The 61,920-nt window shown below is 42.5% G+C and overlaps 1 protein-coding gene and 7 non-coding genes across 8 annotated transcripts; 5 read left to right on the top strand and 3 right to left on the bottom strand.

Moving 5' to 3' along the window:
• The first annotated feature begins 11,042 nt into the window (after window positions 1–11,042).
• Window positions 11,043–11,115, top strand: TRNAR-ACG (transfer RNA arginine (anticodon ACG)). Its single transcript has one exon. It is a non-coding gene; the product is annotated as a tRNA-Arg (tRNA).
• Window positions 11,116–13,622: 2,507 nt separating this feature from the next.
• TRNAY-GUA (transfer RNA tyrosine (anticodon GUA)) lies at window positions 13,623–13,713 on the bottom strand. Its single transcript is given in 2 exon segments — window positions 13,623–13,658; window positions 13,677–13,713. It is a non-coding gene; the product is annotated as a tRNA-Tyr (tRNA).
• Window positions 13,714–15,483: 1,770 nt separating this feature from the next.
• Window positions 15,484–15,556, bottom strand: TRNAR-ACG (transfer RNA arginine (anticodon ACG)). The gene has a single exon. It is a non-coding gene; the product is annotated as a tRNA-Arg (tRNA).
• Window positions 15,557–15,782: 226 nt separating this feature from the next.
• Window positions 15,783–15,873, top strand: TRNAY-GUA (transfer RNA tyrosine (anticodon GUA)). Its single transcript is given in 2 exon segments — window positions 15,783–15,819; window positions 15,838–15,873. It is a non-coding gene; the product is annotated as a tRNA-Tyr (tRNA).
• Window positions 15,874–20,753: 4,880 nt separating this feature from the next.
• On the bottom strand, window positions 20,754–49,680 carry DNAJC5B (DnaJ heat shock protein family (Hsp40) member C5 beta). The gene is made up of 4 exons (XM_062502038.1): window positions 49,574–49,680; window positions 30,789–31,002; window positions 26,364–26,538; window positions 20,754–20,848 (listed from the first exon to the last, which is right to left on the bottom strand). Exons 1-4 carry the CDS (start codon window positions 49,678–49,680, stop codon window positions 20,754–20,756), a joined length of 591 nt encoding a protein of 196 aa, XP_062358022.1.
• On the top strand, window positions 36,028–36,116 carry TRNAY-GUA (transfer RNA tyrosine (anticodon GUA)). The gene is given in 2 exon segments: window positions 36,028–36,064; window positions 36,081–36,116. It is a non-coding gene; the product is annotated as a tRNA-Tyr (tRNA).
• On the top strand, window positions 44,171–44,259 carry TRNAY-GUA (transfer RNA tyrosine (anticodon GUA)). Its single transcript is given in 2 exon segments — window positions 44,171–44,207; window positions 44,224–44,259. It is a non-coding gene; the product is annotated as a tRNA-Tyr (tRNA).
• On the top strand, window positions 46,388–46,476 carry TRNAY-GUA (transfer RNA tyrosine (anticodon GUA)). The gene is given in 2 exon segments: window positions 46,388–46,424; window positions 46,441–46,476. It is a non-coding gene; the product is annotated as a tRNA-Tyr (tRNA).
• Window positions 49,681–61,920: the final 12,240 nt, after the last annotated feature.

Genomic DNA, 61,920 nt, shown 5'->3' with positions numbered 1-61,920 from the left:
CGAAGAACTTGCACTGAGAAAGAGCCTGGCACCCTCCTGTCTCTCCCTGGCAGCCCCATTCCCCTCCTCTTCCTCCCACTCCTGCAGGGAAAGACCTGCAGCACACACAGCTGTCCACCTCTGAAGAGTCACCAAGTCAAGCCATCTCTCAAAGGACAAACAAAGGGCAAGAAGACTTGCTTTAACACTCCTTCTGGACAGAAAATCTGGATGTCTGTCAGCCATCACCAAGAAGAAATAATTTTATTTTCAGTACTGCTTGTCTGGGAGCGTTACGTGGCTTTGTTGACATAACCAGAACACTAATTCCTAAATATAGGCTTGCTTTTACAGACATTAGTGCTAACTCCTCTATTTTGCAGCTGAATAACATCTTGTGGCCTGTGGACTGATGGCCTGGAACCTGGAAAGCTGGCTGCAAAGCAATGGGTTTAGGAGAGGGATTTGGAGGAGGAAGGAAAGGTTGGGTGATGTCCAGGTTCAGGTTTCAACGCCATAATGACATCTCTGGGTTTTGCATTCAAAGAATTCCCCTTTGCAACCTCTTATCTTGTACCAGAACTGTGAAGCTCTTGTGTGTCAGTCAAAAAATCAACCTTGTGGCTCTCTCATATGACTGGAAAACAAAGAGAAAAATCATATTTTGGCCAGAGGATGCTGTCAAAAATATGCTCCCACATGACTTGCTTCCCCAACAAGCCTGCAGAGACAAAGCACACTCTGCAAGGAGCAGATTCCTTGTCCAGGCATCCTGTCCTGGACATGGTAGGTGGTGAGAAGCATCCCAGTCTATGGGGTGACAGTGCCTTGGCCTGCTGCCACCCCACCTTCTGCCTGCCCTGGGGGCTGAGCAAGCACCCTGCCACCCAGCCCAGGAGTGGGCAGACCTCTAAACTGGCAGCTGCCTAAAGCAGATGGGAGCTGCCCATCATTCCATGGGCAGGGATCAACACCCACCCCAACCCTGCTGCCTCCAGCAGCTCCTCACACTGCTGAGGCTGGTGGGACTCACCTGCAGGCTTCCCACAAGAGCCCAGCTGCTGGAAGAGGACAGAGCTGGAGGGTGCCTGAGCAATACAACATCCCAACAAAAATGAATTTGCTATCTCCTATTCTGCTCACCCAAATATGAAACCTAGGGCAAAATGATGATGTATCCTTCCCCTCCTCCCATACTGCTAACTCTGCTTGTTGTTCTGGCTGAAAAGATTTGCACTTTTAGCCAAGCATCCCTCGGGAAGGCTAGGGAGGTTTTCCATCAATCTCACCTTTCGTCTGTGCCTATTTACCCTGCAGTGAGCAGGAGCGGGTGGCAAGCACAGGCATTCCCACCTACAAGCCAGCATGTTGCAGAGACTCAGATTTCACTTACACTGGCAACAACTTACTGAGCCAACAAGACAGCTATAAGATGAAGCCTTCCTACCTATACAAGTGCAAACTGTAAATTATATTTTGCATTTCATGATTTTATTGTGATCAATATACACTCCATGATAAATACCAAGACTACCCTTGGGTGTGACTCAATCTATGCAGCCAAAGAGAGCCTTTGCAACAGAGACAAGTGCTTTCAAAAACAGTTGGCTTTTGAGACTGACATTTTTTCCACTCAACACACACACATATTTATATATATATATATCTATATATATATTTGTCTTTGAGTACCTCATATGTGATGACAGGCCATATGCGGTCAGTATTTGGAGACCTAAAAACAGTCTGAGGGCTGGTTTCAGATGTCCAGGAAAACAAAGACCAGCACAGGAGAGAATGGCATCTTTAGAAAGTTTCTTTTGCACATATGAAATCACAGCAGAAGAGGAAAGCTCAAAGTATTTCCAAGGATGAGTCACTGGGAGCTCATCAAATGTATGGGACGTGAGATTTCAGGGACAAGCTACAAAGACCAGACAGAAGGAGGATGTCTGCCCTTTCCTTTTTAACAGAAGATGGACACTGCCCTGAGTTGAACTGTGCTCAAGAGCAGCCTTCTCTGGGCTTATCCATGCTCAAGGACCTTCCACACTTTGCAGCAAACTGGGAGAAACATGGGATAAAAGGGCATATGAATTGGATAATAACTTCTGTTCCAAATTAATCAGTGGTACCAACATAAGTTATAGCAGACAAACCTCAGAGATTTGGATTAAAAGACCCTGAAACTCCCCTGAAAGTAAGAGTCTGTGGACAAACTGCATCCAGGACTGTGGTTCTGCCATCATCATGATACTAAGATGAGATCACTGTCCCATCTGTCTGCCTGGGAGAAGGAAGATCCTTTGGCTTCCTTTTGCCCTCCAGCACTGCCAGCAAGCCAGCATGAACCTGTCACCCAGCTTTAGGGGACACAGGGAAACAAAGGCCTCCTGAAAGAAAGTCCTGGTTTCCTCAGAGTCCTCAAGTTCAGGATGAGAAATGGTGATCAGGCCATACCCTTCAGACAGGTGGGGTGACCCTGCAAGGTGATCAATATGGGGTATTTATCATGTTCCTTGCAGTTACCTGTATTGTCTAAAGTCTCAAAATCAGTGAGCCAGAAAAGACTGGATGTAGGGTAACAAACATGAAATGAACATTTCAGCAACTCCCCAAGCCACATGCAACTTTACAAACCTGGAGATTCCCAAACCCTTATCTCCTCCACACATCACTACTAGAAAGAGATCTATATTTCACAGCCAAGGCAGAAATGTACATCCAAAGGACTGGAGGAAGTATTGCATGTGGCAAAGGAATAGCACTGCACTACTGTCTACCTAAAAATAGGTCCTTTCCAGGGCTAGGGACAAGTTTCACAGATAACAGGAACAGGCTTGCTTTTCCACACCCCCAAATATACAGTGAAAATTAGACATGAAGGAAGAAAGGATATAAGTAAAACAAAAGCAGTTAGAAAAAGGGAAGAGTACACCAGTTAGAAAAGTGGGAAAATTCCACTTCCTTTTGAAGAGTAAGCAACCAAATACTTTACTATTTTAACACAATCCCCTGCTTTTCAAATGCCTCCCCTGACCCTTTCCCCTCTACTTTGCTATCACAGCATCCCATGAGAGCCTGCTAGTAAATCATGGCTTGCTGTCTCCCCTACTAGCAGAAAAGTAGGAATGGTGAATCCTCCCCAGGTACCTGCATTTTGTGGAATAACAGAATCAAACATCTGGAGTGTAGGAGTTGGTGGTGTGTCAGTGGGGAGGAACAGAGGTGGCACAGCAGGGCAGTGCTAGGGGGCCTGCTAAGCATACAAGAATTTAAGGAAAAGGGTATTGCATAGCTTTAAAAACAGGAATTTTGACTGGGTGACAGACTTGTTTTCTGCTCTGAATTTAACAGGCCACAGCACTCCAAACCCCACTGCTAAGCCTCAGCTCCTTCAGTAGGAAAGGAAAGTGATGTTCAGTAGAGAGGGACTTGTGTTTCACAGCACAGATCCAGCTCAGGCTTCCCACCTGGCATCAGCTCATCATTTCACAGGGATACAGCGCTGTCCCAGTGTCAGGTTTCTCCCTAGCCTGGGTCTGCTTGACATAAGGCACTCTTGATGCTATTTCAGTATGCTCTCCATTGCTTAGCTGGCAGAGCAGAGGACTGCAGATATTTTTTTCCCCAAGACAATGCTCAGGTCCATAGCTCAAAGAAGACTGATTTTAACTTTGTACTCAGCACAAACTTTATACCACTTCAGAGACCTGCTGACACTCCATCTCAGCTCCCCAGGATGGTCTAGGTTATGTTCTCATCCATCCTTATCTTGAGGGTCATTCTATCAGGACACAATAGAGACTCAGTGCTTAAAGATAAAGGGTCAAATATTTCCATATTATACAGCTAAAGAAAAATACTGTGTGGTGGGGCAGAAAGGTTTTCACACAGTAAATTGTTACCAGAACCAAGGAAGTATCTGTTTATCAAGTGGCTGGTGTCAGAGGTAACAAACATTCTTAGGTTTTGGTTTTGTTTTTTTTTCAAATTCTTCTGCTTGCCTTTTATTTCATTTTGCCATATGCCCTGCAAATGCTTTCAAGGCATATAGCAAAACCAGCATGACTCTTCATTCCTGAATACCAATGCCTTTTTTTCCTTTTGAAAGTCAGATAAGAAGAGAAAGTTTCCCTTTTGGCCATTTTCCAGTCAGGTTCTTTCAGCCACTCCTTCACATGAGATTTTTGTGAGCATAGGGGAGCATAGCACTAGAGAGAGATGCAGGCATTTGCAAGGAAAACAACTGGAAAAGCCTTCAAGCCAGGCACTTTTAGCTAGGCACAGGAATGCCATCCACTGTGACATTGCGTTCATTGTACCAAGCAGCAGTTTATTGCATTAACGTCCTTTTGAATTATCACTTCAGGAAGCATTTCAAGCATGTCAGCCCATGTCCACACACGTGGTGTTGCATCACCCTCTCTGCACACCAGGCTGCTCCCTAGGAATCAGCCCTTCTGATTCTGGAAGAGTTTAGGGAATGCAAGGGAATTAAGGGTGCACAGCAAGTCCTTTCACCATAGAATAACTCAGATTTTGTGTGTCTCCTAAAAGGCCTTGACCTTGCCATGGAGGGGGCAGCTTTGTAGTAAGATTTGTGTTTTGCCTGTGCTGACTGAGAATGCACATCTCTCACTACACAGTTCTACCCTCTGCAGTCAGGACTGGGCGATATGAACCAACGGCAATAGACAGCACCATAATAATCTGATATGATGATCTGGGTGGAAGACAAAAAGTTGGAGCTCGCTGTTTTCCTGTCTTCCTCTCCTTCCAAAATTCTCCCCCTAATGCAGCCAACAGAGCTTGTCATCAGCCTGGAGGGTAACACCCCCCCCGCCCCCCCCCCCCGTGATCCCATCCATCAGCACTGAGGGAGGTTGCTCCAAGTATTGGATGCAAGGGAAGGTGTGCTGCTGTGAGCTGAACGTGCTCCTTTGTCCCACCCCTGTGGTCAAGAAGCTGGGAAAACAGGGCACCCATATCCCCTGTCACTGCCACACTTTGTATCATGAGAAGAAAAGTTGGGGAGAGAATAGGCATGTGGACAGCACAGGGAGGGCTGGGATGTGGTGGTAAAGCAGAGCATAGGATCCGTGCCAGAACTGCTGTGTGTTTCCATTGTCACAGTATTTCGGGCTGCACTGCTAATGGAGTCTGCAAACAAGAAGAACCTCTGATGGATCTGCTTATTGCAAGTTTTGATTCCTCATGTCACTTGTGTTGCTCTTTTTATACTGCTGTCAGTCAGGGGTCAGGTCCCTTTATCTCTATCCTTTTGTAGGTGTGTAGACAATCTTACTTCAGATAATCCTTAGGTGAGAGGTGACAATCTGGAGCAGTACAGGGTCTTGTGCTGATGCTTCTGATAATTCCAAAGCCTGTAATGCAAACATGAGATGAGCGAAAATAAATTTATGTAAGAGTAGACTACAAATCACATTTCTTCCAGTTACCCATGTTATATGGCCTTGATGCTATTTCCATCCCTAATCAGTGCTATGAAGCACTTCACAACAAGCCAACAGTTTTGCAGCAGCACTGTTTTGTGCAGAAATTTGTATTCAAAGAGCCTTTTAGGCCTTGGTTCCCCATATCCCACAGTGATGCATCTGCTACTTGCCATCATGCTGCTGGGTCTGGGGCTGCTGTGAGATCCTGCTGGGAATTTCTCTCAGGACTTCATCTCTCATCTTTTGATAGCTCAGCTCCCAGGGTAGAGGGATACAGTGCCTTCAGAGTAATCCTTAGTCACTGGTTCTAATTACAGCTCAAAGGATAGGGGACTTTGGCAGGGGGTGGAAGATTTCTACTCATTACTAAACTTCTTATTGGACCCCTAACAGACACACTGAGGAACCTCAGGAGTCACACCCAGAGTCTTTGTTCCATTCCATGCCAGCGTCCACAGCTGCTTTCACCAGCAGAGGATGCCTCTGCTATCCCTGACCTTCATCAGAGGTACTCACCAGCAACCTCATTCCTGCAGCCAAAATAGGGCAGGCATGGCTATCACTAACCTTTAGCATTCCAGAGAGCATGGCAAGGAGCCTGACATGAGCTAGCTGGCCACAAGGGTAACAGTTCACTGTCACCTAGAGCTAGCAATATCAGCAGGCAAATAGTAACACTGAAATCCCACTTAATCCAGAAGAGATGAAGTAAGAATGAAAATAAAAGAATTAATCCATGACAAATCCATTAATATCCATCCAAAACAGATTATATTTATGGAATATTTTAAAAAATTATACAGGTTCCTATCCTTGCTGATTTAAATTGGCAAGACCTCTTACCCATTATCAGGTATTCAGGTGATATTCCTGAGAAGGGGTGATGCTTCCTTAGAAGCCTCCTCTGGATGTAATATCTCAGGTTGCATTCACTGGGGTACTCCTGATATGTCAGGTCTCACAGCTAGTTCCTTGGGCTCCTGGAATGCATCCAGACAGGATGCTCATTCCCAGAACTGAAGTCATCCATCGTTCCCTTTCAGGGAAGTATATACCTTTAATAAACCAGGTGTCATCCAATCAGGCAGGAAGAAGGTGCCAACTCTCATCCTTTCTCTGGTTACTTGTTAAGATGTTCCCATGTGAAATGTTCTTTACACCTGACCTCACAAAGTACATGGAGATGGAAATTGAAAAATAGAGCTTTTCAAGGAGCCAACAGGGAGAGCAGGAAACTCCACCTTTCTTCATCTTGATGTTCTCATGTTCAGCCTTTCCTTGAGTTTACATCTTTCTTAGGGAAGCATGTCAAGCATGTAGGAGGCAGGAGAGCCTCTTGTCTCTGACCCAAGTCTGGTGTTGTCCCCCACTCCTCCCTCCACCCCAAATGCTGTAGGAGCCATGCAGGAGGGCAAAAAGGTGCTGAACCATTTCCTTCCAGTTTAGGGAGGAAACTATGCTGCCAGCTGGCTAATGGATATCATCTCTGTGAGGCTACTTTGTAAAGCTGGCAGGAGAATGTTTGATGAGGGAAGTGGAAGATGCAAAGGGGAAAAAGACACAAGAGGATAAGGAAGAAGACTGTGTGCATGTGCAGCAGTAAGTCCTGGGATGTTGTCTGTACTGAACAAGTCCTTTAAAAGTGATTTCCCAAGCCCAGCATAATGCCTCCACCTCCTCACAGCACCACAGCAACCTGCTTCTCCTTCTTCTCACATCACCCTTCATCTCCTTTGTCCCCTTCCATGAAGGGATGAGCTGTCTGGCCCTGACCCTGAAAAGACAAGTCTCATCAACCAGGGAGCAGCCTCTGCTTGAGCAGGCAGGGACTGCTCCCCTTGCTTCTATTCCCAGCACTAGCTTGAAGCAAGACATTCTCTCCAAACCAAGGCTGACTAAGCTCACACACTTTGCTGTATGCCCACCACAATAATGATAGCAGGCAGGGCAAAGAAGAGATGTTTACATTATTACAGAAGATAAAAAAAAAGAAAGAGAGAAAAAGAAAATGGTGGTATTAAGACATCAAGCCAGTGCCTTTCCCATAACAGCACTCAGGCTTAGCACTGGAGCCAAGGTATTGTTAGCTGGCCAGGTAATGCTAAAGGAATGAAATCACTCTTATTTTTGCCAAGAAGAAGGGCCATCCTGTCTCTTGAATAGGGAAGAAATAGGAAGAGCTCTCTACCAAATCAGTGAAATTTGCAGGATTGGAAAAATTTGTTTTAGCAGAAAATTTTTTAGAACATGAGAAGTGCTTTGATTCCCCACAAGGAAAAGCTTCTTGGTCAACACAGCTTGAGGCATAAGGTGTGGAGGAAGGTAGGTTGTCTACTCCTTACTGTATCAGGAGGCCCTGCAGCAAAATGCCTGGATATGAGGGAATAGCCGTGCTGATTTAATCTTCAAAGCCAGTAACTGAAGCCTGGTTTTCTCTCATTTCCCCACCTACCTCTTTTATAAGTTTATCTGTCTTGGCAACTGTGAGTATATGTTTTTATTTTCTTTTTGTCTTAACCTGTCTTGCATTAAGTATGATTTCAGTGTAATTGGATACTAATGACTTGTTCCTTGCCAAAGGATGTGGTAAATCTCCACGTAGAGCTTGGGGCACCTTACCAGCACTCTGGGTTGCCAACTTGCTCTCCATGATATCCACAGCATTGTGTGCACATATCCAAAGCAATGTCCCTTCCTTCAGCTGCAGCCCCCATGCTCTCCCTCAGACAATAGTCAGGCAAGGAGAAGTGTTTTCTAGAGATGTATTATCCCTTCTCATTTCTAACTCTAACATGTATTCACTCCCTTATTGGTCCACCAGCTGACTTCCCAGCTCTGGCTCCAGCTTTCTCCAGGCATTTGGATCATTTTCTCCTTGACCAAGGCTTTGTCTCAAACCATTAGTCTTGGTTGCAGCTCTCTCTATGGTTCATGCAGGGCCCATCGCACTGGGTCCTGCTTTCTGAATTGCCAGACACCATGACACAGCTATTTTGGAATGCAGTACATGCTGTATTTAGGCAAAACGGAGAAGCCTTGTTTGTTCACAGAAATTCTGTTGGAACTACATGGAAATCTGAGAGGGTGTCCTTCTCTAACATTACTCTTCATCCCACCACTGCAGGAGGGGCAGCATCCCCAGGATCTCTGAGCTCACATATGGAAACCCTCTATCCTGCCTGGCCTGGGCATTCAGTGGATCATCTCACTGGCGAACTGGAGGAATAGGTGCGAGTCCAAGATGCCCAAGTAGAAAAAGGCACCACCTCCACCCCCTGCAAGCTCTTGTTTGCAATTACACCCTTCCTATACACCCACCACCCATTTGGACATGCACACCCCTTTCATTCACTTTGTGGTTTTTCTGGTTAATTCAGGGGGAAAAAAAAAGAAAAAAGAACATTTGTAAGAGAGAAGTTATTAGCAAGTCTTTGCTTATGAAGGATTTGCTCCTCCCAGTTTATCTCCCTGCACCAGCCTGAAGCAGTCAGGAAGAATTTGGCCTCATCTTCACTACCCACCTTATTTTCCCCTGCACAAAGTAAAGTGAGCAAGGATGAAAACGAAGAGAGATTGGAAATAACAGGTCTAAAGTGAGCTGTCTGTGGACACAGACAATGGTTCTACCTCTCACCTACTGAACACATTCCCTACTTCTCACTCCTTGCTCCCACTTCATGCCTTTTTTCTTCATTACCTCAGCACAACACTCCTCCTGCAGGCTTCAGTTTGGCAAGCACCTGCAAGAGGCTGAGCTGCCCTGGACAGCAGGATAGGGCAACCTGGACCCCTCATCTACCTACCTTGTGCTGGCCCTGACTGCAAGGTCTGGTCCCCTCATTAGCACCATCTGAGCTGATTCACTTCACTGACCATTGGAAATTTACCCACCCTGCTGGATTATCAAGCTGACTCAGGTGTCTGGAGTACCTACAGACAACTATAGCTAGAACAAGGCAAGCTTGAGAGAACTGGAGAAGAGGGGAGGAGAAGTGGGACCTCTTTACTATGGACTAAAGAGCTGCCAAACTGGCTCATTCTCCTTTCAAACTTCATCTTCAATTTCCATATTATTATCATTCGGAACATAATACCTTCAGTACCTCACAAGGTAGTCCATGACTTGAAGGAGCATTCAAGCAAGTCAAGCCAAAAGCCATCCCTTATCACAGTAGTCAGGCAAAATCACTACTTCCAGGAAGGTAGAGTAGCAATGCATGTTTGAATAGGGTTGTGGTAATGACTGTCTGACTCCAACAGCTCCCAGCATTTCCCATGGCAGCAGATTGCATGAATCCCATCCTGCTACTAAGGAATGGAAAAAAGCACCACTCATGTTCTTTCCCAAGCTGGTTAACTGTTTTGGTTTGGTTTTCATTTGCCTAATGAAACTAGGGCTGAATATGCAGAGTTTCATTTTTGTTTTTTTCTAGTATCCTGGCTCTCTCTGGTACAGACCTGTTTATAGAAGCCTGAATGGATAACTGTCATGCCAGAACTCAAACATCAAACAAGGGCTACCATGGGAAAGGAGCTTGCAGCTCACTGACATCAAGTTATTATCAGTGATGGATCAACAGATTTGACTGCCACAAGGTAAGTAAAGGGCTCAGAAAAGCAGGCAGCTAGAGGTCTTGAAGCTGAATCCAAAATGTCATAAATCCCTGTCTCTTCTTGGAAAAGCAAAATCTATTTTGTATGTGATTGATGAGTAAAAACTGGAAAACAAGTTCTGTGACCTCATGGCCTTTGTGGAGCATATCAAGTGACCAAGACCACAGTTGCTGAGACACAGTCGCCTTCGTGAAGCACCAATGTGATGCACTGTACGAATTCAGAGGCAAAGCCTGTTTGGACAATTCAAAGAGCATCGTCTCTGGCAGCTGAGCTGCAGGAAAATATTATGGGGTAGAGACCAAGAGTAATTCAGAGGTCGGGGCAGGAACCAACACGCCGACGTGAGTCAGGCGTGTTGTAACGGGAGAGGTATGGGTGTGACAGTGACGTGTGGGCTGCCTGGAAGATGAGGTGCTGATGCTGCCTGACTGCCTTCAGAGATGCCCTTACCCCTCGCAGCAGACCAGCTCTGGCTCAGTTCCAGTCCCGCAAGCCCTGTCTGTCTGATCTGGGGTCCTTCCCGGAGTCAGGACCGAGCCTGGAGTGAAGGCTGCAAGGCTTGTCCGCTACAGAACCATGGAAGCAGCAGATCCTGCCTCCTCCTCCCACCAGCTGGGATTCCTCCTTCAGACAGCAGGGGAACAGGCAGGCTCTGCTAGCCCAAATGGCTGCTAGGGGCAGGGAGACAACAGGGTTTATGAGTGAAGGGGCATGACACATCTGCCAGAATCTGGGAACTGGATGATACAATGATGTTTCTCCTGTTTTCCTTTCAGCACAGATATTGCAGCAGGGGATACAATGGGACTTATTCTCAGCTTGCACTTGCAAAGCTCTTCAGCACAGTGAAGCAATAGCAGATATGGAGCTTGGACACAGATATTATGCAAACTCTGCGTTTTAGTGCTGCTGGACATCAGAAAAGGTGTCCCAGAGTCCCTAGGAGAGGATACAGCATCACCTCGTGAAGTCAGCCTCTATATCTGCGGGCCAGTGGCGCAATGGATAACGCGTCTGACTACGGATCAGAAGATTGTAGGTTCGACTCCTACCTGGCTCGGCCCTTTGAACTTTTGTATTCCTTCTCGCCTTACTAACCCAAGTTTTCCCCGAGGTTCCCACCCACCCCTACTGCGCGTGGGTGGAGAGAAAACTGGGAAGCTTGGGTAATTAAAAAAAAAAAATAAAACAAACAAAACAAACCAAAAGACAACGAAGCAGTTCATAAAGCTGGAGATGTAAATTTGTGTTCCATTATGTTGATGCTCACGCATGCTACTTAGCATCCTTGGGAATTTTCAACTGGGTCAACTCCTTCCTATATAAACATTAAGCAAGCACTGAATAGCTTGCTACTGTAGTGAAAAACATTTAGTACTTTTAGATACATGAGCATGTCCTAGAAGAATGGGAAGCTGAGCCAAACAGTCACATGAATGTAGCAGGCTGTAGCTCAAGAGGTAGAATAGTTGCTTAGCCCTGATACCAGGACATTTTGTTTTGGGTTTGGTTTTGGCTTTTTGTTCGCTTGTTTTGGTTGTTTGGTTGTTTTTTGATTTTTTTCCTGGCTTTCATTCTCCCTCAGGTGTATCACACAGAAATGCATGCATGTCAATTCTTTCTGAGTGGGTGGGAGAAAAAAAATATCTTAGAGATGGAGACAGAGGAAAAAAGGAGATGATCCCTTCTCTTGAAATAAGTCTGTGTGTGCTTTTATTTTGTGAGTCATCCTTTAGGAGAAGTGAAATTAATTCACTTAATCAGTGAAAAGGAACAAAGGAGTTTAGAGATGTTTATATAGGAAGGAGTGACTCTTGGGAATAAAATAAATCTTTGGGCCTAGATATAGTCTGTGCCCTGTCCCACACCAGGGAATAGCACAGAGATGTACTTTTGGACTGTGGATTCAGATTTGACTGTTAGTGAGTACCATGCTGTGTGGATAACAGACAGCTAAGGAAATGGATATCTTTCCTCAATTTGTGCTCACTGAGATGCCTCTGTTCCCTAAAAGGCAGGTTTTCATGCCTGGGTTCCTCATGGGACAGTTCCTGAGAAGAATACACTGCACCATGCTGGAAGAGAAGGAAGAAAAGGGTGTTGTTGGTGTCTCTGTGTGTGTCCATACACATGCACAAATACATACTGATTAATAAAGAGGTATTTGGGGCCAGGGACAAAATGCACAAAGAGAAGCAGTGTGCAGGTCTGACTCCTGTTGAGCTTCATAAGTCTGTTTCCCTGCTGATAACCTTGCTTGTATAATATTCCCACAGAGAGTGGGTCTTCCTTGCTCTCATATCTGAAATCTACCCCAGAGAAACACTCCCACACAGACAGAAGACTCACTAGGGGTTCTGTTGAAGGACAAAACTTCACTTCCATTCTCCCCCTGCTATGCAGACAGATTTGGACACTTTCAGACACGTTTACTCTCTCCAAGCCAGGAGCTGTTGCCAAGCATGTTTTTCTGCACCCCACGTAGCACCTGTAATGGAAAAGAAGACTTGAAGGAAAAAGGAAACAATAGAACACAGGAGAGAAAAAAGTAGAGTTCTCTTATTAACTATGTCCTAAGCAAGCCCACATCTGTCTGCATTAAACCCCTTCTGTGACCCCTCTCCCTCTGCTCCACATTCTGCTAGAACATCCCATGTCACCCTTTCTGGCACATCCAAAGGACCAAACATCACATCTCTCACCTTAAGTCAAGAGATGGTGGAGGACTTTTATCCACTCCTGTCAGCCAGGGTGCTCACAGCCCTCATTTATAAGGATTATTTGGCATCACAGAAAGTCCAATTAGTTAGTACAGATTGTTTGGCATCACATAAGGGAACATGCAAAATGAGGAGAGACTGTCCAGAGCAGAACACAAAGGATCACCACGAGAAAGAAGACCAACAAAACTAGCTAAGACTGAACTAAAAACTCTTAATTATTTTTGCCTTCATATAGGAGAGTGCCAAATATATATTATTAAATTGAGAAGGGAATCTCATTAAGACATATAAGTATCTCAGAGGTGGGTGCCATGAGGATGTTGCCAGAGTCTTTTCAGCAGTACCCACTGACAGGACAAGGAGCAATGGCCATAAACTGAAGCACCAGAAATCCCAGCTCAACATGAGGAAGAACTTCCTTACATCGAGGGTGGCAGAGCACTGGAACAGGCTGCCCAGGGAGGTAATGGAATGTCAAAACCCACCTGGAGACACTCCTGTGTAAACTGCTCTAGGTGACTCTACCTCTCCAAAGGTCCCGTCCAATCCTAACAATTCTGTGATTACGAAAATATATTATTTACTAAGTCTCATTAAACAATAATTAATTATAGTTTTATTAAACATAATAACATTATTATGAAAAACAGCAAAGCACTTCCAGAAGCATTGCTGCAACACGTATTTTAGTACTTACTGCAGGGCTGCTACCTCTTTGCGTTTTTTTTTTTTAATTTGCTTTCCCTCAGGAAATTAAAAAAAAAAATGGAACTGTTTGTGGATCGAGCGTTTGTAACCGGCTTCAGGAGCGTCTTCATGAACGTGAGCGAAAAAGTTAAGCGTCTCCTTCGAGCCGGAATCGAACCAGCGACCTAAGGATTCCCGCGGGGCGCGGCCTCTACAGTCCTCCGCTCTACCAGCTGAGCTATCGAAGGGACACGGCCGCCGCCCCCCAGCGGCCGCACAAGGCGCTGCCCCGCCCCGCCCCGCCCCGCCCGCGGCTCGGCGCGCGCTCCCGGCAGCGTCGGCCCTCACGGGGGCCAGAGGCGGGAACAGGCTCTGGGGAGTAGGGAGCGGCCGGGCCTGGGCACGGTGTGGAGGCAGGGGTGAAATGGATAGCACCTCCAACTTCACATCCGGAGAGTGCACGTTCGACTTCTGCCGATATATGCTGTACATTTTAGCGCAGCCGTGCGTCTTGAAGCTAAAGCAGGGCCCTTTACAGCCACACGCACACATGGCTTCCAAGTGTTAGCAGCACTCATGAGTTATTTATTCATACCGCCGCGAACCACTTCTTTTGGGACATCTGAATCCACACGCTGCTGCGTCCAGCTCCGCAGGCCTCAGCACAGGAAAGACATGGAGCTGACAGGGTGGGTCCAGAGGAGAGACACAAAGAGATCCGAGGGTACAAGGAACTCTCCTGAGCGAATCTCGGTTGTTCAGCCTAGAGACGGCTCCCGGGAGACCTCAGAACTCCTAAAGGAGTTCCAGCAGAGCTGGAGAGGAACTTCTTCCATGCTCATGTAGTAACAGGACAAAGGGTAATGGTTTTAAACTGAAAGAGGGTGGGCTCAGACTGGATATAAGGAAGAAATCTTTTACACTGGAAGATGAAACACTGGAAGAGGTTTCCCAGAGAGGTGGTGAATGCTGCCTCCCTGAAAACATCCAAGCTCTGGGCCTCTGAGCAGCCCGACAAAGGTGTAGATACCCAGTGTCCCTGCTCGTTGCAGGAAGGTTGGAAGTAGGCGACCTTTAAAGGGCTCTTTCAACCCAAATATTCTATGATTTGGTAATTGGTTACTCTGAAGCCATGGTGTGCTCCCTAATCATTGGGAATGCCTTCCTTGCCTCTCCTGCTTGCGAGCTCTCCTTTATACACTGCATAACCTTTACATAAATAAAAAACGTTTGGGTTTTGCCGCAAAATCACACTTTTCATGCAACTGCACAGCAAGGATGCTCTTGTACTTCTGAAGACTAAGGAATAACTAGAATGCAAACAACATTCCTAATCACAGCAGCGTTGCTTGCTGCCTTCAGAGACCCCCTGGTTGTTTTCTTTGTTGTCACCTGTGGGAGTAACCATAGAGTGTCAGGCCAATGTGGAGTACACTGCTGCTCTACCAGGGCCAGAAGGTTTCTCCCCTGTGTAATGTAATGGTGAGTTAATTGGGTTAATTAGGGGAAAAAAAAGAAAATAAATAAAAATTTAAGCCTACAGTGGTGTTTTGCTTTGGGAAACTCTACAGGCAGATAAACGGGATTAAATCATAGGATCATCGAATTTTAAGGGGTTGGAAGGGACCTTACATATCATTCAGTCCTAACCCGGCCATCAGGGACAGGGACGCCTCCCACTAGGACATGCTTGCCTTGTTCAGGTTTTATCGTACCTTGGTCCCGCCTGGTCCTGACCACTGCCAGAGCTGGGACCCCCACAACCTCCCTGGGAAACCTGCTGCAGTGATTCACCAGCCTGACAGCAAAGAACTTCTTCCTAATCTCTAATCTAAATTCCCCCTGTTACTCCTTGTCCTGTCACTCCAGTTCCTGACGAAGTCAGTATCTTGAGATCAGATGGGAAAAAGAAAAGAAAAACAAAAAAGAGAAAATAAGAGGATTGTAAGAAGCCAGGACGGTGAGATGGGATGGAAAACCGTGCCCCTTTCAACACGCAACCAGAACAAAAACAATCACGAGCCAGGCAGGAGTCGAACCTACAATCTTCTGATCCGTAGTCAGACGCGTTATCCATTGCGCCACTGGCCCCGCATGGGATGCCGCCTTCCCCTCTATCTTCTATACCGAAAAGCGAGTGCGCGGCGCTCCCCTCACGACCCCGGCGCCCATCACGGCCCCGGCCCGGCCCGCCTCTCAGGCACGGGTGCTCCTGGCATTCCCGCCGCACAGGATCGGCCGAACGCAGGGTACACTGCGCATGCGCGAGATAGCTGACTGCCATCTTCTTGCTCGGCGGCGCGGTGAGTGGCAGGTCCCTTCGATAGCTCAGCTGGTAGAGCGGAGGACTGTAGAGGCTGTGCCCCGCGGGAATCCTTAGGTCGCTGGTTCGATTCCGGCTCGAAGGAGACGCTTAACTTTTTCCTCTCTCCATGGAAACTGCTTTTTAACAATTTCTCTTTAACGTTTCGCATATAGGGTGGCTTTTCTTGAAGAGTTACGGCAGCATCGCAAACCAAGCCTGTGGGCTGTGTCTCGCTCTCGAGCGGCTGTTCCTGCAGGAGCAGGGAATGCTATGCCCAATGCAGGACTGCCAACACCTCCTGAATTTCTAAAGGACAACAAGATATGTGTTCATACTCCAACGTGCCACAAAGCAAGTCAGTGCAGGAGGATACCGGCTGAGATCCCTTTGTCTCATCGCAGCTGATTAGGATGTTGAAATTCTGAGGGTCATTTTTCCAAGTCTCCTCTCCTCTCTTCCAAATGTCTAGACACTGTTTTTACAGCATAAGGCTGTATCTGTACATACTGCCACAAAAGTAATACATTTTCTTATCCAGCCAACCAAAGTGTTCAAGTCCAGGCTGGACAGGGCACATCCCTGCCCATGGCCAGGGGCTGGAACTGAATGATATTTAAGATCCCTTCCTACCTAACCCATTCTAAGATCAGCAAGTATTGACTCTCTCCCCTAGTCGAAAATTGTGCTTTTTAATCAGTGTTTATCTATCATAGGTGCCAACCACCAACAGTTGTCCCGTCTTACTGCCTTCCCAACCCTGGGATGGGTGATACTGGCATGAAGGACTGTATCCTCTTGTACGAAACTCTGCACCCATTCATCTCTCAAAGTGAAAGGAGAAGCTGGATGTGATGACTGATCTGACTTCAGTTTGTGGAGGGAAGGAAGGGGGTTATGGTCATCATTAGGATCTTTCTCCCTGGTTCATAAGAGCACACTCTTTTCTCTTCTACAGGAAATGATAAGATAGAAAAAATAAATCAATAATTTTAACTGTGCTCAGTTTAGCATGCTTCTTCAATTCTTTTTAATGATTTTATTCTACAAAGAGGCAGAGCTGTAATTGTTTTGACTGAAATCATATCGGTATTCATTCTTATACAATGTAGGCAATCAAAATAAGTGACATACAATTGTGTTTGAAGTTTTTGGTATTAAGCATTGTGACTTATCCCACAAACTTGTTGTAAAAGTGCACAAACTACCTAAATAACTAGTTACATGGTGGTACACCCAAACTGTCTACACTGCCTCTTGTGTTTGGTGTTTTGAGTGAATTTGGGTATGTGTTAATATCTAAGCACACAAAGGAACAGATCTTTGAGAATACACATAGCCAAAACAGTTGCCCCTTGTCTATTATTCAAATGCTTGGGCTTTTGTGGTCACAGAGACTGGATACCAACCTAGTAAGAGATATTCCTGTCTTGTAGCACACCCAGATTATCTGGCACTCTGTGCTGGCTCTTGAACAGATACAAAACCCTAAAGTGAGGTGCTGGAAGTCTCAGGATGCCTGCTGTTGTCCTCAGAGGCACCATGGTTCCAAACTCTGCACACACCTTTTGCTGGGGGAAATTGTTCCATATAGACACTGATTCCAGTGAAACTACTGTGTGACACCACTGTGTCAAACTGATGATGTTTTTTACAAGCATTCTGCATTAAGTAAAGGACTTACAGTGTGTGGCCATAGCTCTGGCTGCTTTGCATGGGCTGGCACATCTGCTGCAATCCAAGAACTAGTTCCTCTTCGGGGAAACCCTGAGTTGCTGCTTGACACTTGCCAGGGTGCAAAGCCATAACTTTGGACAGCTGTCTCAACAGCTTCTCTAGCTGTTACCGGAATGAAGTTGTTGATAGTGTGGCAAGGTAAAGGGAGTGCTACAATTCATACATACAGCCTTTATTAGTCAGAGTGATTGACAGCCAAGGTAGATTTGAATATGTGGCAGTTTGCATATAAATAAATGTAGCAAAGCAGGAAAAAAAGAGTATTCTGTACACTTTGAGAAGACTTCTGGGTGTGCAACTGAACTGTACACAAAACCAGATCATGATAGCATGTGTTCATGTTAGGAACTTTTCTGAAAAGCAAACAAAGGAGTAAAATCACATTGAAGAGCTAAGTACTTAAATCTTTATTCATCCTTTCTCTACATGTCCTCAGAATAGTTGGTCTTCACATCAATGAGAGACACAAATGCTCCACTTTAAAAACTAAGTTTCCCATTTGAAATTAAGCCATGAGTTCAGACACCCAGATCTTTAAGCTGCAAGTCCTGGACAACTCCCTCAGAGGCTTGGTCACTGGTTTGTTCTGAGGTTTTTTGCTAACTGAAATAAAGTGTTGTGGCTCTTCTGTACAGAGACCTATGTCTGTAAAAGGGATTTGCAAGCATGAAGCAACTTGTCCATCTCTGCTTCACACTGTGAGATCGAGTCATATCTTTCCCAAGAAAAAGCTCTCATTTAGAAAATGTAAATAAGAACCACATGATTTGCAGTACATCTCAAGCCCATGAAGAAAATTTCTTTGATTTTGGTGAACTTTGGCTCTGGCCCTCTATACCCATCAGAGCTGTTGCATGTGAAAAAATTTCCCAATTGTTTTTGCTATTATAGGATTTACTTCTTCATTCCTGTCTTTAGGCATGCTCTGTAGCTGTTGTTGAAATCAAGGGTGTAATTCCCAGTGACTTCCATGGGAAAAGGAGGATGGATTTCACATGGGAAAGAATTCCACTTAAAAAATGTAGCTTTACACCACACTTTTCTCCCAGTGCCTTTTTCAGCCTTCTGCTGGAAACAGTCACCAGGTAACATTTGGAGACATTTTCGCACTAAATTTCTCTACCAGACAATGAAACTTAGGAAATTACTTCACCTGCAGATTTGTTATGTACAATGTGCTCTCCCTACTCCTTCACTGGGGATAACATCCTACGCCAGAACAAGCACCCTGAAAAGGGGAATAGTGAAGAAAGCCAAAGGAGGAGTGTGTGTCCTGGTGTCCACAGCACACACCCAGTCTCTGGGCTCTGCCCATCTCACAGTAGCCCAGCGCTGTCTGATCCATCTTCCCGACAGGAAGATGTGCAACACTTGACTACCACTGGAAAGACATGCCTCTGGGATCATGTCTCCTCTGTGGCAGGGTGGTGTCACCAGCCCCCCCTCTCCTGGCACCACTGGGTTGGATGGGCACATCCTCAGTGGGCAGGTAGGATGGCGGTCTGGAGTTATGTACATACCAGTGGTTTCCAAAATCATTGCAACTGAGGACAAAGAGTAGCCTGTGTGTAGGAAGGAAATGAGTGTCTGTGCACAACTCTGGCCATGCCAGGATCTTCCATCTTTTCTGAAGCAGAAAACCAGGGCCATTTCTGAGGGCAATGTGCATGCTGGCTGTCACCAGTGTCTGCATCCAGAGGACACATATATAACCTGAACAGGAAGTACTGGTTTTGAAAACATCCTTGTGTTATGGGACTTCTAAAGAAACATTGAAAGCAGTATGTCTTGACTTCGGAGTTACAGCTGGTTCTACAAAATACATTATTTCCCCATATATTTAGCTGAATGACATTTGATGTCAAAGGTGAGATAATAATGTTTCACAACTGTGGGATCCAGTTTCAAGCAAGGGAACAACACTTTTAGCTAGTTATATATTCACCAGTTTGTATAATTTAGTGGAACATTGTGACCCTCTTTAGACCACAGCATGCAAAAATAGAATATACACAGAACTGACAATGATTGATGTAAAATGATCAATAAGGAGAAATTCAGATGCCTCAGGCTTAAACCCAGTCAAATCAGTGAGGTGCTAAGCTTAAGATCTAAGAGGTATTCCTTTAGCTCTTACAAATTAGTGGTCTAAGTTTTTCATGCTTCTTTTAGCCATACCGACACGTATTTCCACTGATTTGTGTGTGTGCAGTGGTACACCTGAATATCACCTCATTCCTGCCTCTTTATTTAAAATCATGCCTGGCACAGAAGGGAGGTTTCAGTCTTACCCCAGTGAGCTGGTGAGGACGGTCATTCCTTTGCTGCTTGCTTTCCCTGCCAAGTCCTTGCTGCTCCCACAGCCTCTGTGCTGGTGTGATGGCTCCCAGCCCAGTGCCAGCAGGGCAGTAGGGCCACAAGCCAAGGTCATAGTGGAATAAGCCAGCTGGCAGGAAGTTGTTGGCTGGGAACCAAAAGGAGGAGCTTTGCTACGGGCCTGTGGGAGGAGGAGAGACAATCTGGGACAGCCCAGCGCCAGCCTTCCACTCACTTCCCAAGGTCTTCGCCCACTGTCTCATCGGTTTGCAGCTTTTGCAGGGGAAGACACAGAGCCTCTGTGTGTGTGTGTGTGTGTGTGTGTGTGTGTGTGTGTGTGTGTTTGTGTTTGTATTTGGAGTGACCCGCAGTGTAACAGCCATCAGAAAAATCTCCAAGCACTTTGTCTTGGCTGAGGATTTATAACTTATAATTGCCAGAGTTGGGTCCCAGCAAGCCACTAGCTGTCCTTCAAATAGCACTTTTCCTCTGGTAAGGGGAGCCCCATCTGTCTTGCCACCAACAGGAATGTTTCACATCCAGCAAAACTGCTGCATGCAAGGAAAGTTCATGGGGCAGGGAGAGACAGCCAGTGTGTCCACAAAGGGACTCAAGACTGTGTCTGGGAGGTGGAACTAGAGATGAGGGCAGGGAGACGACCAGCTGTATCAAAGGGAGTATTATTAGAGGCAAAGACAATTTGAAGCTGTGAGAGACCAGCATGCTCTGTACAGGCTGCAGGTATCTCCACACACAGTGCAGGTATCAACCTATTGGAAGAAGCATAGAAGGCAATTCTGCCTTGGTAGGAAATTACTGTCAGGTTACTCTTGATTAGCTCAAAGACAACTATGAACACAGGCTGCAGAACTCATCACATGTTTTTCTCACTGTGAGACTCAGTGAGAAGCACCAACAGGTCACTGTCCTGCTCTAGGACTCCGTGCGATAGCTCCGATGGCTGTCCCCAATCAGCTGTGTCTTCTCAGTTACATTAGTTGGCTGGAGCGTAATAGGAGTTTCTCCATCTAAATTGGAGAGGACAATAACGATTACTTTAAGAACCCTTCACTTGCTACCAAAGTCAGATTTTTTGTTAGCACCATGACACTTCATTTGCTGTTCTGGCTACAGGTTAATTTGGTTTCACAGACAGCTGTGTGGGTACACAGTGGCACTGCCCACACCAAGCCTACAAATGCTCATACTCCTAGTTCTTATACAATGGCAGATTTCTGGGTGTTGCTGCTGCTGTTAGACTGGACATTAGCCTGCCTGGTGTTTTGCAGGCTAAAGGTTCCTGCCTGTTCTAATAGCAAGTGCTTATTCCTACAAATGGCAGAATAAAATCAGCAGTGTTGTGAGTCAGCAAGCATTAACCTTGACAGTGTTTGTGAAAATGGGACAAAAAGGACTCTTGAAAAAGGCAGAATTAACAGTAAAGAAAGAGGAGAGTCAAAAGGAAAAAATGCATGAGCAGTAATAGTAATACACTTAGAGGAGAGAAATCATCTACATCCTGAAAGCCAGCTAGTTAAATAAAAAATGTTAAATTGAATTTGAAGTCTTATGCAATGTGTATGCAATAGGACTCTGGGAATTACTGTTTTAATGAATTTGGAACTACCAAAACTTCATATTATCACTATATAAATCCTTACTGTTGTGTACTTTCTCACTTCGTGCAGAGTGGAGGAAAGTAGAAGTGAAGTCTTTACAGAGTTCCTTGATGGCTACTGTGTTCCATTTGATAAAGAGCAAGGTTTGGTTGCCCTTCTCCTTGGCCTCTTTCCAACCTGCATGTTTTTTGGAGGGGGGGAAGTACTCAAGTCTCAGAAACTGACTTTTACAAGTTCAGCCATCTTAATGAAGTGCTTAATATGAAAAACTTTGGACTATCTATATCTTGATACTAACACAGCCTCCACAGTAATTGAATACAAATTATGACTTTTTTTTGCCAAATGACCAAATGTTCAGGAAAAAAAATCTCATCTGACATTTCCCTCTGTTTACATGACAGTTGATGGGATGAATCATGGGCAAAAGATGTAATGTACAGGAGTAACTTAACCCAGAGCAGGAATCTAATTGCATGCCATACGGCTTCCACTCAGTGGGGGTAGAACAACTTTGGCTCTGTCAAGGTGAAAGGCACGAATGATTAAATGCCAAGCAGCTTCTCTGTATGGGCAATTCCATATTTAGATACAAGGTCAAAGATAGGCATGTTTCATAACTTCTAAAAGTATATGAGTAATTAATGCTTTGAGCTCAACTCAGGCTCATATTAGTTTGGCACTTCCAATCCATTTTTAAGTTGCTGTGTGTTTTCTAGATTTCTTAGCAGCATTCCTTCCCACCCACTTCTGCCTCCAAGTTGTTCATTTTCTGGAAGATTGTTGTTGGAGGGCAGATATTAGCAGTTCATTTTGCTGTGATACCCAGGTGTGCAACAGGAGAACAGGACCCACTGCAAATCTGTCGTATTGCCTCCAGCTGATCTGCAGACAGCTCTTAGCTGACACCCTCACTAAGCATCTTGCTGCTTGCACCCTTCTAAGATTTATGATAGGGTTTTATAGCAGAACAGGGACCCGTGGCATAATAAACTGTACAAATATAGTCTGCTAATGGCAAGCTGCAGAATGGAGGTGAGGCAGAATTCACAGTTTAAACTGCTTTCTATAGATAGCTCCTGCTTGCTGTTCGCCTACATTTGTATCATATGGAGTGTGGAGGAGACAATGAAGTGATAAAAACTTATTGCTTCTGAGTTGGGAAAGTATTTTTCTACTCAGGTTCTTTTATTCTTTTTCTCTTTTTTTTTTGTCTCCCAGAATTCATTTTCTGTAAAATAAAGGTTGGTCTAGAAATGCCTTGCTTTGTTCTTACAATGATAACTGAACAGGAGAGAACAGACCTGCCAAACTGCTTTGAGTGCATCCTTACAGCCTGAAGTACAAAGGCAATCCAAATTCCAATGCCACCTCCTCCGGGAACACAAAAGTTAACAAAAATTTTGACATCAACTTCAGTGGAAGCAAAATCTGTCAACCTGCCCCATGTGTGTGGGAAAGTGATGAAGTGTTGCACGTGTCTGTGCTGCAGAGAAGCGAGTGATACTTCCCTCTGCCAGTGCATTTTGACAGGTTACCTGTAACATCATGGCATGATACCACAGATCACCTTATTTTGCACCTTTCTAATGTCATGTTTGATCTGAAACACTAAAAAATGTCGTGTTTAAAATGTAATAACCCAAACATAATACTTAATTTTTGGTCTTCTGCTCTGGTCAGAGTCTTCTGGTACAAATCAATAGTTGTGAGGAGAAATCCTTGTAAGCTATGTGCCAGGGCTTGCAAACCCCTAATTTCCTTTAGTTCTAATATTCATTTTACCCCTGGAAGTACATGCTGTAAAATTAGGCTCTCAAGGGAGACATTGAACTAGCTGAGCACTAGAACTAGTCAAATTTATTTGACTAAAACATTCTTCTAGAGGAATATAAATTCGCCTAGAAATTCTTTCTCTAGAGAAATAGCATTTCAACAGAATTGAAGCCTTTGGCATGATTGTGTTGATTTCAGTGACTACTCAGTTTGCTCTTACATTTTAGGGAATGGATCACTGAATCTTTGGCCTCACACTTCTTTCTTTTTCCCTAATAATTATGTTTTATGGTATGTTAGTTTGAGGAATGAAATCAAGTGCATAAAACCTGCCTTTTGTTAATGAAAAATGTGAGGAACTGAAAAATTACTATAGTCATGTCAGTTCGATAGTTGAAGTCTAAATCTCAACTCTTTTGAGCAGTTCAACCAGCACCAGGCAGCTTCCACTGAGCACAGCTGCTAAGGGCTCAGTGTCAAAGGTTTTTAGCATCAGGAATTGTGATGCTTTATCAATTATGCATTCCTCTGAAAAGCAATGACTGAGTAAAAAATGTTTGGATAGTTTTTAGTGTGGCCTTAGCTTGAAAACCTGTATTTTGACCTCAGCAAGAAGTTTTGGTTATCAATACTGTAGATGCTGGGGACAGCAGGAGGCAAAGAAATTAATCACTGGCTAGAATGCTCAGTCTGTGCTCAGAGGGCATGTAAAGAACTTAGCTCCTAATAAAATCTCCTCTTCCAAAATTAAATCTGCTGCACAAGTGATTACAGTTTGTTTCTGAATTATATACAGGAACATTTCTATTATTTACCTAAAGGGAGGCATGAGTATTAATTTCTATAGCTGAACTTTCAAAAATGCACAGTCTTTGTTGTTCTAAATGTCAGCTGTGTCTTTCTGGCCAGCATGCCTGAGGTTGGGGCAACAAGGGAAGAAGGAAGAGAGGAAGCACACTTTGATCTGTTGTCATTCTTGTTTTTTTTTTTCCTGAATGTATTGCCTGTTTTCCTTTCAGCTGCAGAAAAGATGCCCATTTTACCCTTTGTCATAAAGTTTTTATTTTTATTCCTTATATATTGATCTCTTTTAAAATAAAGAGTATTATGCTTTACTGAGACTTGATGGTTTTGATTAGGAGGAAAATGTAGCAAGACTGAAGAGGAGGGTAGGAAAGGTATAAAGATATAGTTTTCTTCAGACCCTACCTATATATTTAATATTGTATTCCAAATACTTAAAACATGATATTCAACATGATGTTAATTTTTCAGACTGGTACTTTGCTAAGCATTTAAAATTAATTTTTAAAATTGGTCTCAGTGGGACTCAGTGGGAGTAAAGGGGGTCTAAAATTAAAGAATAATACCAATACCTTCTGGAACCTGTGCCAGAAGGAGAGAGCGATTGTGTTTCTGCCACTGGGGAATTTTGTGCTGGATTTTGAGGGAGAGTTAAAATTAAAAATAAAAATAAACCAAAACAAACAAACATTGAAAATAAACAAATAAACAAAACAGGCAGAGATTAAACATTCTGATTCTTCAAAGTTCCATCCTTCTACTTCAGACTTGGCTTTGGTATCACAGAATCATGAAGACCAAGACCCATTTTACATTTGCACTTTTCAGGTGCCTAATGGCATAGAGCTTATTCAATTTGTCTCAAATAAGGTATTGTGGTTATAAAGTTTTCACTAGTAGCTTTTACTGCCTTTGCAGAGACTGATGAAGTATGATCAATTTTTAAGCTGACTGTGTTTACCTTGATATGACTCTAGGCAAAATCAATTTAAAAACACCACCACACGTTGGCGTTACAAAAATAGCATTTGTTTCAACTACTACAAGTGTTTTGTTGCATATTTATGGAAGGGTAAATTTGTGTGAAAAGTTGGGGGGGAAAAATTTCTTACTGCTAAGGGAACATGACATTTGCAATCTGGCAGTGCTATTTTAAGCATAATAAATGTAAGAATATAACAGTATAAGATCTTCCATAACAATGGAAGAGAAAAACAGTGAGCTGACTTCTTAGGTCTTTCCTCATAAAACACCCATACTCTTAGTCATAGTTTATATAAATTTGCAACTGATAAGTGTCCTCAGTTTTTCCCTGGTATCTTGTGTTCTTATAGCTGGAGCAAGGGTCACTGCATCTCTCACCTGTACATATCTATCCAGTTTGAGATGTTTCTACTTCCCCTGAATATGAAGGCAAAACTGCCTGCCTTTGGCACACTAGGACAGAACTCTTTGTTCAAAACATGTATCCCACACTAGTGCCAAATTAAGAAATCATCGCCATCATCCCTTGGCATAGCCAAAACCTGAGTGTACAGCTGGGGGAATGCAGCAAAGCCGAAAAAAGAGGTTGACCTGCTGCAAAGGTCATTGTGCTGCCACAGGCCCATGTTCCTGGCTCCTAAGTTCCCTGTTCCTCTTTCCCCTAAGCTAGCACTTGCCTACTCCACCATGAAGCACACCGGAGAATTAAATGGGCCAGGAATATTTTTGAGAGGATTAGTTTACACCTGGATTTTATCCAAGACCTGGGTAAGATAGAATTGTTACTGCCAGTGCAGAAGAGAGTAAGCATCTTGTGGGCTGGATGGGAGAGGGACTGGACCAGGGTAGCTCCCATGCATACTCTCCTGGGTTGCTGCACAACCTTACTGTTGGAAACTTTGCATCTTTTCTTGAAGACTTCTCTTGAATGGGTACAATATCCACCACAAGCAGGAATAAATTTTACAGAAGCAAAGTCTGAATGACAGGTTATTCAGGCCAATCCGATGTGACAGGCACTAGTCCAGCAGAGCCTAATGTATTAATGTAGGATCTAAGATACGAAGGAACATGGGCATGGGGGCTGCAGGGTGAACATTGTCTCTTAAAATAAGCCCTAAGACTTTTACTGTGTGTTTCAAAAGAGATACAGGAGATAGTTTTAAGAGCCATAAGTTTGGTTTTCCATTAACACATAATTTGGGAGATTCACTTGATTGTGGTCTTAGCTAGAGTGAATTGGCACATCTCCACTGAAGTCTGGAAGCAGCATCAGCATTGTGAGCAGAACATCTGGACTACAGGCTTTAAAGATTGTTTTGAACAGCTTTGCAACATGGTAAGCCCCCACAATACACACCTCTTTCCATGTCGTTCTTAATTTGTTCTTCCAAATCTTCTGGAGACACACAAAACTCCTGCTGTTCCCCCTCGGGTGCCTTTGGTTTACACTTTCCACAGCAGCAGTTGAAGCAGCAGCAGAGGCAGCAGCAGAGGTAGCAGCCCGTCAGCAAACCACAGACTGCAAACAGGCCCTGGGTTAAACACAGTGGGGTGAAAATCCTGTCAGCAGTGACCTTCCTCAAACTTGTGGCTGTCTCTTACAGCTGAAGGCAGAACGTCAGAGGAACTATGGTTCCTAAGCGCATGGCACTCACAGGAGTTCACCTGATGTCCCAGTGACTGAACAAGGCCAGATCTTCCAAAGCCCTCCTCACCCACAAGCTCCTACTGGTTACTAAGGACCACATCCACAAAGGAGACACCAACCAGCAGGCCCCCACATGCTCAACATTTGAAAGTCTCTTGTTCTGCTGATGGCCCTCAGAAAAGCCCTCCAGGCAGTATGTAAAACCCCACCCACCTTAAAATGACTAATTTCCATCTTTAAAATGACTCATTTGCTCAAGATCATTTTTGCAAACACTTATTTACTGGCAAATTCTTGTCAATAACAACGCTGAGAGAAAAAGAAACAAAGACCCAGATGCATCCCACATAATTTTGGGCACTGAACTAAGGCATCCAGTTTAGGACTGTAGCTGCTAGGGACTTCCCACACAGTCAAAGAGAAGTTAGAAGCCCTTCCAGGGGGATATTCAGCTGTAAGAGTATTTGAACTGCCCATTGTGGGTGTCTCACCCCCCATTAGCCTGTGCAGGACCACATAGATGATGTCTCCTAAATTATAGTCCTCAGACTATTGTTTCTTGATCTGGAGACTCAGGTAGCAAGAACTTCCCACCTTTGTCACTCTTGTCCCCATGGCACAAAACACAGAGGCTTCAGGAGAGCCAAAAACCATTGCCTGGGGCCAAGACCAGACATCTTAGTAAGAGTCAAGAACCAGAAACTTTAAATTTACAGAGATTTCTTCCTTAAGATGAAGTCAGTGCCTGGGTTCACGGCACAGCTCCCCAGATGTTCAAGTGTGTGCTGCATCACAGCAATGGGACCTGTGGAAGGGGAGCCTTTAGGCTGGCACTGCCAGTTTGTGCTCTGTAGGGACATGACAGCAGCCTGGCTCCTGACACAAGGCAGATTCAGGACTACATGGAAATGTTTGTGACACAGAATAAATCTCTATGGACATCCCTTCATGGACATAATGGTATAAGATCAAAGGAAAACTAGTGACATTCCTGGAAAGCAAATCAAAACTGATGTATAGGAATAAATGGGAAGAGGGCAGATTTAGATTAGATATTAGGAGGAAATTCTTCATTGTGAGGGTGGTGAGGCACTGTAACAGGTTGCCCAGAGAAGTTATGAGTGCCCCATCCCTGGAAGTTCAAGACCAGGCTGAATCAATCTCTGAGCAACCTGGTCTAGTGGGAGTTCTCTCTGCATATGGCAGGGGCTGGAACTAGATAATCCTTAAGGTCCCTTCCAAACCAAACCATTCTATGATTCTCTGAATGCGCAGGTAAAAGCAGCACAGCTTTGTGGCCAGCAGGTGTATATGGATTGGAAGTACAGCTAGGCTTTAGCATTATAGTTATCCAGTCTGCCCTTTACTATTTGTTATATTCATAAGACAACATGCTGCTGAGGAAGAAAGTAAGCACAAATGTCAGGATATTGTCAAACTCAGACAACGGAGCTATGCAAATAATATAATATATGCATGTCTGAGCTAATGTTAGTGGGGGCTGACTGGAGCATCTTTGAAGGTAATAAAACAATTTATATGCCTAATATTAGTATAAACATGTATCTAGAGTGAGCAAGGTGGTTTTAAACAAAAAGAATACTCCAACATTTTGTCATAAAATGCTTTCCTTCTAACAGGCACCTGAAATGGTGCTATAATTCCAAAAATAAGTTATTTGATTGTTTATCATTCGTGCCGTAATGGAAAATACATCACCATAATGTATAGAGTAGAAAAAAAAAAAGAATGAAAGGGTATGGAGGGGAAAACACATTGAGTTTATTCATGATACCTTTAATGTTTAAACATTTTTTGTGTTTATTTTATCATAGCTGTTAAATCAAAAATCAGTTTATTTATATAATCAATAAAACATCTTAATGGTAGAGGGTAAATTGTTTTTTGCTGAAACACTTAAACAAACAATCCCTATGCCTGCCAGTGGAGAAGCAATTCGAGTTCCCATTACCCATGTCTGTATGTTCCCAGTTTAATATGCCTGCTAAAAAGTCCAGCACTCTGAAAACGAACAGTAGTTTTCATTTTTCATTTCTCCTTTCATTTGAGTTTCCTTACTGATAATGATAAAATTCCTTGCAACTATCAGATTTTCCCAGTATGAGTGTGCTGGGAAGAGAAAGGTTTGCAGTCAGCGAGGAAGATAACAAGGCTGTGGTCCCTATTGTCCTCCACCAGAAGGAAGGAAATCTGGGGTCCAGAGGTCATCTGCAGATGATGCCTCAGACTCAAATAGTATTATGCTGACCAATATAAAACTTACAGATTGACCCAGCATTTGTGCATGAGTTAAAAACACATGAGAAATAGTGAGCTCATCTTGCAAAAAAACACCCCAAAAAACCACCTGGTGGCCTCTTTGTCCTTTGGGGGTGGCAGGATTTTGAGTTGGGGGAGACATAGAGAGACCACCAATCCTCAAGTGACTCTATATACTTATTTTGGATTTTTTTGTACAAAAGTATTGAAAACTGGGAAGCAGTAATTATCTTCAGTATGTCTTGTCTCACCTCTGGGATACAGCTTGCTTGAATCTATCCTCACATTTCCCCTTTAGTTGTTAGGGACTTATTAGCTTCTCTCGGTACTCCCCACTGCTCTCTTTATGAGTCAAAGCCACAGTGGTTATTTCTGTACCTGATTTTATGACCCCAGAGGATTTTATACTGCATAAAATCTCAATTAAAGATCACCAAATAAAAGAAAAATAGAAGCTAAAAAAAAAAAGAAGGAACAGTGAAGAAAATATTTTTGCCAAAAACTGTTGAAGAAATCAACACAGGTTGATGTTGAAAATCAAGTTGCCCTGTCAGTGCTGAGGCCACCTAACTGACAAAGAGGCAGGAGGAGAGGGTGAACAGCAAAGACAAGGGGGAATGATCCATCAGGAGATGACAGTAGCTATGATGGGGTGTCCAGCCTGCAGCAGGACACAGCTACAGCAGCTGCAAGCAGGCAACATCCAACCAGCCTCTCAGGGGCAGCACCTTTGCAAGTTTAATTTAAACACCAGTACTTTATTCACTAGTTTCATGCACTGTTCTGCATTGGTTTCATGCACTGCTCTGCATTTGAGCAGCTTCTGCCTCATCCTGATCCAGAAGTCAAATTATGGCTTCTCAGACCCCCAAAGTGCCCAAGTGACTTCCCAGCTTAAAAGGGGGAATGTGGGACAATGCAGCACTGGCCTGTTCCTTGCTGAACAGAGAAACCTGCGTTCCACAGTTCTCGGTTAAAAGCTGCTATTGCATGCTTGCTTCAAACAGTACAGATCATCTTTCTATGTATTCTGTCACAGTCCAGCAGAGAGCTTTCCTGTGCTTCTGTCACTGGAAGCAGGTGGGGACTGCATGGATTTTGCACATTTGCAATTCTGTTTGTTGCATATCTGTAACATTTCAGTATTTGCAGAAACACTTGAATTTGAAATATTTAAATATTAGAGGACAGCAATGTGATAAGGGAACAAATGAACCCAACTCCTTCATGACTAGAGCAGCCCATCAGTGTTTTTTCTTGAGCAATATGCAGGGTTTTGAAGTATCATTCTCTTCCTGTCCTACTCTCTTCCTCCATTCCACTCTTCTAAGCTTTTTTTGAGTTCTCTCACTCCATGACCAGGGCAGATATATAATGCCATAATCAGTGTTATGTATTATTATTGCTTGCTTATGTTGTGTGCTATATATAGCAAAAAATACAGCTACATTTGTACCCTAATAAGTTATTAATTGGTTGTCACATAAATGGGACTTCTTGTGTTTGAATAATGAGTCATTTTTATTTAGTCATTACAGAAAAGAAAGTCAAAATTAACCTGGAGCACTAGATTCAAATCCAATTAATGTCTGAAAGTGTTACAAAACATGTACTATAATTATATACTGGGTTAAAAAAAAAGAGAAAACCTTCAGTATTGGTGCTAGTCTGAGCTTACACCACGCTCTGCCACTGATGATTTTCCAGATAATATAGTTTGATTAAGTTTTTCGTTTTGAGTCATATCATACTATTTCTTAAGCCTGTAGAGAGATCATGTTTTTCAGGGGGTTTCTTGTGTATGTAATTGTGCACATTATAACATTTGATTTCCAAAAGAAAATGACAGCTTACCTTTGCCCACCAGCTTGAGAGTATGAAGTAGGTGTTAACATTTTCCTCACCAAACTGTTCTGCCACATAGAGCCCTAATGATCCATATTTGTCATATATGTTTCGCTTGGACAGATCAGTCAGTGTTGCATGAGCACTGTTGATCTCTTTAAATTTTTCTGCAGCCTCTGGATTGTCTGGATTCTTGTCAGGATGATATTTCAGAGCCAATTTTCTTAAATATGAGACACACACACACCAAAAAAAAAAAACAGATGGAAAATAAGTCATCTATATATGTACATGTATACAGACACAAAACATTACAAAATATATTTTCACAGATTTATAATAATTCTGAACTGTGTGTTCAGCCTTCTTTTTTCCAGCTCTGATGTACTCAGTGGAAGAAAAGTGACACCAAGGAACCAAAGGACACAAACCAACCAACATGAAAATTTTTATGAAAGAGGTGTGCCTATTACACTGAGAATGAACTTTGTGTATTGATACCTAGTCAGCTACTGTGTTAAAGTAGACAGTGATATATGATGAAGGCACAGATTGCAACATGATAAAAAATTACAGGCATTTGTTGCATTATGATTGCCAACTCATTTGCATCATTTAGCAGGTTATAGCAAAGATAAAGATTTTTTAAAGGTTGTTTAAAAACATGATGATAACACTGCTTATCCAGGCAAGATTATTTTCTTTATAGCAAAGGAAATTCTGTGTTCCATTGCCTATCAATAGTAGCTACATTAAAATCTTATAAACAGTGTCTATGTTTGCAGAAGCCCAGACAGTGATGATGGAGAACACAAGAGTTGCAATAGAAGGAAAGCATCTTTTTGAAGCACAAGGTGGAAAAACATAATGAGTTAATCCCTGATTCAAGTGCTTGTCTTTGGCCTAATTCCCTACTGCTGCACTTCTGAGACAATCCTTAAAGCAGTAAAAAGGGATTGTCACGGGATCATGATAGGAACTATCATAGAATGGTTATTTTCATAGGATTGTGGAGTGATTAGGGTTGGAAGGAACCTTAAAGATCATCAAGGTCTAGCCCCCTCACCATGGGCATGGACAACCTCCACTAGACCAGATTGTTCAAAGCCCCATCCAGCTTGGCCTTGGGGACTTCCAGGGATGGGACATCCACAACTTTCCTGAGCAATCGGTTTCAGTGCCTCATGACCCTCACAGTAAATAATTTCTTCCTAATATCTAATCTAAACATACTCTTTTTTAGTTTACAGCCATTGCCCCTTGTCCTATCACTTCATGCCCTGGTAAAAAGTTCCTTTCTGGCTCTCTTGCAGGACTGCTTTAGGTACTGGAAAGTGCTGTAAGGTCTTCCTGGAGCCTTCTTTTGTCCAGGCCAAGCTCTCTCAGCCTGTTTCCATCTCTCTGATCTTCCTCGTGTCTCTTCTCTGGGCTTGCTGCAGCAGGTCCATGTTCTTATCTTGGGGTGCCCAGAGCTAAATGCAGTAGTCCCTGTGTGGTGTGAGAGTGGAGTAGTGTCAACTAGTTTGGGCTGCTTATGCCGTTGGAAGCCTTTACAAGGACAGGGTTTGACACTGCTTTTTCCCCCTGACTGTACTCAGCACTATGGCATTTGAGGACAGGTACAGCTTGAATAGTTCAGTGTGTGACTCTGCTCACAGCACTGGGGAATCTGAGCATCGAGAAGAAGGGGTTTGCTTCCAACCATCTTGAAGCACTGGTAGTGTGAACTCACACTCACTTGCAAAACAAGCATAGATAGAAGTATATATTTTCAAAAATCACCACTCCCTCTAAATAACTTGCAGTGTTCAGGACATTTATTTAATGTCTAGTGCTGACCTCTAGTGGCATCGAAAGTGATTTAGAAGCGTTTCAAGCTGATTCAATCAATCACAGCCGAATTATGTTTCATTTTGTAAATATTCTCTCCAAATATTTTGAGAGCTAGCCATAACTGCTATGACCAAAAGTAGTATTTGTGGTGTGAAGGCAGTGTTCCTACACTTCCTCTAACAAATTTAACCTCAGAGTAGAGTCCTACTTGATTTCCTTCTGAAGTCCCAGTACAGGTTACTCCTCCAGTAAAAAGTAACTGCTTTGCTCCTGATGACAGTTCCTGCCTGGAAGACATTTTGCCAATATTGACACTGATATGAGCCTGGGAACAGCTTCTCCCACCGATCTCTTCAATTCTGTTGAACTCAAGTCACAGAATCAAAAGTCATAAATAACTCCTTAAACATGTGTCTAATAGCATGAATAGGTTCATGTTCAATCATATTTAATACTCTGTGCATATTACACCTTAAACACAAAGTTTTGTTAATGTTTAACATGTGCCCTAAACACACAAAAAATTAAATATGAGAACTGAAAAAACAAGCTAAGTCTTGCATGACCAATGACATTATGTGTCATCCAAGTATTTAAGTAAATTATGTAATCTATCCCTTTTCTTACCTGAAAACAAGCCCCAACAACATGGGGAAAAAAAAGAGAAGGGAGAAGTATTACTTTTGAAAACCCATGCATGTTTGCAGGCATCAATCAATTTCCAGCCTTTCTTTCTTTTCCCAGAGACCCAAAGATATCTTGTGTCTGATTTTCATCCCAAACAATCTTATAAAAAATAAGAATTTGAACAGAACGTAGTTTTTAAAAGATGAAGCATATTAGTTGCACTCTCACTTTACCCAGTATTGTTTTAGACTACTAACAGGATTACTTTCAGCAACTAACAAAAGATAATCTGTGCTCTTATTTTGATTTTGGGAGAATGTTCTCACTAAATAGAGTACACTGCAAAACAATTCTCTGCAGGCTGAGATGACAGATACTAATTGGAGATGATTTAGCAATGGGAAAAAAATCTGTATATTAGCAGTGCAATTTGTACAAGTGAGACAAAGGACTCTGTTAGGTTCAAGCCAAGAAACAATAAAAGTAAGGACAAAAAGCTATGTGACATAACACAGAGTATGGTACTGCAGGTCCCTGGAAAAGTGACATTCCCAGTTATGCAATAAACAGGGTTCATTCTGACAAAAAAAACCAAACAAACAAACAAACAAAAAAAACCCCACAAAGTAGAGAGTGAAAAGAACAATGGAGTTTGGAGGCTACTTCCTATGCCAAAACCATGGGTTTATGTCCATTCATATTTTTCTCATGATGAATCACTTTCTCCTTCACTGCCTTAGGATCACTGCCCACTCCAACCCTCCACAGCAGCAAGCAAGCATGGGGGAGAAAAGTGACAACAGAGAAACAGCTATCCCACAAGATGGATAAGTGTGCCTGAGATGGATAGGGCACTTACGGAAATAAAGTCAGTGAGATAAACTCAAGACCTCTGTCAGTGGGAGGCTTAGGCTGAAAAGTGAGATCAGGTACCAGACTCTGACACAGGGGTGAGTCTGATGAGGGTGCTTTGAATGAAGACAGCAATGTTTTGAAGACAGGAAAGTATCTTCTATAGGGTCAAATATGACAAGCTGAGGAGAGTAGGTGCTTTCAGTTTGCAGAAAAAGATGTTGAGAGGACTTAGACCTGATATTCCAGCAGTCTGTTACAGAAGAGAGGGATGGCTGTCATTTTTGTTTTTTCTTATGCTTGAGCAGAAGACAGGAGAGTGAAAGGAAATCAAGGGAAAATGCAGCAGGATATAGGTAAGCTCTGTGTGACCGTCAGGAAATTCATCTGTAGAAGTTGAGGTATGAGGAGATTATGGAGCATTTCTGTTTGTGGTTTGCATGGCCGATGGGATGAACAAGGTTCTGGGATGTCTCAGCTGAGGCTGTTCGAAGCAAAGTGTGGTAAGAGAGGCTTGATGGTGCATGGTGGCTTGGAAAATGCTGCCTGAGTGTGTTCTGGGCAAGGTCCACCAGAGAACACACCCATGCTTCTTTGATAGCTCAGCTGGTAGAGCAGAGGACGGTAGGCTCCCTTGCATGGCCATCTTTAGGTCATTGGTTCAACTCCAGCTCAAAGGTGTGACCTTTTGGCTCTGCCCCACATCCTGCACTGGCACTGCTGCCTTTTTCTGGTCCTGCCCAGGGGGGTTGCCATAATGAGCTGCTCAACCATGAGCTCTTGTCTGAGGTTGGGGAGATAAGTGGCCAAGGCATTTTTTAGGTGAACCCTGGCCGTGGGAAGTTGATTCTGACCACTGGGCTTGCCCGCAGTCCCCTCCAACGGGAGAAGTGAGTGGGGGAGTTGGTGGTATGAGAGTGCGGATTTTGGGAAACTCCAGCTTTGGTTTCAGGGCATCCTGTAATTTGGATCGGGGCTGGGTGACTGGGAAGGGAGTGGATCTCAGCTCAAGGTTGCAGGGTGGGGAATTAGCTCAAATGGTAGAGCGCTCGCTTAGCATGTGAGAGGTAGTGGGATCGATGCCCACATTCTCCATTGCTTTTCATTCCCCTTCCTGGACACAGGGCCCTTTGCCAGGGCCTGTGGGTGCTCACAAAGCAAAAGAGTACAATGACATCCAGGTCTGCATGGGCAATTTAACAGAGGTTTCTCCCTCTTTGCTTGATAGACACCAAATGTCATCTAAAGTATTTGTGTCCCATTTTGAGATCTTCTGTGAAGTACAGTCAAAGAGATAAACCTCTGCAGGGCCACCAAGAATCTCAAGGAATGGAAAGGTTACTCTGTGTGGATGGGCTGAGGAGAGTGGATATGTTTAGTCTAGAGAGAGAGAGAAGTTCAGAAGGCTTACGCATGACCTTTTGACTTTGAGGAGGTTTCAGAGCAGAATGGCTATATGTGTAATGTGCTTGGGCAGAGGGCAAAAGACAGCACAGTGAATAGGAATGAAGGGAAGATGCAGGAGGACATGGGTGAGCTCTGTGTGGCCATGAGAAGTGTTTATCATCTCATGAAGAAAATTATAAGCTCCAAGGAGCTTATGGAGCATTTCTGTTTGTGGCTTGCATGACTAATGGGCTGAGCAAGGAGCTGTGATATTGGAGGTGAGTCTGTTTGAAGGAGGATGTGGTAACAGAAGTGTGATGGTGCACTGTGACTTGGGAAAAGCAATGAGTGAGGTCTGCCTGGCTATGTCCTATGCTTCCTTCGATAGCTCAGCTGGTAGAGCGGAGGACTGTAGGCTCCGGGAAAAGCAATGAGTGAGGTCTGCCTGGCTATGTCCTATGCTTCCTTCGATAGCTCAGCTGGTAGAGCGGAGGACTGTAGGCTCCGGGAAAAGCAATGAGTGAGGTCTGCCTGGCTATGTCCTATGCTTCCTTCGATAGCTCAGCTGGTAGAGCGGAGGACTGTAGGCTCCCTTGCATGGCCATCCTTAGGTCGCTGGTTCAACTCCAGCTCGAAGGAGTGACCTTTTGGCTCTGCCCCACATCCTGCACTGGCACTGCTGCCTTCTGCTCCTGCCCATGGGGCTCCCCTTCAAAGGGCTGTCCAGCCATGAGCTCTTGTCTGACTTTGGGAAGTTGACCAGCCAAGACATTTGTGGGTGGATCCTGGTCAGGAAATTGTGATTTTGAGGGCTGGTGTTGTCTGGGATCACAGCCAGTAGGAACATGATCAGTTGAGTTGTTGATGGTGTGAGAGTGATATGAATGAGAGGCACAGGCTTTGGTTTCAGGGCATCCTGGGTCAGGGCTGGATTCCTGGGAAGAGAGAGGACCTTGGTGAGGGGCTGCATGGTGGGGAATTAGCTGAAGTGGTAGAGTGCTTGCTTAGCATGTGAGAGGTAGTGGGATTGATGCCCACATTCTCCATTGCTTTTCATCCCCCTTTCCTGGATACAGGGTATACAGGGTTTGTTGTGGGGTCCCCCCTGTTCTCTGAAGCATAAGAAAACCCGGGAAGTAGACCTGGGAAGCACAGTAGACAACAGCATCCAGGACTTCTCCAAGAGTAGCAAGGCCTCTGGATTGAGGGAATGTATTATCTGACTTTCCTCTTCACTGGATAGATGTCATTTAGAATAGTGTACCTGGTTTATGTAGGTTTAAATAAATTTTAGCTGCAATAGAGGTAATTTTCATCCTTATACCTCTGTTTTGGATTCAGAATGTGAATATTGTTGGCTACATGCCGCTGTTATAATTCTTGGTAAGCAGAGTTTATGTGAAGTCATGGATTTTTCAGCTTCTTGCACCATCCCATGAGCAAGGAGACTGGGAGGCACAAGAAACTGAGAGGAGACACAGCTGGGACAGGTGACCCCAACTGGCCAATGGAATATTCCATACCACATGACATCAGGCTCAGTACATACTAGGGAGAAAGATGGCTAGGGGCCACTGTTTATAAAGGGGCTGTCTGGGCATTGTTCTGCAGGTGTTGAGCAATTATGTTGTACGTCACTTATTTAGTATAATCTAGTTCTGTTATTATTATTATTATTGCTATTTCCCCCTTCCTTTTCTGTCCTTTTGAACTATCTTTTTCTCAGACCACAAATTTTGCTTTTTTTCTCACAGCTCTCTCCAAAAAACCTCTTGGAGGTGGAGTGTGTGAGCAGTTGTGTAGAGTTTAACTGCCTGCTGGGTTAAACCACAACAGCCCTTTTTGGTGCCCAACATGAGGCTTGAAGGGTTGAGATAATGACAAATCTGACTAGAGCATGGTAAAACAAATTTATTGCAAGCATTCATTATATTAGTTTAATAGTAGCTAATCCTGATGTTGATTTATTTACTCTCAGAATTGTTTTCTGTTCTCAGAGTTATGTAGCATCTTATTTGCTCTGTATCTTTCCTGTTGTGCTGTTTATCACCTCTGAGGGCTGGGCTCATGTTACTGTACTTTGTAACATTGGCTTATGATATGATAAAACTGATGGTCATGAGACTAATCTATTTGCAATCAAATAGTGTTATCTTCTCCATACTTCTAGAGCCATCTATTGGAAACTATTCCTAATTACATCTTTTATCTTTTCTCCTAGAGCCAATCTGTGGGGCATATATTTCCCACATCTTCCTCTTCTCCTCCAGGGTAATTATAATAGCTCTTGAGAATTCTGAGTATAGTCAGGATGTCCAAACCAGTATGTTCTTATTGCTATGTCTCCTGATTGTATTTCAGGCCTTGTTTAGACTTAAATGTTTAGACTTAAACAGTTATTTAAGGATACCACCCAGATCACTGCCCTGAGCCTATATAGTGGCAGGATGTGTGGGATAGTACAGGCAAGTATGTACAACAGTGGGCTTCTCGAATATTTTGGAATTTCACCTCTTAACAAGTTCAGAATCCTGAAAAACCAGTAAAATATTTGGAAGAAGCATGCTGCCAATCTGATAATTCCAGAGAGAAACAACTTGCTGCAATATGCTGCGGCCTGGTCTATGCCTAGCAAGTCCTGTTCAACACTATTTAGTACCCTCAAGGGGACAAGAAGGTCTTTGGATCTTATGACAAAATGTCAGGCACTTTGGCTACCCCAGTGCCAGTGCTAGATACTGCATCTGAACCAAAGAACCCACCTGTACGGATATCCTCTTCACATGAAGAAATACTGGAAGTAGAAGTCAGCTCCTTTAGTAAGAGATGAACGAGCCTCTTCTAAGAGTCATCAGCAGGAAGAAGGGGACAAGGCAGGCTACCAAAGCAGAGCCATTACAAGAACAAGAGGAGGAAGAGAGGAGGCTGCAGACTGAGGAGGAAGAAGAGGAAGAACTCGTAAATGAGGTGGTAACCACCTGATCCCTGTATCACAGCAACCAAGACCCCCTGATTCCCACGCATAAGCTAATTTGTCAGCTGGAAAGCCCTGGAGGGCTCAGCAGGACTCACTCATCCTGTAACAGTTTCATAAGGCCACTGTGAAAATCTGATGGAGAGTGGAGACCAACAGTAGATTATAGTTCCTTTAATGAAGCCATGCTGCTGCTGAGTGCTGCCATGCCAGACAGGCTAGAACTGCAATTTGAACTGCAGGCAGTTTGTATCAAAGGTAGCCAAGTGGCCTGCCACAATCAATATCTCTAGCATGTTTTTTTTAAATCCCTTTGGCAGCAGAGTACAGGTCACAATTTGCTTTCACTTGGAGGGACCTCCAGTACACCTGTCCTAGAGCTGGAAATCCAGCCCTACCATTTTCCATGGATTTCACCAAACAACACTAGAACAGGAACACCTGCAGTACACTGATGACATCATCATATGGGAAAACAGCAGACGAAGTTTTTGAGAAAGGAAAGAAATTTGTCCAAATATTCTGAAAGTCAGTTTTGCCATAAATCAAAGTAAGGTCAAGTGACTTACACAGGAGATCAAGTAAAGTAGCAAGATGGATGTCATTGTATCCCAATGAATGTGATCAACAAAATAACAGCTAGGTATCCACCAATTAGCAAAAGGGAAACACTAGCTTTACTAGGTATTTGAGGTTTTTTGAGAATATTTATTCCAAATTATAGTCTGATACAAAGCCCATTCTATCAACTAACCTGGAAGAAGAATTATTTCATTTGGGCCCTGAACAATGACAAGTCTTTGAACAAATTGAAAAGGAAAGAGTACACAGAGTAGCCCTCAGGCTGGTCTGGGCAGGACAAGATGTTGGAAACGTGCTGCAGCTGGGGAGAATGGTCGCACTTGGAGCCATTGGCAAAAAGCATCCAGGGAAGGCTCAAGGTTGACTCTTAGGGTTTTAGCATCAGGGACACTGAAGATTCAAGGCTGGCTATACTCCAACTGAAAAAGAAATATTGGCATCATGTGAAGGAATTTGAGCTGCCTCAGACATGATTAGTATTGAAGCACAGCTCCTCCTGGCACCCTGTCTCCCTGATTGCCAGTGCTCAGCAGGATATTCAAAGGGAGAGTCCATTCTACACATCATGCAACTGATGCTATGTGGAATAAATGGGGCACACTGATGAAACAATGTGCTTGAATAGGAAATCCCAGTGGCCCAGGAATTTTGGAAGCTATTGCTGACTGGCCAGAAGGCAAAGATTTTGGAATATTGCCTGAAAAGGAGGTGATGCGGGCTGAAGAAGCCCCACTATAAATGAAATACCACAAAATGAAAAATAATATGCCCTGGTGTGCTGTTTTTACCCTGGGGGGAGGGCACACTAAGAAAGTTTTCTCCATGAGAACTTCCTCTGTGGATTGATGGGACCAACTGGAGGTTGGTTTAGTTGTTGACAGCCTGAGAAACCAATTGGAAAAGTCGGTTCGCTCCGTGAATCACATTTGAAGCAAGTAAACGCCCGGAAAGCTCCTCTTGCATTTCCGGCCTCTCACAGTGGGCCCCGGGCTAGCCCGGGTCCTTCTAGCGGGGCCCGGCCCAGGCGGGAGCGGCTCCGGAGGCGGCTGGGCCCCGTCTTTAACCAGGGGTCCCAGTGGCCGAGGGGAGCAGAGCCCATTGCTGGATTCTCCCCTTTTCCCGGTGTGGCCGTGGCTCGGCGGGGCCCTGCCCTGCCGCCCTCACGGGCTGGGGGGAGGCAGCCGGGCCCGGTTCGGGAGAGCCCCCAGGGCTTTGTGTGCTGGGCAGGGCAGAGGGAGAACCCCCGGGCTGCGGCTGGAGCTGGGGGCGGCTGGAACCGGAGGAAAGCCATGGAGACACAGCCTTGGCACCCATTTCTCCTCTGGATGGACTCTGCGGTTTTCATCCTGTCCCTCCAGCGTGGCCTGGGCACCCTGAGATCCTGACACAGCTCCAGCATGGCCTGGCACAGCCCCTGCAACTTTTGTGTGAGATTTTAACTTTCTTTTTTTTCCCCAATGCTCAGATAAGACTTACAGACTTTTGTCTTTCCTTGGGTGAGAGGGAGAAGAACAGAAAAGATAGACTAAAGTCAATGAAGTAAAAAGCTAAGTTTCTAAATGGAAGGAGAATGAGGAGACACCATGAAGGTTGGCTGAAATATCTTTTTGTAAGTTATAGGGGTGGACTGTACTTCACGAAAAAATTCCTTTAAACCATGAAAAAAGAAAGACGGGGATGGGGAGCAAGTTGTAAAGTGTTTGAAGAATCCTTTGCCCCGAGGAAAAGAGGGGGATCTCTGTTCCTGGGAATGAAGTATGAACAGAGGGAAGTGAGCTGAAGAGAACTTTTGCCTTTGAGGAGCTCATCCTTAAAAGTAATACCCCATGACTTTTTAACATGGCCTGCAACTCGGTTCTGAAAAGACTGTAAAATGGGAGGAAATTCATGATAGCAGATCCCGGGCAGCTGTTAATCATGAAGAAGTGGAGTCAAGAGAGAACTGGCGATTTCCTCTCTTGGTAAAAGATCCTTATAGCTAGACAAAAACAAACTCCTCTCCCTAAAGTGAATTGAAAAAGATTATTTATGTAAGGAATTGACTGAAGTGTCCCTGTATGTTGTTAAGCGGTAACAAAGAGGAAAAGAACTGTTCTGAAAATCTGTTCTGGATTTATTATTATTATTCTTTGTGTCGTTAATAAAGTTTTTTTCTTTACTCCCTTTTTAAGTTTGAGGCCTGCTTTACTTTTACTCCTATTTCACAACAAAAGGTAAATATATTACAGTTGGCAAACCTTAAACTATTACATTTTTGGTGCGGGAAATGAACAAACTAAACCGTTACACCTGGTGAATCCCATCATATTTTGGGAAAACACCGAAGTTGAAAAGCTGCTGTGTGGAGTCCCATATACCTCACAGAAACTGCTGAATGACAAGGTGAATCTAGCCAGTTTTCAGAGGTGAAATAGAGAACTTTGTTGTAAAAGTACATCATATAGTCATGTACCCAAGACTCAGGTCACTGAGTAACATCAAAAATCCCAGCTGGTGGGTCAGGATGCTAAGATTGAAATGGATCAGGTGGATCTGGACTGGTAATTTAAGTATGAACTATTTACAGCTTAATGGGCCCATGATATCTCAGGCCATCAAGGAAGAAACACAATATATACATCACCTTCTGACTGAGGGGTGGACTTAATCATGGACACTGTCCATGATTATCCCTGAATGTGAAATGGCTTGAAATAAAGCAAGCCAGACAGTTAAAGCCTCTCTAATGGAGGACAGGGGCTGAAATAGAAACATGGGGAAGTCTGGCAGATTGCTGATATCACATTCCCACAAATGTGCCAATGCAAGCATCATGTGCTTACACTGACAGAACTGTAGAATTATTTAGGTTGAAAAAGACCTTGAAGATCATTAGATCCAAGCATTAACCCAGCACCATCAAGTCCATCACCAAACCTTGTCTCTAAATAAACATCTACATATATTTTAAATACCTCCAAAGATGGTGACTCAATCACTTTCCTAAGCAGCCTGTTCCAATGCTTGACTACTCTTTGCTTAAAGAAATTTTTACTAGTATCTATGGTGGAACTTACAACCAAATGGCTGGAAACATATTCTGTGCCTTATGCCACTATCTGGAATACTATCATGGGCCCTGAGAAATTAGGTAAAAATGAACCCGAGAAAGAACTGAGTCAGACAATGGTATTTATTTCAGAAGCAACCTGTTAGACATTTGGCTCAAACAGTATGGCATTGAATGGGTATATCACACCTACTACCATACACCAGCCTCCAGAAAATTGGACAGATGAACTGCTAAAGACTACATTTTAGAGAGCAATGGATGCTGGGACATTTTAACATTGGAATATACATTTAGTAAAAGTCACATGGTTAGCCAACACTAGAGGATCTTCTCATCAAACTGGCTCTGCCCAATCAAAACTGTGATGTACTTTTACAAAAGGGAAAAGTCCCTGCAGTACATAGAAATTATGCTGTGAAAGACAGGCTGGGATATTCCTACTTCAGGCAAAGGCAAACACATCCATGATACAGCTTTTGATCTAGAACTTGGGTGCACTTGGTGAGTAATGCAGAAGGATGGAGAAGTATGAGGTGTATCTCAAGGGAATTTGATTCTGTGTGAGAACAGGCAATGATTTGAATTGTGTTACATTAATTCCTATATAACAATTTGTAACATTTTGCTATGTTTGCTATATGCCATATCAAAATTATTACAATAAATATTTAGCTTTATTAATCTATGAAAAATGAGTTTTGATTAGACCAGGCTAAGTGGAGCAATGATAGAACCAGAACTGTCTTCAGAATGCAACAGTCCAACATCATCTCTCCTGCACCAAAGGACTACTATTAAAAGGAGACCAAAGTCATGGACTAAATAAACTCAACTGATATTTTAGGGAAATGGTCCATAGCCTAAGGGAAAGATATCTGCCTATGTATTATAAAAAGACCAGAAAAGATGCATTGGAATGTGTGGGACCTTGGCATGACATAAATGGTATAGAATAAGGCATAAATATTGACCTGGTTTCAGATGGGATTGTGTTAATTTTCTTAGTAGTAGCCGATACAGTGCTGTGTTTTAGATCAAGGAGGAGAATAATATTGATAATATTCTGATGGTTTAGATCTTGTTGAGCAGTGCTCATTGTAAGTCAAGGATTTTTCAGCTTCTCACACATCAGGGAGGAGACAGCCAGGACAGCTGACCCCAGCTGGCCAAAGGAATATTCCATACCATATGGTGTCATGCTCAGTATATAAATTAGGGGAAAAGACAACTGGGACCTGCTGCTCAAGAACTCATTGGGCATAATTCATTGAGTGAAAAGCAAACGTGTTGTTCATCATGTGATTTGTATATTTTAATTCTACTAATATTAGAGTTATGATTATTGTTACTATTTTTCTTGTTGTTGTTATTTCACTTTCCATTTCTTTTCTGCCCTGTTAAACCATCTTTTTCTCACCCTGTAAATTTTACTCCTGCTGTTGTGAAGGGAGTGAGTGATCACCCATATGATGTTTAACTGCCTGCAAAATAAAGCCACGACAGTGCCCAATCTTGTGCCTCTGTGTAGAAGACATGCAGTGGCCTCCGAAAAAGGCTATCAGGATGCATGGGAGCAGGTGACCCCACACATAGGAAAGGATATCAATGAAATGGAGGAATCTCAGTGGAGGGTGAGTAAGAACCTCACAGAGTGGAGGGAATCCTTTGCATGGATGAGCAAGAACAGTGAGAATGTTCAGACTGTTGAAGGAGAGAATCAAAGGGCTTAGGCATAACCTTCATGCTTGTAGGAGATTGCAGAATAGAAGAAATACTGTCCCTTATGTGATACTTGAGCAGAGGCCTGAAGACAGCACAGTGAAAGGGAATTCAGGAAAAATACAGCAGGATGTAGGTGAGATCAGTATGGCCCTAAGGAGAATCCAATTGTAGAAGATGACATCCAAGGAACTTATGGAGCATTTCTGTTTATGGTTTGCATGACTGTTTGGTAAGTGTTGAACAAGGAGCTACTGATGTTGGAGGTGAGTCTGTTTGAAGGAGGATGTGGTAACAGAAGTGTGATGGTGCACTGTGACTTGGGAAAAGCAATGAGTGAGGTCTGCCTGGCTATGTCCTATGCTTCCTTCGATAGCTCAGCTGGTAGAGCGGAGGACTGTAGGCTCCCTTGCATGGCCATCCTTAGGTCGCTGGTTCAACTCCGGCTCGAAGGAGTGACCTTTTGGCTCTGCCCCACATCCTGCACTGGCACTGCTGCCTTCTGCTCCTGCCCATGGGGCTCCCCAGAATGAGCTGCCCAGCCATGAGCTGTTGCCTAAGCTGTGGAAGATAACCAGCCAAGGCATTTTTTGGTCAAATGCTTAGGCAGGGCATGGTGATTCTGACCACTGGGGTGGTCTGCAGTCACCTCCAACAGGAAAGTGAGTAGGTGAGTTGGTGGTACGAGAATTATACGAATGGGAAGCCTTTGGGTACAGGGTATCCTGTGTCAAAGCTGGGTGCCTGGGAGATGAAATGAGGCTGCATGGTGGGGAATTAGCTCAAGTGGTAGAGTGCTTGCTTAGCATGTGAGAGGTAGTGGGGTTCATGCCTGCATTCTCCAATGCTTTTTCATTCCCCTTTCCTGGATACAGGACACTTTGTCAGGGATCCATCTCACCCCTGAGGACGCTGTGGAGAGATTTATGGTGTGCCCTGGATTTACAGAGGAGGATGACATCAGGAGCACTATGGGCAGTTTAATGGATTAATTGATTTTATCTTTTGCTTGTGTCCTGGGTAGCCCATAATGTAATCATATTCCATATGCATTGTGCCCAAAATTGTTACTGTCTCTGGAAAACCTTGTGACTGGAAATGGAACTCAAGAGCTGGGGCATTGTCAGGTCTTTTAAAAGACGGGATCTCTCAGGCATATCTCTCTTGCCTCTTGGTTTTTGCTCTTACTCTTTTGTTCACACAGGGAGACAGCTGAGGCAGCGTAGGTGGAGGCTCCCCTTGGTTTTCTTTCATTTCATTTCCTGAGAGGGTTGTTGCAGGTTTCCAAGGAGCTGCATTTTGTGGTCCTGGACTGCTTCAAAGCAAATCTCATGTGTCTAAAGTCACAACATCACACTAATGAAAGCATGACAGCCCCACTCTACATGGTTGCTCCAACTTGCCAGCAGTGCCCAGTGGGAGTAGGAAGGCATAGAGTCTGCCAGCTGCCTCCCTTTTCTCCTCATGAAAAGGTGAAGTCCCTCTGTGAGTTCCAGCCGGATTGAGTTCCAGCTGCTGGAGTGCCTTTTTTGACAGAAATGCCACCACCAGAGAGATAGGAAGGGCATTTGTCTGGTTTTGGACTATAGGTTTTCTCTTTGTTTTGTCCTTGCTCTCTGTTGCTTGTTGTTTAGAGGGAGTTTTTGTAATCATAGAGGTCTGGTATCTGTGCGGTTTCAGTGTTTTTTTCTCTCATTTTGTTCTCTCTGTCCACATGCAGTTGAAAGAGTGGGAGGACTGCCAACATCTTTGTCTCTCCACACACAATTGTTCATGGAGGGCACTATCCTGGGCAAAGGCTTTTCTCTGCCGCTTTTAATTTCTCCTTGTTCCCAGGGAGTCTTTGAGATTTAGAAACTTTGTAACTAGTGATTATTATTGTTATTTTTCTGGCCTGTTGCTATTTCACATTTTTGGTAAACTGTTATTTATTCATTTTTATCTACACTTGTTCATCTCTACTTGTTGGTGGAAGGGGATTGGCTAAAAATAAATTGAAGGTAACTCATTTTAAAGTGTCTATCCCCTCATCTTGACTTAAACCAAGTCAGCTTGGCAGTTCTCAAATATCCAGTCCAGTACAGAAAAGGACGCCAATGAAATGGAATGACCTCTGTGGTGGTCCACCAAGAATCTCGAAAAATCACTGGATTTCTCTTTAAGGATGGGCTGAGGAGAGTGGGCATGTTCAATTTACAGAAAGGGTGGTTCTGAGGAATTGTGGATGACTTCGTGGTACTTAAATGTAGGTCACAGAATTGAGAAATAGCTGTAATTTTTTGTCTTGTGCTTGAGCAGAGAGCAAAATACAGCACAGTGAAAGAGAATCAAGGGAAAATGCGGCAGGATATGGGTAAGATTGGTATGGCTCTAAGGAGAGTCCATCTGTAGAAGATAATGTCCAAGGACCTTATGGGGCATTTCTGTTTGTGGTTTTCATGACTGTTGGGTAAAGTGTTGAGCAAGGAGCTGTGATATTGGAGGTGAGTCTGTTTGAAGGAGGATGTGGTAACAGAGGTGTGATGGTGTACTGTGACTAGGGAAAAGTAGTGGGTGAGGTCTACCTGAACACGTCCCATGCTTCCTTCGATAGCTCAGCTGGTAGAGCGGAGGACTGTAGGCTCCCTTGCATGGCCATCCTTAGGTCGCTGGTTCAACTCCGGCTCGAAGGAGTGACCTTTTGGCTCTGCCCCACATCCTGCACTGGCACTGCTGCCTTCTGCTCCTGCCCATGGGTCTCTCCATAACAAGCTCTCGTCTGAGTTGGAGAATACTACTGCCCCAGGAGTGAACCCTTGGGTCAGGGCATGGTGATTCTGAGCACTAAAGTTGGCCACAGTTACCTCCAGCAGGATTGTGAGTGGATGAGTTGGTGGTATGAGAGTGATATGAATGGGAGGCCCAGGCTTTGGTTTCAGGGCATCCTGGGTCAGGGCTGGGTACAGGGTGGGGAATTAGTTCAAGTGGTAGAGTGCTTGCTTAGCATGTGAGAGGTTGTGGGATTGATGCCTGCATTCTCCAGTGCTCTTCATTCCCCTTGCCTTTACCAGGTGCAGTGTTCTCTTGTAGCTGTGAGGAGCTTTGGGTGGACCCAGAGGCTGTATCAGGTGGAGAACAGGACATTGGCATAGGCATGAGTAAGCCATAATCCTTCCTTGCTTGATAGTAATTGAAGGCCATTAAGAGCACTGTACACATTTTCTAATAAAATTCTTAATCACCAATGTACCATCACAGAGGTGACCTTTTGGAGCAAGTCCAAAGGAGGCACACCATGATGATTAGCAAGATGGGGCTCCTTTCCTAGGAGGAAAGGCCTGAAGAATTTGGGTTAATCAGACTGGAAAAGAGAAATCTTAATGTGACATAATTGGAGCTTCCAGTACTTAGGGAGGGTCTACAAAAAAGCTGGAGCAGGGCTTTTGGCATGGGCACACAGTGACAGGACAAGGGGCAATGGCTAGAAATTGGAAGAGGTAAAGTTTAGATTAGATACTACAAAGATATTCTTCACTATGATGGTGATGCACTGGAATTGGTTACCCAGAGAAGCTGTGGATGACCAGTCCCTGGAAGTGTTCAAGGCCAGATTGGATGAGGCTTTGAGCAACTTGGTATAGTGTGAGCAACCCTGAGCAGCAGGTTGGAGCTAGATGATCTTTAAATTCCCTTCCAACACAAACCACTGCATGATTTTATGATTTTCTTGTAAGTAGTCTATCAAACAGGATCGTTTGAAACTTCTGAAGAAAAGAAATCTAGTATCTATCTCTCTCCATATTACTCCCCTGTCAGACAAGAAAGCATAAGTCAAAGTACAGTTTAATTTATTATGCCAAAAAAAAGGTTCTAAAATTATTTTTGTATTATATTGAAGATAAACAGATCTCCTTTGAAATTCTGCTGATTAAAAGCCCATTAGCTTTACTCCCTGATAAATTAGATTGTGCCAAACTCCAAATAAAATCACAGAGTCATGTCCGTCATGTTTATTAAAAAGCAAATTTTGCCCTGGGCTGTGGTAGTATAATTAACAGTGACTTAATTAATAATGGCAGGAAACTCAGAATCAGGTATGTCTGGTTTTATACCTTCTACTAAAGAATACCATTTCAGCAGCAGATTTTTGGATTATCATATATTAAATTATAATTAAAGCAAATCTATGAGACTGACTCATCATCTTATCTTGCAAATATTTACAGCTACTCCATTAAAAGTGAATCCCTCTGACATTTCCACTTTAGTCAGAAGCAGCCTTTTTTTCTCTCTAATTACTAATAAAGATGGAGTAAGCACCACTGTCAGTTTTGCCATAGATCACTATGTAAATCATCCATATTCATGCTCAGTATTAAATAAAGTTAATTGCACTTTACATTCTTCCATGACAACTTTCTCCTTTGGGGATTTCCAGAAAATTAAATGCAAAAGCAACCAGAAAACATGAAGTTTGAGAGAGAAGATGATTTCTACAGCCAGGCTGTACTACAAGGACACAGAAGGTGCAAGTCATAAGTGAATTTGATACCATAGTATGCTTTTTTCCTAGTGGTATAATTATGCAAGACAACAGAACCATGGGATGTCAACAGTTCTCTTTCCATTATATGAAGATTTTGGACATTCACTACTTTTGCCTCCATTGAATATGTGCCTTTAGGAACAGAAAGCAGGAGAAATGCAATTTGTTCAAAATCATGGAGGACAGAGTCTTACCAAAATTCAAGCTAAACAATGATGCAAGTAGATCTATTTCATAAACCTTTTTGAGTTCATATATATTCTTACATTTGATAGGAAAAGTAATCTGTGTTAAATTTTCCTGGTAATACAGTGCAACCAACAATACCAGAATGATGCTGTAATAAAAGTTTTACAATATTTATTAAACCTGAAAGTACAAGTCTGACATAATTCATTGTCAAAAACATCTACTTCACATATGACGTTGAAATGTCTTTCAACAGCAGCTGAGCAAATTTAAGAGCAAAATTATCCATAAAATCCTCTTGTCTCACTTCTAGGTCTTATTACATTTCAACAATAAAATATTTGCCACCATTTTGATACCTTGTCTTTGACTCAAACTATTCTTCATGTCCTCTCGTCCTTTTCAATAGAGAAACTACCATTCCTGTGTCAGTATTTTTCAGTAGTTGGTTACACCCACAGTTAAAACCATGTACCTCCTTTTCAGCTCAAATAATTTTCAGATCCCAAGCACTGCTTTTGGTTATGCCTGCCTTCATAAAGTGAAGTATCTCACACCTAGCAATTTTCCCCTTCAAGGACATTACATGCTATAATCAAATAATCTATACCTTTTTCTTCTAAATTTATCTTTTCTTCTAAATAATCTTCCTTTTCTTTTCTGACAATATAAACTGATTGAACCTCTTATGTCTCACTCTAATTCTCAAATTGTCATTACAGCACTTGCATTTGCTTTACTTTTCAGCATACTTCAGGAAATATACTAACACAAGAACTGGATGCAGTATTCAAATAGCCCAGGTTAGTTTATCCCAACAGTCTGACCTCTCATTCACTTAGATGAAAACATTTCAGATGAATCACAGACTGCTTGTCTTACGAAATCAGTAGATTTGCATTGCATCATCTCTGGTTCTTTTCAGGCTCAGAAATTAAAAAAAAGGATTTTGACAATGAATGTCTACTGTGCAGGTAACTCAAAAGGTTTTACCATCATAATCATGCCAGATGAATAAGCACTTTTAGACCTGTTGCAAAGCACATTTTACATACCTGTAGGACTTCTTAATCTCATCATGTGTTGCTCCCTTCTCTAGTGCCAGAATTTCATACAACGCTTCACCTGATGTTGACAAAGTACGTTGCCTTTGTTCAGCCATGATAGCAGTGCTTTACCAAAGCTGCTAATGTAGAACATAATTTAAAATACCAGGGAGTGAAAGTATATATAGATAGTATTTATATTGTTCATTTTAATAGATTTCTATCAGGCAGCAAAAGGATAAAAATACAAGAAAGTGAATCTGGAATAAAATCATCTCTATATTATCCTCTGTCTTTTAATACATTTTACTATTTTATTTATATTAGGAGAAAATAAGAAAATGGAAAAGCAAAAACTAAAGAACAGAATCTTTTGTGTTGGGTAGCACTGTTCATATTAAAGGTTTGATGTTGCTGTCACTGAAATGAATAGATAAATTTGCTATAATATTAATACCCAAACATTATATTTCCACCAAATTTTATTTGTTTTTGTTCACGTTTGTCTTTTCTAAGTCTTAGGAGAATTATTCCACTATTTGTTGAGGTTATTGACTTCTTAAAGAAGGGTAAGAGCTTTGTACCTCTGAGTATTACCTAATGCAATGAAGTGGAGCAATTTTGCTTTCTCAATGCAGGGTTCAGGTTCAGCTGAACCAATTTTAGTTGCTTAAACTGTGATTAAATTTGACTCTGAATCAAACTAGACTCCTTATATTTCAACAGACATAGAACCTCTAAGAACAACTGGCCAAGCACTTTCTCCTTATTATTTCTGCAGTGTGCTCAGGTTGGCTCAAATACTTTGTCCAGTTCCAGGCCCCTCAATTCGGGAAGAACATTGAGGTGCTGAAGCAAGTTCAGAAAAGACCAATGGAACTGGTGAAGGGTCTGGAGCATAAGTCTGATGAGGAGCAGCTGAGGGAGCTGGGATTGTTCAGCCTGGAGAAAAGGAGGCTCAAGGGTGACTTTACCACTCCCTACAACTCCCCGGAAGGAGATTGTAGCCAGGTGGGGGTCGGCATCTTCTCCCAGGCAACCAGTGATAGGACAAGAGGACACAGTCTTAAGGTGCACTAGGGGAGGTCTAAGTCAGACATAAGAAGAATTTATTCACAGAAGGAGTGATTAGATATTGGAATGGGCTGCCAGGGAAGTGGTGGAGTCACGGTCCCTGAAGGTGTTTGCGGAAAGAATGATGCAGCTCTTTGTGCTGTGGTCTAGTTGACAGGGTGGTGTTTGGTCATAGATTGGACTTGATGATCTCAGAGATCTTTTCCAGCCTGATTGATTCTGTGACTACCAACCCATGACCCTGAGAACCAGTGGAGTGAATCTGGACCTACGTGATGAAAGTAGATATCAAGAATTGACCCCGGTATCATAAAAGTAACTTTATCAAAAAATCTTCATGGGAAACACTGATATTTATCAGGGTCCTATCTTATTTGAAATACAAGACTTAGGACTGAATTAAAGGTAAATTTAACATGGTACCCTTACAGTATAGTGCAAGAACAGACTGACAGATTTAGTCTACTTCAGATTTAATATTTGTTCCTTCCTTTATCGCAGAAGAGAAGCAGACAAACCAATGATTCTACATTGAGTGGCCTGACTACCTCCTTACAGTGCACAGTTCATAATTTTGAATTTGAAGAATGAAAACTGTTTAAACTAGAGCTATCTAATGCTAGGCAATGACACAAAGAAACTCAAACAGCAGAAACTCCTTCTAGCAGCTTTCCAGTACTTAGAGAGGGACTATAAGAAACCTGGAGAGGGACTTTTTACAAGTACATCTAGTAATAGGACAAGTGGGAATGGCTTTAAGATGAAAGAGGCTAAATTTAGATGAGATTAGGAAGAAATTCTTCACTGTGAGGGTGGTGAAGCACTGAAACAGGTTGCCCAGAGAAGCTGTGGCTGCCCCACACCTGGAGGTTTTCAAGGCCAGACTGGATGAGGCTCTGAGCAACCTGATCTAGTGGAAAGTGTCCCTGCCCAGGGTAGGGGGTTAGAAACAGATGACCTTTAAGGTTTCTTCCAACTCAAACTATTCTAGGATTCTATATAAACCATAATTGAAACCACAAGATAGAGATACCTATGATTCATAAGGGAAAGTGACAGCTCACTGATGGAAGACTTGCCACAAAAAAATTCTCACCACAACTTTCTTTCTTTGAATGTTGGATCCCTCTCCAAATGTTGAAAAGTGATCCCAGAAAAAAAACTACAAGTGAGTTGTAACCCCAGACTTAAGAAAAATTTCTGTAAATCTGCTTTGTTAGGTAAGACTACCCTCTCTTTTATTACATCTTTTGCATTGCTGAGCTAGAAACACTATGGTGGGGGTTGGTTCTTTCCCTTTTCCCTCTGTGGAATTTTCCCCATTGTCATGCTAAGATACCTGTTGACTGGGCCCTGGTGGCAAGGGGGAGGGGAGAGAAGAGGGAAACCCCTCGATATCCAAACATCCAGAAGAGCAGTCGGAAGGCTCTGGCTCGGCCCCATTTTCCCCACGGAGTTCGGAAGAGAAGGACGATCGCTGCCTCTCCCCCATCCCTGCCATCCCAGCGCCAGAAGCCATCCTCACTGCTGTCAGACCCTGCCCTGCTCCCTTCTCGCTGTAACCTGCCACCATCCAGCACTCTGCTGAGCACCAGGACCCACACCGTGAGCGGAGAGCTCTCTCTCCATCTCTCTCTCCCCCTGGGACAGCTCTGCCATCACCCCCAGCCCTCCTGCGGCTCTGCGGGACCTGCCCGCCCCCAGCACCGGGAACTGCAGCTCAGGGAAAAGGTGCCTGCAGCCAAAAAACACTGGGACTGAGTTACTGTTCTGTTTGTGGGTAATTTCATAGCTGTTGTTGTTCTTGTTTGTCTTGTTAGATATACTAGTAAAGAACTGTTATTCCTACCCCCATATCTTTGCATGAGACCTCCCTTATTTCCAAAATTACAAGAATTTGTAGGGAGGAGGGATCACACTTTTTCAATTCAAAGGCAGGCTTCTGCCTTTCTTAGCAAATACCTGTCTTTCAAACTAGGACACACTACCATGACATTATTCATATATTATTTACTAAGCATTATTCATATATTATTTACTATTATTTACATTTTGGTTCAGAACCAACCATGTAACACTTTAAAGTTCTTTGGCATTATCCAGTATGAAAGAAAAAATCAAATACCATGTAAGTACACAGAGAAACATAATCCACATAGTTATTCTGGCACATAATATTAACTTTGATATTTTCTTTTTCTGATCAACCAACTCACAATTAAGGGTCCTTTGACCTGCTGAAGAAAAAAAAAGCCACTTTCTACTTTTAAGTGTTGTAAACAATCCCTCAATTGAAAGTACTGAACTTCTGGTTTTAAGTTAACAATTAGAAAATGAAATTACATGTGAGTATCTAGATATTACTTTACCACCTGCAGTAGCTACCATGCTTTCTGTTCATGATGGAATGCCTAGAGCATATTTAGCATAATCCTGGGATCCATCCTGGCACTGGAATCATGCAAGGCACATGAAGCCTGTTAATGCACAAGATAATGGTAGTGAATTACCATGTGAAGTCACAGATATACAGGATTAGTTAAAAATCTGTGACATAATGCTGATCAGCTACATGGCAGCCCTGAAGCATAAACTAAAATTAAAGTTATGATTGAAGAACTACAAAGTCATGTAATTTGTACTTTCTCATGAAATTTTAATAACCTAGTCAGCTATGGAAATTTAGATTCAATAGCCTATTCAGTCTTCTAGTGATTAATCAACTTGAAGCTTTAACTTTAGCTATTCAAAATGATTTCTTATTTATTTTAAGCAGTCCTATAGAATACTAAAAGTTCAATGAGACAATATTTTTCTAGAAAAAGTTACACTCTCCTTATTAAGGAAGATGTAACAGCCACAATTTTAGTACTAGATACATTCCTGATGGCTGAAATTACATTAGAATCCTATTTTTGAGCTATGTATTTTTGTTCCTGTACAAAAAAGTGAAGATGTTTTCTTCCTTGGATGACAATAAAATTGTTAAAACACAATCCAAATTCTCATAACAATTCCACATTCCCTAAGAAGATAGGATCCCAGTTAACTTCAGCTCTTTCTGTGCCAATTTTATATTACCCAGCATTAAGTATCTTATACAGAGGTTGTAATAATATGCCTGTTTTTTTCTTACAATACCCATAATTCATTTGGATTAGTGCTGAAAAATAAGGTAAAGTTATTCAAAGAACATACCTGCTTCAAAAAGTGATGGAACACAGTCTGACATGTATAAACTCACAACATTATGAGTTCAAAGCCTTGATGTCTTTATGCCAGTATCATCCCAAAGGGAAGAAGCAAGTGCCACCAGAAGTCCTGTTACACAGAAAGCAGTTGCTGCTTTTCATCCTTCACAATCAAGGTTAAACAGGTCAGCGGAGTCTGATTACTTCCTTTGTTGTCCAGTATCCAAACTGGTTATCTCTCAGGAAGATCTGTGAAAGAGCAAATGAAACATTAATGAGTCTAAAAGCTGATATATCCAAGAGTTAATGACACCAAAAAATTTGGGACAACTGTGCATTTAGTTAGCCATTCTTCTGTGCTTTACTCTTGATGGGATATTGAGTTTGTTTTTTTTTCTCCCATGTAAATATATTAAATTGTTTTAAATATAAAACAGTCTCTTGCTCTAAATTTCACTTCTTTACGACCAGCCATTGCTTAAGTTTACTACATAATCTCTTCCAAAACAGGATTAATCAAAGAAATCCCTTCAGGACTTAGTCCCGAGTTCTTGTAAATTTTTATATCAAAACAGAAGATGTAGGTTGTAATCTTTTTTTCTGATGGAGTTTCTCTTTTTGCACAATGAAAACCCAGAGAGCTATTCCTTTCCATTTGAAATAGAGAAGACTATAAATGCTACAGACTTTAAACCCCCAATTTTTCTTTGTATATCATCCTTGGAACCAAATAGTTCATCCTTTGTACTCAAAAATTTCCTAGATCACCCAATTCCAAACCATATCCTTTGTACCATGTTGACTTTGGCTGGCTGCCAGACCTCTACCCACCTCACATCATCCACCATTCCCCTTTCAACAGAATGGGAAGAGAGGATAAACTGAAAAGCTCATAGATCAAGATAAAGATAGGGTGATCCCTTACTCATTACTGTCATGGGCTAAACAGATGTAACTTGGGGAAAATAAATTTAATTTATAACTAAATAAAAGAGATTGGGATGGTAAAAAACCAAGACAAAAATTAAAACACCTTCCCCTCACCACCCTGTTTCCAGGCTCAAATTCTCTCCTTCATTCACATTTATCCCCCACCATCCATGAGCAGAGCCAGGAGGATGGGAACTGTGGGTTGTATAGTTATGATCATATGAAGTATATATCTATACACCATATATATGTATGATAGTATAATAATATATATGATGCAGTTATGGTCACATGCATAATAAAATATGTTATGATCACACACACATCTATGTAAATTGTATTTATGATTATCTAATTATGACCATATAAAACCAAGACAACAATATGAAAGCTGATCAAAAAATTGTTAAGCGGGTGCTTTTCAAAGTGAAGAATATGATTTTGACATTTCTCTTGTTCTTAGATATATTCTTAATTTCAAACATTCCCTCAAATTTCAGCTTTGTATGGGGACAAGGCAAGGCAAATTTCAATTTAAAATGTAAATGCTTTTCATAGTTATAAGTAAAAATAGCATAGTCAAAGTATCTTTCCCAGGGCAATAACAACAGAGTAGGTATAGCTAATTCTATTGCATTGCATGAGCACAATAAATCAAGTTATTCAATCAGCATGCTCGATCTCTGTCTTTGAAATTACTTTATCATTCTTGCCATACAAACCAAAACAAAATGTACTCTTTCTAATGATAAGAAGAAACTTAGGTAGAAAAATACAAACAGGCAGAAAATAAAACCACTTCCAGGCTATCCAAATCCCTTGTATTTATACTCATCCTACCACAAGTACAAGATCCCTGCTCTGCATTCCTGGCACACACCGGGACTTGCAGTTCTGTGTGGATACAGCTCCCTCTGGCGTGCAGAGCTGGGACCACTCTGCAACCTGCCTTGCTTTTTCTACGAGCGCTCCTTATTTCTTCGAAGGAAACGAACACACTCCCAGCAAATCTAGGGAATTTTTTCCCTTTCATGTACCCTTAACACATTCTAAAGAATCTTTAAAAGACTCAAAAACAGCTGAATTGTCATAACTCTTTTGTCAGATCAGCTATGCAATTTAGAATAATTGCCAGATAATTTAATACCTGTTCACTCTTCTCATTAATTTTATTTATTTTTTTTTGTATTGTAACACCTGATAGTGCACCACAAGACCACTGTGGCAGGCAATGCAAAACTAAAACATGGTTCTATTCCCAAAAGTTCTTCTATCTAAAACGTCTGTCTTATACTTTACATTTCATGTATACATTGCATGTATTTCAAAACAGGCAAATCAGAACATGCCTGAAAATTCAAAGTTGAATATCAGACATAAAAATTTTGAAACATGGCCCAGACAGAACAGGAGGTCTGGGGATGCTTCAGAAGCCTCCAGTTACACATAACCGGAGCTAAGGACTGAAGAACTCTGAGTCACTCCAGTCCTTCCTCCTACCACTCCCTTCTTTTCTGGGCTCATAGCAAGTTCAAGAATTTAAAGCCTGGAGCTGAGAGATATACATGTATAAAGGTACTGGCATCAGCTTAACAGCAGTGTGAATTTTAACTTCCAAGGTAAGGAAAGACAATTTTTAAAACCTGAATTATATTCTTAGTTTGTTGAATCTGGTAGGGCTAATACTGACAACATCAAACCATGTAGGAGATACAAGTGATCAGATAAACCACTCCTGACCTTTATGGAAAACCTACAGCTTTTGACTCTTTCTTCCAGTTGTGGCAGGGAAAGAAAATTGCAATTTTACTTAGAGGAACTGGGTGATTGAAATAAATTTCCTTGCTGACATGCTTCAGTAAAACCAGCAGGTTAAGGGAGAAAATCCTTACTATCTACTCAGCACTGGTAAGGTCACATCTGGAGTGCTGGGTCCAGATAAGGGCCTCCAAGTACAAAAGAGACATGGACATACTGAAGAGAGTCCAAAAAAGGGCCATCAGTGTGATGAAGAGACTGGAGCATTTGTCCTGTGAGAAAAGGCTGAGAGAGCTGGGTCTGTCCAGAATGGAGAAGGCTTCATGGGGGGAACTCATTATTGTGTACAAATGTCTGAAGGGAGAGTGCAATGAGGACAGAGCCAGTCTCTTTTCAGTGGTGCACAACGCCACAAACAGACGCAATGGGCCCAGACTCCAAACTCCCAAACACAGGAGGTTCCCTCTGAACATCAGGACACACTTCTTCACTGTCAGGATGACCCAGTATTGCCACAAGTTACCCAGAGAGGTTTGGAGTCTCCATCTTGGAGTTACTCAAAAGCTATCTGGACATGGTTCTGGGCAACTGGCTCTAGGTGTCCCTGATTGCTTTCCAAGAAACCTCCCTGCTATGATTACTATTATCGCTAATTTTTGTGCCTTGCTCTACAAAAAGGTGGTCCACAAGGATGTTGAAATTTTTATTGGTGACTGACCAGACATGTCAAGAGAAAGAAGGCAGGTATACTGGATACTGGAACAAGAGCTCTTGCTAGCTGATTACTTTTCACTGGTGAATGAATGGCAGTCTGGAAAAAGAAGACCCAAAACAAGTAGATCATGAGGATATAACTGAAGTATGGTGGGCTGATGAGATAATATGTGAACTCAGAAAGGGTGTATACAGGGGTAGAATGTTCTAATTTTTCACTCCCTGGGCAGGATTTTTCTTTTGTTTTATATTTTAATATTATGCTGTGGTGATATCAATATTTGTAACATCCAGCTAAGCAAGATAGTCAAAGGCAAAAGACAGAGACAGTGAGAAAAAAAAAAATAATGCTTCTGCCAAGATGTTCTGGGCCTCTGGCTAAGGCATGGGGACTGACTTTTGTTAAGAAGGAAGAGTACTTCTGAATTGCTATGTCCCCAAATACACTTCTTGTAATTTCTTTTTATCCAGTTTTTTATTTCAGTTTTTACATGGTTCTGGACACCTAGTGCCCTGACTGAATTTTACTGCATGCTGTTAGATATTCAAACAATCTCCCAAAGAAAAGAGCATTGGATTAAGGTCCCATCTTCAGAGAGAGACTTAGACGTCAGTCAAGGCCAACAATTCTACAGCAAGAAGTTACATTCCTATTGCCACATTTCTCTGTTACAGAATAGTTACTGTCACTATGGCTTCAAAAGCAATAACAGAATTGATTTAAATAATATGATTGCATTGCATCTGTTTTTAAATACATGGAACTATATTTGAAGGAAGGTATTCCATCTGGTAGCCCATCTGCAACTCCATCTATAGAAGTAAGCATTCATAAGAGAACATTCATATATTTGAATTCTCTGAACATATTGTGACCTTCTGTTACTATTCACATAGAATATCTCAATTTAAATATATCTTGAGTTTTTAATATCGCTAACTGGAGTACTGGAAAAAAAGTAGCACTCAAGTAGCAGGAGCCTTAAATGAACAGTCAGTTACATACATAAATTTCTCATGCCTTTAGGTGGTCACTTTGACACAAAGAAGCAATCCAGACCTATAACTTCCTAGTTCATTCCAGTAAATTCAATTCGAAGCCTTGGCAGACTACTTAAGTGACATGATATAAACCTTTTTTTTCCTGGCAATTTAAACTAGAGACCCCTAACATGGTGTTTTAAGTAATAGGAATAGACTTAACTTTTTCAACAAGTTACTCAGGAAACACCAGGAATTTTTATTTTCATCTGTGATTTATAAGAAAGTTCTGTCTATCCTTTCTAATTTAAAGTGGGTTATGAAGGTAGCCTTAACTAAGATGCAAATCACAATAATCTGTCTATATTTAAATTAAATTACTTTCTGAAAAGCAAAGGCTAGGAAGTTTATTTAGCTTTGACAACTCAGAGGTGTGTTTTCTAGGTCTTTGAGTAGAAGTGAAATAAGAGATTTCCCTAATTCTTTATTTAGGCAGTGTCTTAATAATTTACTTTGCAAGCAGCTGTGGTACTTTAAGGCAGTATTCTACTACCTCTTATAGTAAATTTACAAATCCACAGTTCTGGTAGCAAGGTTATTCATTTCAGCATCAGGAAGATTAGCTTGAACAGTATAAATAAGTGCTTTGACCTATTTCTCAGGCTATTTTACCAGAAACATATTAGAAAACAGCAGTACCAAATCTCCCGAGTACCTGCTCTTTGGAATCAAGACTTGCTCCCCACCAAATACAATGTTTCTTCAGCACCAGTTTTCTTCACTTGTTCCTCCTTCACGTATTTTTTGAAATTCACCCTCCAACATCTCCTGCAGTCTTTGTCTATGCAATTTCTCTTTCTTGAAATCCTCACATAGTCCTCAGTTTTACCCTGCACCTACCACTCAACTATTTTCTCCAAAATTCCTGCAAGCTGGCTTCTTACCTACATAGTTCCCAGGAGGGAGTGGATGCAGCAGTGGAGATAGCAGGCAGTAGCCATTTCTCTAAAGCTTCATTAATCCCCACATCGGATTTATTGCCCTGTCTTAGAAATGCTCACTTAATTGATGGCTGAGAAAGGTAAATTCTTTCTAAAGTGCTGATGAGTAACTATCTTATCTAGAACCAGAAAGGAATGCCTGTTTAGTGGTTGAGTTACAAATCAAAGAATTAAAGCAAAATTCAATCCCAGTAGAGGAATTACAGAATAACATATGAGAAGACAGAAGACTAATACATTTTTCTTTCCTGAATGTTACTTAATGTCAGATTTTTTTTTTATTTCATTAGCATAAATATTTCACCAATAAAGTAAATAAGCAAAACCATAAACAAGAATGCTGTTATGGACATAGCCACTGGAAATATTTCGCAATGGTCAGAGGACTGACATTTCAGTAAATTAGTAGCTTCACTGTTAACCATTTATCACAGCTGTTCTTAAGGTTTTTTTCCTTACCTTGTTATGACAAGACCTTTCAGATGGAAAATAGAGCTGAAACTCAAAGTCTGAACCTGTGGGCTCACAGTTGGTTCAGCTTAATCTTAGGCCTCCCAGCAAAGGAGAAGTCCAAACTTTCACTGATTTTCTTTCTTTCTATTGTTTTTTCCCCTAGTTTTCAGCAAAATCAGCTTTCTAGTCTGACTCACTCCACAACTGGCATCATTACTACAGTTGATGCAATGGAAGTGGTGACATTACACCTTTTCAGCAGCAGTAAAGCTTTCAGCTCACCACAGATCTGCACTTTAAAAGGGATATAGGGGCCAGAACACCATACAAGCATGAAGCACAAGTAAATTCTGTGAAAAATAGTAGGAATAAGGAGAATTAAGACTCCTGTCGACTAGTCTGTGGCTAAAGGATAGGGCAATGTTTAACTACATATTAAACGCATTGGAAGCCTCTGCTGCCAGCTTTACACTGCCATGGGTACGTGACACAAGGTGGTGTTCCAGTTGAAATGCTGTCTGCCAATTCAGTTTGTTCCAACAAAACTTTGGCAAGTTACCTTTGCCCAAGCAGGACTAGTGCTGCAGCAGGTATTGGTTGCCCACATGGCCCTAACCCTCTGTGGTTCCAGCACAGTGCATTTCCTCTGCAACCAGGGCAAAAACAGACAGGCAGCAGAAAATCCTCACCAAGCGCTCTGCTAATTTGACAGAAATGTAATCATGTGCCCACACCTGATCCAGATCAAATTTGTACTGCTGGGTGATGTGGCATGGCCTGGAGCCAGCGGTAATGATTGTGGAACCACAGCACTCGGCTAAGGCTTCTCCTGCAGAAGGAATTACCCGTACAGGAGACTGCAAACACAGAGTGTGGCCTATCGCTGTGGAAACAGCTTGTGCAGGCTCCCCTGAACATGCCCCGATCCGCACAGAGACATAGCACAACCCCTTGCCAAACCACCTTTCTTTCTGCCCTCTGAGGCAGGCTGCTGGGTTAACTTCTGACTGAGAGCATTAAGCACGGGAGGGAAAAAAAAAAAAGGAAATTACATGTCTGAGGTTTTTCTTTCGGGCAAGTCTCTTATAAAAATAAAGGAGTGTACAAATGTCTTTGTTTCCCTGCCAACTTTTATAAGAACTAATTAAGACCAAGAAGAGCTTCATTTTCCTGTTTATTTCATAGAGAAAACAGCTAATGAATTTAACCTATTGATGATTTTGCAGCTGCCTGCTTTAATTTGCGTATGATTGGGGAACAAAAAGTTAGTGTAACAGCAAAGAGCTGCCAAAGCCATGGAGCGGTCACTGGTGCATGACCAATGATCCAGCTGTGTGATCAAATTTCAATTAGGCAGCTGTGACAACAGAGCAGGGCTGTCCTTCTGAGCAAGAAAACAGTACTAAAATTATGGCCACTGCTCAGTACTTGCTTATTTTCAAGTCGGCTGTTTTGCCCATAATAAGGTCAATATAGCCATAAAGGTAGAGGCTGCTGGCATTTATTCTCTTCTAAAGAACATTTTGAACTTTTCAACTTTATGTTTTATCTATTGATCACAATAGAAAATGCAGGCCACAAAATGCAATGGTAATTGCTATCAATAAATGAGAAATTACGCTTTACCCGAAAACAGTTTTCAGAGGGAAATATTCACAGGCCTTAACATAACTCATATTTCTTAGTTCAGACAAGTGGATTACAAGGCATTTATTATACCAGGGAGTCCTATGGACTTTATGGAAATTATCCAGAATTCAATAAAGATTTTTATGATTGCTATAAACTCTACCAAAAAATTTTAAAGTCCTTTTGATTCTGAAGGTGAGATCCCAACCCTCTATAAATCAGTGACAGAACGCACAATTGAGACTGACAGAAAATGAGCACCCAATAATTTGCAACTCTTATTTATAAAATTTTCCATAAATTACTGTACATGACTGGGGAACCTTATGGGTTTTACTCACAATAAACTTTAGTGTGGTTTGTTTTCTTTTTTTTTTTTCCAAAAGTGGTGGGGGGAGGATGATTCACTTCAGAGGAAGTGAGCTACTTCATTTTCTTGCTTTCCTTAAAAAACAGCTCTTCAAACTTTTACATGTTATTTCAAAATATTATTTCAAAACAATTTGCAAATATAAGCCAGGGATTCCCAAACTGGTATCCTATCAGCAGACTACCTAAGCTACTTAAGAAGGCCTGGGGACTACTGCTGCCCTGCTGCACCATCAGTACCCAGCCAAGGTTAACT

The sequence above is a fragment of the Cinclus cinclus genome, chromosome 1 (assembly GCF_963662255.1).
Source record: "Cinclus cinclus chromosome 1, bCinCin1.1, whole genome shotgun sequence".
In the NCBI taxonomy this organism is placed as follows: Eukaryota; Metazoa; Chordata; class Aves; order Passeriformes; family Cinclidae; genus Cinclus; species Cinclus cinclus.
The sequence above is the reverse complement of the archived record's forward strand: the minus strand, read 5'-3'. Positions and strand labels throughout refer to the sequence as shown.

What these genes read in the sequence shown, in the direction of transcription:
- DNAJC5B (XM_062502038.1), bottom strand. Translation starts at nt 49,680, where the DNA reads ATGGCTGAACAAAGGCAACGTACTTTGTCAACATCAGGTGAAGCGTTG. An exon ending in TCTCAAGCTGGTGGGCAAAG is followed by an intron (nt 26,539 to 30,788) that starts GTAAGCTGTCAT and finishes TGTTTAACCCAG; the next exon opens with GGCCTGTTTGCAGTCTGTGG. An exon ending in TAAGAACGACATGGAAAGAG is followed by an intron (nt 20,849 to 26,363) that starts GTGTGTATTGTG and finishes TCTCCAATTTAG; the next exon opens with ATGGAGAAACTCCTATTACG.